This window comes from Haliotis cracherodii, unplaced genomic scaffold (genome assembly GCF_022045235.1).
Source record: "Haliotis cracherodii isolate W230 unplaced genomic scaffold, xgHalCrac1.p SCAF_7, whole genome shotgun sequence".
Classification (NCBI taxonomy): domain Eukaryota; kingdom Metazoa; phylum Mollusca; class Gastropoda; order Lepetellida; family Haliotidae; genus Haliotis; species Haliotis cracherodii.
The window spans coordinates 20,993,957-21,066,045 of record NW_027266330.1 but is presented as its reverse complement, the minus strand read 5'-3'; the positions used below and the strand labels follow the sequence as shown (position 1 = coordinate 21,066,045).

Below are 72,089 nucleotides of genomic sequence, written 5' to 3'. Positions count from 1 at the left end.
GGTTTGGGGCACTGCTCTGAAACAAAATGATACAATGTCATGGACTCTCTGTTCACGAAACGGTGGGTAACTATGTGGTTAAAGCGGTCGCTCCTCGCGCCCAACACCTGGGTTATATTCCCCACAATGTCGTTTGTTTGTTTGTTTGTTTGTTTGTTTGTTTGTTTGTTTAACGCCGCACTCAGCAATATTCCAGCTATATGACGGCGGTCTGTAAATAATCGAGTCAGGACCTGGCACTCCAGTTTTTGACATCATGAGCATCGATCCACGCAGTTGGGATCAATGACATGCATCAACCAAGTCAGCGAGCCTGACCACCCTGTCCCAGTAGTAGTAGTAGTAGTAGTAGTAGTAGTAGTAGTAGTAAAAGCGAAAAAACATGTTCAATAAAAATAGTAAAGTCATCTCATACTCTGCACACTCGTTAAATTTGCAATGAGTAACTTGACCCTACTCTCTCGATGGCAAAGATATCGAGAATGAATCACTCACTTTGAAGTTGTCGTGTAGATGATGACACACGTCTCAGGCACTTTGTGGTGCACGTTGATGACAGGCAGCAGTAGAATCCTGCCATACAGAAACACAGATCATACAATTCAAAATGACGCATCGCCTAACACGTGCAACAAGGTAGTTCTGTCAGACAAACCTGAAGTGTCAGAATCAAAGAAGAGTTACAGATATGATCTTTGCGTTGTTTCCTCCCAATGTATCCCCACGTCACACGTTTTTGAGCATCACCTCTTTTCGAGCCCCTTTACAATACGTGAAAACGAGCTTAATGACGTAATCAAGGTAGACACTTCAAAGCCCACTGAAGCCAACTTGGCTGAAGTTAGGTTTGTTTGTTTGTTGTTTGTTGCGGGCTGTAAATAATCGAGTCTGGACCAGACATTCCAGTGATTGACATCATGAGCTTCGATCCACGCATTTGGGATACGATGACATGCATCAACCAAGTCAGTGAGCCTGACCCCCATATCCTGTTTTCGCTACACGAGGAAAGATATTTAATAAGTATTTAATATCTCACAACTTACTTTTTCACAAATGCACATTTTAATCAAACTTGGTCTGATGATAATTATGGGTCGGAACAGTCGTATGTACCGATTATGTGTCGGCAGATGATTGTAAACTTCCCGTCTGTAATGTCATGTGAATGACCATGTTGTGCATCTATGTTTAACTTGACTGTATTGGAGGGCTTCCTAATCATGATACGGTAGAAAGATCAACTCATCTCGCTCGGTGAGGCATTATCGCTATAACATTAACAAGACATGGTCATTTGACCCTCCAAGTGTTCATAGCAATATATGTTCTCAAAGGTAAGAGTTCGTTTTAGTGAGGGGCCAAGTCGTCTAAGGCGCCGCGATTCGCTGTGCAGAGTTGTGTCCCTTGGGCACGCCAGAAACCTATGGTTGTAGGTTCTAATCCCGGTTCGCCCCGATTATGTTTCTAGGTTTGTCAGCACCAGACCCGTGCTTGTGGGTTTCACCGAAGTGGTAAACGTCTAAGACCTGCACTACTTCAGGTTTTCCTCTCACATTAAGCTGACGCGACGTGATATAACTGGAATACTGTTGAAAGCGGCGTTAAACCCAACTCACTCACTTATTTTAGTGTATCGGGATTGTTATAAGACACGTAATGAGAAATACTTCTGATGGGCTCGAAAAGCCATCACACGAGGACACAAGGACACGAATCAAAGACAAGTGTCGCCTCATCAATCAGATGGGACGCAACACTTAATCAAAACAGTTAATAATTTGTGATGATAATATATAACCCCTCCAGCTGCCACATTGATAGTACTTTTATTTCCTGGTAAAGACACCACTGTGTCTATTTCTACCTATGACCTTGTGAGATGAGTGACTGTTTCTGACCTGATCCAGAGACAGCCCAAAATACACATATGATTCGATTTAGGATATCATTAATCTTTAGTGGTCATGACTTTGTTTTAAATAATTATCCCCAAGAGAATGGACAAAACTTGGCTTGCATGCACAAAGTGGACAATGTTGGACTACTGTTGTAAAACATGTTTAATCATAGTCGTAACACTACATTCGTTTTGTGTAAGGGGGCCCAATATCTCAGTAGCCCATACATATTGTTAAAGCCATCGGATGGTTATGATTGAAGTATATGTTCCAATGGGGGAGGGGCCACATGTGGCCCAGTCGTCTAAGGCGCCGCCATTCGCTGTGCAGAGTTGCGTCCCTTGGGCACGCCAGAAACCTATGGTTGTGGGTTCGAATCCCGGTTCGCCCCGATTATGTTTCTAGGTTTGTCAGCACCATACCCCTGCTCGTGGGTTTCACCAAAGTGGTAAACGTCTGAGGCCTGTATCACGCGCCTTATCCCCCATTAAGCTGACACGCTGTGATATAACTGGAATACTGTTAAAAGCGGCGTTAAACCCAACTCACTCACTACAATGGGGCATCACAAGGAGTGGGTGGTTCTTCGGTGTGACTTTGTTGATGGTGTACCATGGTACCCAAAGGTTTCACACAACGAAGAAATAAGCGCCCAGTACGCACACATGTTCAGAATGGACGCAGAAAAAATATATTGCATCCCGATTCGCGCACAATAATATTCAATGTACCAAATTCTTGACAAGTAATAAAAACGTCTCGTAATTAAAGAAAATATCAAATCTTACAGTACAGTATACTACAGCAATTCATTACTTTAGAGTACCCTTTAAACACGTTATCTGGGGTCCTCTGGACCCAACGTTTGGTGGTCAAGGTGAAAAAAAGCTATGCTTACTACATAAAACGGGCCTATCAAAAAACAAATGCTTTCGACTGTTGAAAAAATACTCTGCCAGCAACAAAAGCAGGAGGTTTGAAAATATAATCTTTGGGGTCATAGTCTAAATTATCAAAAACTAACTGGTTTTGAAGCTGTAGCTGAAAAAATACAAGTTCTCTCTATCGATGAGGACATCCCATTACAAGTCACGTCAGAACAACCTTTCGCGAACTATGACCTACCAATGAAATGACCAACAGGAAGTCGACGTTAGCCACTTAGAAAGCAGCTTTCTTAAGTTTAGGGTACCAGTTTCAAAGTTGCGACTTTCATTCCAGACTATGCTTTTTAAAGTATTTTGAATCTGTCAAACAGTCCGTAACAGTTGTTTTGTGTTAAACTTTAGAGGTTGAATGATTAGAAAACATATTCCGCCAACAATTTAACATAACAATATGAATATATATTTTATATTTTTAATAACGTGTTTGAATCCTTATGTATCGTGTAGTTGTCCGATTTTCGATCACGAACGTTGATACTACTAAATTTCGTTTATCCGACATACTCGTTAATCCGACACAATTATATGCAACCATCGATGTCGGATTAACGGGACTTGTCTGTACCTTGTTTCCAAAAAAAACCACCCCTCCCTCTAGAATATCAAATGGTCCGTCACTAATAGGGCGTGACAAGAGAAGGTCAAGTGCACAAGACTCCAGTTGACAAGCAAATGTAGGTGAACTACATGAATCTAGAATCTAGGGATTATCGTTCCAGAGCGTCCGCCGGAAGGTCCGGGGTTTCATCACTGGCCATGTCATACCAAAATACTTTAAAAGATGGTACATGTTGGTACCCTGGCTTGCGATCGGCATTAAGGGACAAAAACAAGGACTCGGAGTCAGTTTACTGTGGCTGAGTGGGGTATTCATGTTAAACTGCGGCATGGTAGCTCTGTGGGCTAGCACTATAAATCGGCATCAGTCCGGACTAGTACACGCAGCCACACGTCATATACGTCACCATAAGTGCAGTAATGACGTAACGTCAACCCCATTTCACCTCACCTCACCTCACCTCACCTCACCTCACCTCACCTCACCTCACCTCACCTCACCTCGAAGCAGAATGAGGAGGCACGGGTGGCCCAGTCGTCTAAGGCGCCGCCATTCGCTGTGGAGAGTTGCGTCCCTTGGGCACGCAAGAAACCTATGATAGTGGGTTCGAATCCCGGTTCACCCAAATTATGTTTCTAGGTTTGTCAGCCCCATACCCGTGCTCGTGGGTTTCACCGAAGTGGTAAACGTCTGAGACCTGCATCATTTCGGGCTTTCCTCCCACATTAAGCTGACACGCCGCGATATAACTGGAATACTGTTAAAAGCGGCGTTAAACCCAACTCACTCACTCACTCACTCACTCACTCGAAGCAGAATGACTGAATGGTCCTACCTGGCTTGCAGCTGTCGTTCCTCCAACACTCATGTCTACTGTGGATGTCAGGCTTGCAGGTATGCAGATACGGACAGTAGTAAACACGGCTTTCAACTCCTGCATCACAAAATGTTTTAGCATTCACTGTGAAGGGATGTGAGGAATACCAACACAACAGATGGTAGGCTTATGCCCCAGGATGTCACAGGCACATACTTATATGTCACAGGCACATACTTATATGTCACAGGCACATACTTATATGTCACAGGCACATACTTATATGTCACAGGCACATACTTATATGTCACAGGTACATACTTATATGGCACATACTTATATGTCACAGGCACATACTTATATGTCACAGGCACATACTTATATGTCACAGGCACATACTTATATGTCACAGGCACATACTTATATGTCACTTCTACCCTCACTTTGAAGTCGAATACAATTCAAAATACATCACACACACAGATACACTTCACAGTGGATAATTCCCTGTTCTGTGATATTACCCACTGTCATTTTAGACATTTTTTACTGAAAATGACCTCTGAAAATAAATCAGGTACATCGTTAAAGTCGCCATTTTAACACATTACTAAATCCCCCCTCACGACGTTATTTACAGCATGTTTTGAAATCTAAATTTCGGATATTTACTCGGAGAAATGAATTTCAAAAATAGCATAATAGTGATCATGAGAATCTGTCTTTTATCAAATTACCAATGATTATTTAAAAATGTCGCCAATAACCCTAGCATCGTTTAAAATCGTTTCAGATCTTATGAAATGTGCGTAAGAAAATAAAAATTCGGCACCCAGGGGGTTAAATATTGAAAATCATTATTAACAACATTTGGACATACAAATATCTTCCACATCAACCGATTTTTAAACCTCCATGTATCTTACGAAAAACCATCTAAAAAATGCGAACCTAACACCAACTTCATCGAACGTGATGGAAAATCGAGTCAGAGGTAAAGAAGAGGTTGATAAGGCAGATATGACAGAGTTATTATTCTTTACCGTTTGATCAGGACATCCTTACCCTTTTAAGAGAGCACCTGGTATTCAGTGATTCATACACACAATATTATTGTCACCGTTATTTTGACCTTTTACACCCAATGGAATCTGCATCGGCGGGTAGTCGAGACTGGTTGATCTCTGGCGTTGACCTTTTGTATTTGTATATTTTACCTAATTGCTAAGTTCATAATAAGCATGAATAAACTGATGATGGTCAACCATGTTAAAGATTTTCTTGACACAACTATTGTTGTTGAAACAATTTACTAAAGAAATGTTCGGATCACAAAATGTAAAGATACTACTCCATTCCCAACCCGTATCACAATAAGAAATTGTTTATTATATGATAAGGTGTATTTCCATGTCACTGTTAAGACTAAGTATAATATCACAAGGTTGACGAATTTAAGATGAAAAACAAAAACTCTTAATGAATCGGCCTCATTGCTTAAATGAGCTCACTGTTCACCATGCAATTGTTACAGATGTTCATCTTTATGAGAAAAGAAATGAATCACATGGCTTATAAGCATTCATCAAGAATAAAAACTCTTTAATATAAAAGCATATAATTCATTCGTTTTTTGCAACCTTTCATATGACAACCTTTCATATTCACCCCTGGGGTATTCATATGTTCACCTTAAAAAGAAAGAAGAAAAGCTTCAAAATGAAAAGGGAGTGACAAAGTCAAATAAAGCGTATAACTTGAACTGAATATTGTTCGATATGGCAAAACTTCTAAAAATCAAATTGAAAATGCCATGATAAAACGGCCTGATAAAAAAATACGAAATAGTAAAAACATACCCAGTGCCATTGCTAGAATGGCAGTGAAGATTAGCACGTCCTTCATGATGTCCACTACACCTATGTCTAACGCGCGTGTTTACACTCCACCTACAGAACGCCTGGTACAGTATAGGGCAAAAACAAGTTGCGCTGGACACGTTTGTGCTTAGACAGTCCACACGCCTTAGCAAAAAAAACTCAACGCTGCGCTGGTTCTGTAAGAGATCTCTGTGTATAGCTCCACGAGTCAGACGGACCGAGGAAAGTTACAGCAGTGTGTTTGAGGTACGTGTCAACGAGGACCACGTTGGTTTAAACATGACCAAGGTTCTGCAGATATTGTCTGATTTCTTTCTCGTTTCTAAGTCATCACTCTCCCGTGTATGTAAATGAAAAATTAAGGAGCTATTTGGTTACATTAACTTGAGTTACTTGAGCACTGCTTAACTTTGATAGGAGACATTAGACACCAATACTCAATCAATAATATGATTATTTGTGACTACAAAAGACAATGGATATGTAACCATGACACTGACATTATACTATCTGGAGATGGTGTTTATCTGGAATATTGTCATCTTATGAGGTTATCGAAATAGAGTTTGTACCTCATATGTTACTCGGTATGCGGCGTATATATGTTGTTCGTATTTTGGGGCGGTTGGGTACCCTTGTGGTGAAAGCGTTCGCTCGTCACGCCGAAGACCAGGGTTCGATTCCCGACATGGGTACAATGTGTGAAGCCCATTTCTGATGTCCCCCGCTGGAATATTGCTAAAAGCAGCGTAAAACCATACTCACTGACACTAAAAGGTGTCAAAAGTGTTAGTATAAAAATAAAATATCAATAAAAATTACCCTACCACATTTCCTCGACATTGTGTGGATCTGTTTAGTGCCTATTAAAGATACGTTATCTCGAATGGGGGTATTGAACGAGTTATTGTTCTTTTCATCAAGACCGTTACCTGGAAATGACGTTATAAATTGGGTGGTAATGATGTTTATCACAGTGTTCTGTAAATAGTGTCACTAAATTACCCTTTTCACATTGATAAAGGATAGAGCGCCGTCATGATCTCTACTCATAATCTCGACTTTCTTTCCTTCCACTTCGAGATAACAGGAATGACTGCGTTATGACTCATCATCATTTTACTTTTACAGCCAGGGTCATTGTGACTTTCAAGAACTTTCAAGAACTGTATATCGTATAGAAGTGACCGTTTGATGTGTAGTTATTGTAGCTTGTGTGACCAATAATGTGCACATCTTTTCATTCTGCATGTATTTTTCAAATCTATCAATATGACAGTAGTAGTGACAGGAAGCGTCACTAATGGCTTCCGTGATGTATTGGATTCTAGGACATTGTCTTGACAGATATTGAGATGTATCACGTGGGATGATGAATGGTGTGTGTATATGCGTACATCAGAATAAATAAAACCCACCCAAGTTGACTTAATAATACGTTAGAAGGAGATTAATGCCACGGGGTTCAGTGGCGGAGTACTGCGAAATGATAGACAAAAGGGACAAAGAGACAGCATCATATGTACAGCTCATTGTAGACATGTCTGTTATATTTTATCAGTGGCATATAAACAATAAAAACTATTCTCGATATCGTTTAAGCAGATGCAACAGGCATGACCCCGTATAGTGATCCTTATTGCCACTGATCCGCTCGATCTACGGATAACTCGAAATTCGACTATCCCAGAAACTCCGACTGATCGAGACCTCAATGTTTTACAAAATACTGATTTCCTAAAAACTACAAAATCATTTCCATAATCATAAGAAATCTCTGAGTTCATTGGCCGATTCCAACTATACTTTTAATACAGAAATTAAACAATGATATAAATTACCCTTCCTCATTTCTTCGACATAGTGCGGTTCTGTTTAGTGCCCAATAAAGATACGGTTATCTCGAATCCTGGTATTTCAAGCGCATTATAGTTCTTGTCAACAAGACAGTTACCTAAGAATGGCGTTGATATTTAGGATGGTCATTTCGAGATGATGAATTTTCTCAAACACAGTGTTCTGTAAAAAGTGTTACTAAATTAGCCTTTCCACATTCATGATCTCAATTTTACATTCTCTATTTATTTTCTTACTGATTTGATAAAAGCTACAAAACATTTTTCATACTTATAAGATTTGTTTGTTTTTTGTTTGTTTGTTGTTTAACGACGCACTCAGCAATATTCCAGCTTTATGACGGCGGTCTGAAAATAACAGAATCTGCACCAGAAAATCCAGTCATTGATATCATTAGCATCAATCCACACAATTGGGACACAATGACATGCATCAACCATTTCAACGACCCCCTGCCCACCCTATCCCATTAGTCACCTCCTACAGCAACCATGATCATAAGAAATCTCTTTTAAAGCAGAGTCCATTGTTCGATTCCTACTATATCATAAGCATTGTATGTTTCTGAAGTACTATCAGAAGTGATGGATAATCAGTGTTCTCGAAAAGGTGAGCATTTTTTAGTTGATACTTATGCAAGGCATACCTATGTCAATACCATCATATAACTTTCATCAGGAAGCCTGCGTCAAGTGATCGATTACGTTTAGCAAATTGCCAAGGTGTTAATTTTCTTTATGCTGTAACAATTAAGCCATAATGATAAACTAAATATGACCAGCTCAGGCAGTTAAAAAGGAGACCATACGGTGAATGTCAAATACAAAATGTCTTATTGAAGCGATCATCACAATGTAGATGTACTTGCTTTCCTTCCAATATGTGTATAGAAAAGTGAACGAGAGAGAGAGAGAGAGAGAGAGAGAGAGAGAGAGAGAGAGAGAGAGAGAGAGAGAGAGATGTTTTGATAACATGACAGACGGGGGAAATGTTTTATGCTGTATTGACAAATACAACAATATGATGACCTAGCTGGGAACATCAAGGGTTTACCAATCAATCTTCGATAAGTAAGGTTTAGATCTAGATATGACAGCGTCTTTGTTTCAATTTCATCTTCAATTATGTTTGAATTTGTTTGTGGAAAGGTCGAATATTAATGTATTCATATTTTTGAAAGTTTTATCTGTTCATTATCATATGATATCATTATAATAATAAAATATTTTTAGCATCGTATATCTACTATCATATAAAATATATTACTCAGGTTCTTTGCAGTAAAATGTGTTCATGAACTGTTACAGCAACATGACCTACATCTGGCGATGGCCTACTAAAGTCAGTATGACGCCATACCCATAACACATAAACAAGTCTTAATTCACAAATCTCGTCACATCAAAGCCTCCAGCTCGTCTTGTGTCCGTGTCACATGTAAGCCTCATCTATAATGTCAAAAGCTGTAAGGCAAGTGACACACAGAGCTGGTATAGAACTGATTGGACGACCTTGGTTCAAGACGTGATACTCAAGGCTTAATCATCGTGCAAAGATATGTATCCGACTGTATGATGTGTTGTGTGGGGGGTGTTCAATGGTCCACCTTAGGGGATCCTACTTTATATGTAAATACCACGAGGGGTAAAGAACAAGCTGAAATCATCACACAAATCTTTGTGAGCTGTCATTATTTTATTTGTATTTTGGAAGGATATATATATTGGAAGGGTGTTTTTGAAGCTTGGGCAACATACTTGTCCAAAGAGAAACTGAAAACTGGTCAAGATATTATGAGACAATCTATATGGTTTAATAGCAGAAAACAAATAGGAAATAGCCCAATCTTTTATAAACATTGGTCAAGCAGAGGTGTAACCTTCATTAGGGATTTAGTGGATGATAAAGGTAAATTGTATGTATTTGATTCTTTTGTACATGTGTATAGAGTCCCAACAAATTATATGAAATATTATGGAGTTGCAAGTTATAAATGCAGTCAAACAATTATGTAAGGTAAAGGAATACAATGTTTTCAATTCTTTATCTCCACGACCTACCATGCCAATCAATATATCACATCTTCTAAACCAAAGTATAGGTAGTAAAGAATTTTACAAGACTCTATCAGCACAGGAGTTTGTTAAATTTCATGGCATTGAAAAATGGGAAAGTATACTAAATAAGACATTTAGTGAAACAAATTGGCAAGAACATTTATTGATGGCAAAAAGATGCAATCAAAGTGAGGATATTAGATGGTTTCAGTGTAAGGTTATTCACTACATTCATACAACTAACAAATATTTATATAAAATTTGATATGTTGATTCTCCTATGTGTACTTTCTGTACAAAGCAACCTCAAACTATAATCCATATGTTGTATGATTGTGAACATGTAAGAAAGATTCGAGAGAAACTGTACATTTGTATAAAATCCGTTGTGGAAGGAACCATTGATTTAAACAGAGTAAATGTTTTGTTTGAATTTCAAGGCAAACATAACAACCCATTGAATATTGTACTTTTAATAACAAAACAAGTAATATACAGACAATGTAGGAAAGGATTACTGCCACATTTTGAACACATACAGCATGAAATAATTAGTTATTGCAATTCTATAAAGGTAATGTCATTCACAAATTGATTGTAACTATGCAAACTTTTTTAGTTTCTGGTCTTCCTTCCACACTTTGTTAAAAACTGATACAGTGGTACACTGATACAATACGTTGACTTTACAGGCAAGAAATATATGTATGAAAAGATGAACATTTCTTGAATACCACGTTCCACAATTGTATTGACATGACATGTATATATAAATGCTGTACCTGCTGAGATGAATAAAGAGAATAAATATATTTTCTTTGTTTTGCCATACCATATTATTTCTTAAAACTCCAAGACAATCCCAAGAAATAAAGGATGTCATTGCGAAGCAATCCCGTATATAAAATAGAAGAGAAAAATAAGACAAGATGTAAACAATTTTATTGGCAAACACGTAGAATCAATGTAGTGAAGACACATATTCTTGACGTGCTATTGAAAAAATAGTGTCCAGGGAAGACCCTTTCACAATGTCCATGGATATTAGAATCTGTTATTGAATCCACCCCGGATGGGGTTCGTAGGGACGCACTCCCGATAGCAGCTGAAAGGGTCGACACAGCAAGATTTGCCTGAAATTGAAACAATATATTGTGTTATTCAAATTAGTTACAATGGCTGGGCGCAAATCCTGTTGGGTCGCAGTTGTATGTGGTCAAAGTCTAACCAAAGTATAAGCCCTGATTTTGCATTTTTATCTATTTCCTCAGATCCCTATAACACCAATAAATAAAAACCACACAGAAAGACTGAATGGTAAGGTGTACTGTCACTTGGAACAAGTTTCTTTCTATCAGGACGTGTTATTCTAATGACCATTGTGACGTAGCTGAACTGAACTTTATGTAGACGTTAGCGACCCCTGTATGGTGGTATGGAGCCTCGAACGTTGAATTCATATCGCCAACAAAGGGGGATGTTAAGATACGTACACCACGTGTGCCCAGCACGATGCACTTTACACAATAAGGTGAAACACTGAAACAAGGCTTACCCCCCCCCCCCCCCCCCCACTCATACACACACACAAACTAGTGGTGTTAGGATTCGTAAAAGCATGATCAAAATGGAATAATGATTAAATTCCTCCTTCAACGACAAAGTATTATCATGTTTTGACAGATTTTAGAGAGGACTCCAGCAATTATACGGTTGGTATTGATGCCGTATCGTACAGACAACAGAAAAGGCTGCAAATTATGTTTATATCCTACAAATAACAGAAATAACTCCAAATTATGTCGTAATCCTACAGAAAACAGAAAAGACTCCAAATTATGTCGTTATCCTACAAAAACAGAAACGGCTCCAAATTAGGTCGTTATCCTACAGAAAACAGAAAAGGCTCTAAATTATGTCGCTATCCTACAGAAAAGAGAAAAGACTCTAAATTATGTCGCTATCCTACAGATACCAGAAAAGACTCCAAATTATGATGTTATCGTACAGATACCAGAAAAGACTCCGAATTATGTCGTTATCCTACAAATACCAGAAAAGACTCCAAATTCTGTCGTTACCCTACAGATAACAGAAAAGACTCCAAATTATGTCGTTATCCTACAGATAACAGAAAAGACTCCAAATTATGTCGTTATCCTACAGATAACAGAAAAGACTCCAAATTATGTCGTTATCCTACAGATAACAGAAAAGACTCCAAATTATGTCGTTACCCTACAGATAACAGAAAAGACTCCAAATTATGTTGTTATCCTACATATAACAGAAATTGCTCCGAATCATGTGGATGATTACCAAGAATACCTCATGTATATATTAACACAAGACACGCACTACAACGTTATTCAAATATCATCATTTCAAATTTTCATGTTTCGTCGGATTCGTACATATGAAGTAAACATTTTCCTGAGCTCAGATTCAAAAACTTATTTTGTTTACCATTTAATGTTTTTGGTATTGATTGTATATTCATTAATTTAAAGCTTTCACGCTCGGAGGATTTATTGCATTGGAAGAACAAAATAATATTTACCTATGCAACAATCAGTATCAGTATAGCATTGGTCGAAACTGGAAGCACTGTTCAATGGACAGTTGTGCTGGGGGCAGAAATTCCCGAACCGCTGGGCCCCTGCAAGAATGACATCACAACAATGATAAAATGATAAAATACTATTGCACATATTAACAGCAGATGGTAGCTGCTGGCATACACACCGCATAGTAAATCATACCGAAGTACTCTTTAAGTGTTGTTTTTTTAAATACAATTATGTTAAAGATACACAACAGCATTACCATATATCCGGACAACACTAACAGTAAATATACAAAAAACTACTTTGCTTTGAATCGGAAATGGCTCTGAATAATATAATTCTGAAACACCGAAATTCGTGCGAAAGGCAATATAGGTTTCGTAAATAATGACACCAGAAATGGACTTCAAACATTGTACCCATGTGGGGTCTTCGTCGTGACGAGCGAACGCCCTGTTTATCAGTACGATAGTGTACTTAATATTTTACTACTGAAATGTTTACTTACCAACACATGCTACAAGCAAAACGAAGACAAGTACTGCAGACTTCATGGTTGTAATGATATTGCTAGCGTGAAGACAACCATGTTTATATACATCCACTGACATCAAATACAGACTAGCTCAAAAATACATGACATCACTAAAGTGTTATCAGCTCGAAAACGTGTCTTGTCATTTAAGGCCAAAATACCAAGTGCTATGTTAACATGGATGAAAAACGCCAGGGTATTGAATATTGTATTACTACCTGACTGGGATACATTTTGCCTACACATGTTTTCATCAAAAGTGTGACTTTCTTTTGTTTCGCAAAGTAAGAGATCCGGCTCTCGGCATAAGCAGTTTACGTCAACTTAATGACATACGTGGCTGACAGAATGACAGATATTTGGTACATCATGACGGAAGTTCATGATGGATGGATGGTTGACGAGAAGTACCAACGTCATACACAAGACTACACTATTGTTGTGATGTAATTACCATCCTCAGGCGGTTAACTTTTAAGTACTAAGAAATAAATAGTTATATTTTGTTAACAAAAGCGACCTACCCTTTCCATTTTCATAAGAAATCTCTGCTAAAATCACAGTCATTTGTACGATTCCGTCCATATCATAAAACGTGTTTATGAATCCTTATTACATAATAATAATACCAGGTGTTTACGAAAAGGTGAGCGTATCCTGCCCCAACGGTGGCATCCGCCATCAGCACGTGGAACGGTAAGTCAGTTGTTCGCCTGAAAAACACGGCATCGCATCGCATTACCTTTATGCGTTCTTGCCTTAAACAAACGATCTAAACTGAACAAAGGTTCATAATGAATTAAAATATAATTACAACTTATAACTAGTACTGGCCCGTGAAGATCCGGGGTAGAATAGGTCCTCAGCAACCCATGCTTGCCGTAAGAGGCGACTAACGGGATCGGGTGGTCAGGCTCGCTGACTTGGTTGATGCAGGTCATCGATCTCAATTGCGTGGATCGATGCTCATGTTGTCAATCACTGGATTGTCTGGTCCAGACTCGATTATTTACAGCCCGCCGTCATATAGCTAGAATACTGCAGAGTGCGGCGTTAAACAACAAACAAACAAACAATATAACTACTACAGCATGAGGTTAACATCTATTATGCTATGTCAATGCAAGAATACTGAACTTAATTAGGGACAGTGTTCATGCATTGTTCTGCCTATTTAGTGTTATAATTCGGCTCCTGATTAGATTAAATAAGGTTTATTCACAAATTTTTATCGATCACACCCGCAACTGTCTTATGAACATTAATAGCATTGTTCATTTATGCATTTACCTATAGCAATGCAGCTTTTATGAAACCTGTGACTATATCACAGAAATATGTTGTAAGTTTATGATTTCCATGATGCTGCTGCCGACAAACATTAAAACTGCTTGAAATAGAAATGTTAATATGAAACAGGTGAGGGTGACGGTGATGCGATTCAGTACACTAAAGTGACTTTGGGTGTCGACTTGATTAATGTAAATATAAGCCCAGTCATAAAACAAGACATTACATTCGCTGCGTGTTGATGACTTGATGACGTCTTCCTGCGTTGTTTTATTATCGCGAGGTAGACGCCATTTGTTAATTTTGCACCTATGTGTAAAAGTACTGTAGTGTGTGTTGTATAAAGAATCAAACGTTACCAGTTTCTTAATATTGTAACCATGTGTCTAAGTACTGCAGTGTATGTTGTTCAAAAGATCAAACGTTACCAGTTTGTAAATCTTGCACCTCTTTGTTCAAATACTGTAGTGTGTGTTGGTCAAAGGATCAAACGTTACTAGTTTGATAATATTGCATCTATGTATTTAAGAACTGTATTGTGTTTTGTTTAAAGGATCAAGCGTTACCAGGTTCTTAATATTGCACCTCTGTGTTTAAGTACAGCTGTGTGTGTTGGTCAAGGGATCAAACATTACCTGCATGTTGATATTGCAACTATGTGTTTAAGTACTGCACTGTGTGTTGGTCAAGGGATCAAACATTACCAGCATGTTAATATTGCAACTATGTGTTTAGGTACTGCACTGTGTGTTGGTCAAGGGATCAAACATACCTGCATGTTGATATTGCAACTATGTGTTTAAGTACTGCACTGTATGTTGGTCAAGGGATCAAACATTACCTGCATGTTGATAGTGCAACTATGTGTTTAAGTACTGCTGTGTGTGTTGGTCAAGGGATCAAACATTACCAGCATGTCAATAGTGCAACTATGTGTTTAAGTACTGCACTGTATGTTGGTCAAGGAATCAAACATTACCTGCATGTTGATATTGCAACTATGTGTTTAAGTACTGCTGTGTGTGTTGGTCAAGGGATCAAACATTACCAGCATGTTGATATTGCAACTATGTGTTTAAGTACTGCACTGTGTGTTGGTCAAGGAATCAAACATTACCAGCATGTTAATATTGCAACTATGTGTTTAAGTACTGCACTGTGTGTTGGTCAAGGAATCAAACATTACCAGCATGTTGATATTGCAACTATGTGTTTAAGTACTGCACTGTGTGTTGGTCAAGGGATGAAACATTACCTGCATGTTGATATTGCAACTATGTGTTTAAGTACTGCTGTGTGTGTTGGTCAAGGGATCAAACATTACCTGCATGTTGATATTGCAACTATGTGTTTAAGTACTGCACTGAATGTTGGTCAAGGGATCAAACATTACCTGCATGTTGATATTGCAACTATGTGTTTAAGTACTGCACTGAATGTTGGTCAAGGGATCAAACATTACCTGCATGTTGATATTGCAACTATGTGTTTAAGTACTGCACTGTGTGTTGGTCAAGGAATCAAACATTACCAGCATGTTGATATTGCAACTATGTGTTTAAGTACTGCACTGTGTGTTGGTCAAGGGATCAAACATTACCAGCATGTTGATATTGCAACTATGTGTTTAAGTACTGCACTGTGTGTTGGTCAAGGGATCAAACATTACCAGCATGTTGATATTGCAACTATGTGTTTAAGTACTGCACTTTGTGTTGGTCAAGGGATCAAACATACCTGCATGTTGATATTGCAACTATGTGTTTAAGTACTGCACTGTGTGTTGGTCAAGGGATCAAACATACCTGCATGTTGATATTGCAACTATGTGTTTAAGTACTGCACTGTATGTTGGTCAAGGGATCAAACATACCTGCATGTTGATATTGCAACTATGTGTTTAAGTACTGCACTGTGTGTTGGTCAAGGGATCAAACATTACCTGCATGTTGATATTGCAACTATGTGTTTAAGTACTGCTGTGTGTGTTGGTCAAGGGATCAAACATTACCAGCATGTCAATAGTGCAACTATGTGTTTAAGTACTGCACTGTATGTTGGTCAAGGAATCAAACATTACCTGCATGTTGATATTGCAACTATGTGTTTAAGTACTGCTGTGTGTGTTGGTCAAGGGATCAAACATTACCAGCATGTTGATATTGCAACTATGTGTTTAAGTACTGCACTGTGTGTTGGTCAAGGAATCAAACATTACCAGCATGTTAATATTGCAACTATGTGTTTAAGTACTGCACTGTGTGTTGGTCAAGGGATCAAACATTACCTGCATGTTGATATTGCAACTATGTGTTTAAGTACTGCACTGAATGTTGGTCAAGGGATGAAACATTACCTGCATGTTGATATTGCAACTATGTGTTTAAGTACTGCACTGAATGTTGGTCAAGGAATCAAACATTACCTGCATGTTGATATTGCAACTATGTGTTTAAGTACTGCACTGAATGTTGGTCAAGGGATCAAACATTACCTGCATGTTGATATTGCAACTATGTGTTTAAGTACTGCTGTGTGTGTTGGTCAAGGGATCAAACATTACCTGCATGTTGATATTGCAACTATGTGTTTAAGTACTGCACTGTATGTTGGTCAAGGGATCAAACATTACCAGCATGTTGATATTGCAACTATGTGTTTAAGTACTGCTGTGTGTGTTGGTCAAGGGATCAAACATTACCAGCATGTTGATATTGCAACTATGTGTTTAAGTACTGCTGTGTGTGTTGGTCAAGGGATCAAACATTACAAGCATGTTAATATTGCAACTATGTGTTTAAGTACTGCACTGTGTGTTGGTCAAGGAATCAAACATTACCAGCATGTTGATATTGCAACTATGTGTTTAAGTACTGCACTGTGTGTTGGTCAAGGGATCAAACATTAACAGCATGATAATATTGCACCTACAAATGTATGTGTTTATCTTCTGCAGTACTAGTGTGTGCTGTTCAAGGGATCAAGGGAACTACCCACTCCAGGTGTATTTACCTCTCCTTACAGAATTTATACATCTGTGCAAGTTACTCATAGGAATGTATTTATCGGTATGACTGTGATGTGCCTATGAGCACTATCAATGTGTTGTTTAAGGTAGATATAGTCAGGATTTAAGCGACTTAATTATACTTAGCTTAACATCTATTTTGACGACCCTTCCGTTTCCCAGACATCAATTAGGGCTTTACGTCATTAGGCCTGTTCATGCCTCACAAATACCCCCAAGGTTGATCGTAAAATAAAACACCAAACAAATTTACATCAGCTGTAATTGTGAAATTCATGGTCGATGCCATTATAATGCAGAAAAGATAAATGAAGTCTTGTCACGAAGCATTCAATTGAGATTACCAACGTCAGCACAATTCCTTGTCCTTGGTTCGAATATGTGTAATCAAACGTCTATTTCAGCGCTGTAGAAGGCGTTATGCCTCGGGCGTACGACAATGCATTGTTATAGTCTATTTATAGTCATGACGTAAGACAGTGACCAGTAGCCGACTCATTCATCTTCATTCCGATCTAACATTAGTTACTCTGTGAGAAACAGGCGGGTGAAGAGTGATGAAATGAACACAACCGCTTCCATGGTTAAGTGGATGTAAGTGAACATCTGCCAGGTTTTTTTACCCCATGGTCTCGTCATATTAAAATACGTTAAAAGACGGAAAAGACGGTACTTGTTGTTATTCTGCCGGGCGCTCGGTAATAAGTGTGTTTGCTTGTTTGTTTGTTGTTTAACGCCGCACTCAGCAATAATACAGCGATATGACGGCGGTCTGTAAATAATCGAGTCTAGACCAGACCAGAAAATCCAGTGATTGACATCATGAGCATCGATCCACGTAATTGGGGTACGATGATATACATCAACCACCAAGTCAGCGAGCCTGACCACCCGATCCCGTTAGTCGCCTCTTACAACAAGCATAGCTGCCTTTCACGGCACGACAATAAGAGGACAGAGCAAGGACATGTGTCAGTGTATTGTGTTTGAGCTGGGTTAAAACTGCGGCATGGTATCTCAGTATACCACGGGATAGCACTGTAAAACCGGCACAAGTCCGGAATGGTACAAGAGTCACAAGCACATGTGCCTGTACGTCGGTGTGTGAATGAAATAATCTTAAACGCGACATTAAACCCCATTTCACCTTACCTCGCCTTCAACTTACATACACATACGTGGTATTTAACATCGTTTAGATTACTGTGCCGTTTTTATCAGTTCTTACAAATCACACACACGCGCGCGCGCACACACACACACCACACACACACATACTCGCCATAATACAAGAGAAGTTTTAAATATCCAACCGAACAGATATGATCACGTGTGCATAAGTTATGATAATAGGTACACTAGTTCTGATCACGTGAACACGTGAAGTTATGACCACAATCCCATGGTTGATTGCTCCGAGCAAAATGAAATGTCCTCATTTTGAGACTAATACCATACCGTGTTGCATAATTCGAACGAACACTAATTACCCGCTGGATATACAAATACGGAGATACATTTACAAATTTTATTGAACAATATCTGACGATACGGTAACGATATATGATTATACCACAACAATATATGAGAATACAAAAACAATATATGAGAATACAAAAACAATATATGATTAAACTACAACAACAAATGATTATAACACAACATTATATGAGTATACAAAAACAATATATGATTATACTACAATATATGATTATACTACAACCCATGGTTATTCAAAAACTGATTATACTACAAAATTATATGAGATTTCAAAAACAATATATGATCATACTACAATATATGATTACACTTCAACCCATGGTTATACAACAACTCATGATTATACTGCAACAATGTATGCTTATACTACAAAAATATATGAGTGTGCAAAAACAATAATGATTATACTACATTACCACATGATTATACTACAACTATATATGATGACACCAGCACAATATATGATGGTGATACAGCAATATATGACGTCACTGCAGCGATATACTTGTATGTGCGACACCCAGAAGTAGAAGTGTTGTAAAAGCATTACAGTCGTATAACGCCTATACCAGTGCGTGTATCTATTTATTTATTTATACTGAGAGGAATCCAAATACATTTCAGTTTTATAATATTTGTGTCAGATTGTAAGGTTCTGGGTTTTGTTGTGTTAAAGGACTTCCGTTTATCCACTCGTTGCTTGGGGCATCAGACACTAAATACTTACTGCCATTAGCAAATTTTGTGAATAGCGGGCTCGACAACGGGATTCGATCGAACGGATCATAGATCCTTCATCTAAACGACACAATTTTGCACAGCTTGTGGCGACGCCGACATGACTGGCAAAAGTCATGATAGTGTTGTCAGATATCGCAATGTCGGATTGCTAAGATTGTTCGTTCTTGGTGATCTCAAAGTGACTGTTGACTCAATTCTCTGGCTTCAGTTGCAGCACAACGGTGGTGTATGCAAACAAAGTCCCAACCAACTGAAACGAAACGTAAATATTTACATTAAATGTAGCTGATTTATCTTTATACATGTATACTCCTTCCAGAGATAGTTTGATACGTAAAAGAAGCAGCAGCGACTTTTATCTGACTTGTAGATGCTAACGAAATACAGAAACATAACAATACAGCTGAGAATAAGAAAAATGATAATAATATCAGTAGCAGCTCCCTGGGGAGTACACGACCCAAGCTGCCTGTTAGGCGCTAGAGGGTTAACAATCACATTGCCACTTAATCTTACCGGGTACCCATTCACTGCTGGGTGAACAGAGGCACATTTCGAACAAAGTCACTTGCCCAAGGAGCCGCCACAGGTGTAACATGTGCTTCAGTGTGAGGCAGGACCAAAGCTCTAGAAACTCTCAGAAGCCAGCAGCCGAAACGCGGTCACTCATCCAAGTACACTCCGCGACTGGCGTTGCTGAACTTCACCTGATTTTTTACGTGCGCGCTGTGCACATCCTTTTGTGAAAATTGTACGTTGTTGATTCATGCTTGTTCACGGACATACAGTATTCTATGAGAGCATTACTTTGACAGGAGCATCACATGACGATGTAGGGACCAGCGCTCCTTGTGTACGTCTCTAACACTGCGGTGCATCACGTGTACATGAGTGAGTAGAACTTTACGCCGCTTCTAGCACTATTCCAGCAATATAATCAGTCGGCATCAGGGGAATCGAACACGGACCTTAGGTGTGACAGGGTAACACGCCAATGTCTACGTTACCCCAACGAGAGAACCGTCCAACTTATATACAATAATAATGAATGGGTATTTCAATAAAGTAAATACGCCCAAAGAGCCATAGTGTCACTTGTCTCCCGCTGCTCAATAAGTCACGGCGGAATTCAAGGTTTAACTCGAAATCTATTTTGTTAAATAAGCAGTACTCCTGAAGTCATTTAACAAAACCGATTTGGAGTGAAACCTAGAATCAGCAATGTAGGTCAAATAGTAACGTGAACGTGCAAGTATGTATCCTGTCGAGCCGTATATCATTATAATACCATCTTCCCGGGGCACGCGTGTCCACTAGCCTATATCCAAGCCTAGTGTCTTCCCTTGACACAACAAGGCCACTTTTCGTGGCTCGACCCTGGCGCCACCAGGCGTAGAACATGAGTTGTGCCCCTTGTTATGAAACTGCGATATCCAATCAGATCGCTTTTCTTATCGCGTATGGCTTCACAACGATGACGACTACGACGTCAGAGAACGAAAACATTCGCGATTTCATCCCTGACAGACAAACACAGGCAATGCTGAGATGAGAAAGACATATTCGTATCAACAAAGACAGGTGGTGGTAAATCACTTTCGTACGAATATGTACCAGTCTTGGATGTTGATTTTGTCTCTGATTGGACTATCGATATGTGCGCCTGTCCAATCCTAGCGCCGGAAAGTGGGTATGATGTGGCAGGGGTGGAAACAAGACTTTGATAAAAAGGCTAGTGGGCACTCAGGCCTCGGGAAGATGGATCATTTGAGCAGATGTACTTACGGTTAGGAGCATCGATGTGTCAATAGTGAATAGTCCATAGACGTTAAAACCAATCAGGGGCCCATTTAACCTGGATACAAAGATGGATACCTGGAATCACATTAAAAACATCGTACACGAGAATCCCGTGCGAGAACGTGCTCAACTTGTAGACAAACAAATACTTTGATTAACCATATAAAACGTCAACGTCAGAAAACAATGAGTGTCTATTATCCCACGAAACAGATGCCACTGGGTACAAAAGACATACTAGCTGTGTACGCACCGGTAAAAATTAAATGATTGGATGACTGAAAATCAGGGATGACGCAGGTGTTCGCGAAGTGGTTACGCATGTCCTGCCCTTCCGGCAGCACCCGCCATTCATACAAGGAGTGTTTGTTGCCTGACGCCGAGCAGCAGACCTCCTTCCATGCGGACCCGTGAAGATTCCGGGGTAGAATAGGTCTTCAGCAACCCATGCTTGCCGTAAAAGGTGACTCTGCTTGTCGTAAAAGGCGACTAACGGGATCGGGTGGTCAGGCTCGCTGACATGGTTGATGCATGTCATCGATCCCAATTGCGTTGATCGATGCTCATGATATCAATCTCTGGATTGTCTGGTCCAGACTCGATTATTTACAGACCGCCGTCATATAGATGGAATATTGCTGAGTGCAGCATTAAACAACAAACCAACCAAACTTCCATGCGACGGCGGGATTTAAACTAATCAGACAATCAAGTGATTGACCAGAAATCAAGCACAGGACAAATCAAACATGACATAATGCCTAAACGTTGATGTTATCTGTCTGCCTTGGGCTTCCTGTGTCCTTGTTCAACTTGGCCATGATGTATGTTTGTTTATTGCGTGACGCCACACACAGCAATACTCCAGCTATATGACAGCGGCCTGCAGATACTTCCAGGGTCTGGACCAGTGACTGACACCTGAGCATCGTTCCACGCCCCTGGGGCACGATGACACACAATCAACAAACACACTGAGCCTGACCACCCGATCCGTTTGACACATGACAAGCACTGATTGCTGAGGACCTCTTGTTCTAGCCCGGATTCCCCGTGGGGCGACAGGACAAAGTACAAATGAAACAGAACATATATCACCTTTCACTTGATCTGATGGTCTGGTAATTAGCGAAGAGCCCGAGGGAAACTGTCCTTACTATACGTCTATACTGAACACAAACTAAGATCATAAGCAAATATGATGGTGTGACATCGTTTTGAATGACTCTTTTCTGAAGTCGCATTACACCCAAAGACAACCCCGGTGCTTTTCAAACCATATACAAAATACAGTTAAATGTGTATTTAGATTGTAGTGAGATGGCAATATTCATAAACCAGATGAATAAAGCTTAATAAAAATGACTTAGTTAAGAGGGATTTCCATCATGTTCAGCATGTTATAATTTAAAACTCCAAGTCTAAATTATCCGACGAAACAGATTCCATTGGGCGTAAAAAGCAAAATGGCCATGATAATTTTACGAATTGATCACTGGGAATCAGTGATGACACCGGGTGATCGTGAAAAGGGTGGGCCAGATAACTTGTGTTAACAGATACATTTCAATTGTTGTAATTGACTACGTCTGCTGAAATCGGTAGGCTGTCACACATTTTTATATTAATTGTGAAACTGAATTCATATATATGTACTTACGATGTGCAAAGTATGGTCTGGAGTGTCAGTGAAGTCAGCATGCATAATTGACTCCAAAGAAGCATGTGCCTAAAAGGTAAGGTGTTCATGTTCATGCTGGCTCAGGTTGGACATATTCTGATGCATCTTGAAAACAAAAGCGCCACGGCAATGTCGCTCAATTCCGAGCATACTTGTTGTCATTAGTAACTGTTGAACTGTTAGAAAGTTTAACTACTGAGGTCTCACTGAGTAGGTTGTTTAACGCCGCAAAAGAAATATTTCAGCTATATGCCGGCGGTCTGTAAATAGTCTTTAGTATTGAGCAGACAATCTAATGATTGACACCGTGAGCATCGATCTACGCAATTGGAATACGATGATATGCATCAGCTAAGTCAGCAAGCCTGACCACCCGATCCCGTTATTCGCCTCTTACGACAAGCATGGGTCTAAGCTGAGAGGTCTAATTGAAAACTACGACACAAGACATAAACATTGATGGTGTAGCCATAATAAAATGTCAACCTTATCAAGAAGCCAATTAATTATACTGAGTTTCAGCAAATAAGTTAAAACAGATTCTGAGAAAAAGAGAAAAGCTTGTTTTGCAATATCGTCTGAATGAGTGAATATGTGAGCAATATTCCAGCTCAGAGTGAGTGAGTATGGTTTTACGCCGTTTTTAGCAATATTCCAGCAATATCACAGCGGATGACTCCAGATATGGGCTTCACACATTGTACCCATGTCGGGAATCGAACCCGGGTCTTCAGCGTGACGAGCGAACGCTTTAACCACTTGGCTACCCTACGAACTGAAGTTTATTTATCTGAAGCCTTCGTGAAGAGTTGCGTCCCTTGGTCACGCCAGAATCCTATGATTGTGGGTTCGAATCCCGGTTTCTAGGTGGCGATTTTTCTTCCAAATTGGTAAGCGCCTGAGACCTGCAATACTTTGGGCTTTCCTCCCACATTGAGCTGACACGCCGTGATATAAATGGGATCTTGTTCAAAGTGGCGTAAAACCCAACCCTCTCACTCACTCCTATGACCATCGACAATCAATAGACGAGGGTATTTAAAACTGTCATGTATTATTATGTCCCAGATAAATACGAAACCAACTCCGTAATTGAATAACATCGAAAATAATGGAAACACATTACAATTACTTGCCGTTCATGTAAATAGATAACATAGTTTGTACCGAGCTGTAAGACAAAGCATTTGCGTTATTTAGCGTCACATCTAACAATACAATACGTATATCATGAAACATTGTTCTACATACGTTGCAAATGGTCACTATCAGGACCACCAGCTGTATGTCATGAAATCATCTTCCTGAGGCAAGAGAGTTAACTGACCATAAAAGGCCAGTTTCCACCCTTGTCGAACTTGGCTGGGATTATGGAGTTACATTTTGGCTGGACTAACGAGTCTATGCATAGTCCAATCAAAATCGCGCACCGAAATCGAAATCCGGTTCGTAAACTGTTGTGCAGATTTCGGTCGATTGCAGGATTTGCAAAACATGTGCACCGCCAACTCGTTATCAGCAGATATTTTCCAAACTTTTCATGTTTTTAATCAAGCTGCTCACATGTTGTGATGCATTTCGCGATGTAAGACCCGTTTTATTACAATATAGATCTTGATTATCGATCAGATCGTCCTGACTGGGCGCCACCATCTTGGGTGAAGCAAACGCAAGTAATACGAGAGGTAGAATCTGATTGGTCCATAGGAGAGGCTTAAAAGGGACATAACTGGTAATAGCCACTGGTGGCGCTACGATCGAGGCCAGTAATTCGAGCCTAGTTCGGCAAGGGTGGAAACTGGTCTTTTAAAGTCGGTTACCTCTCTTGCCTCGGGAAGATGCATGAAATGGGAAATCGAAAGAACGAGGCTTTACTGTGTATGGTTACCTTCATGTTGAGTAAAGCTGCAACAATGGTGCTGCTCAGAATGGCAGCAAGACAACAGAACATCGTTCCTGCAGACATGAGAAGGTCCCCAACTGGTGAAGATCCATGCATGAGCCCATACAGGAACAGGCAGGTTACTGGTAGCCCACTTGAGAAAGTAGTGAAAAAGAGGTGCGTTATTATCTTATTTCCCTGTCGAACAAGTGTACATAGCTCCGTGTGTCGTCTTCGTAGTAACTCGAATGTCCCGTCTACACCTTTCTGTGCGGCTGTGTCTTCCACGCCATTAACAATGGCGTCAAACTCCTTCGCCAAACAATAGGAAATGAAACAAAGATGGGCGAAATTGATCATCCAGCATTCGATGAGAATAGCAAATAGAACTCCCAGAAAAACGGCGAAGGGTATGTGCATATTGCTAGACGGGTTTTCATAAAGGGTCATAATCCACTGTAAGGATGAGCCCTGTGTCGCTGCTATAGTATAACATCCACCTCCTGATGCTCCTATTGCTATGAACGTGATCACAATGTTAATGCTCCTTAGTGTCTTCTCCAAACGTATTTGATTATAAGCCTGACCATAGCGCTGGTGATAGCCAACGAACATGTCCAGTAAGACGTCGAAATGATTAGAATACGCATACAATGAAGCAGCATGCAGATAAGTACCTGAAAGTCCTGTGATGACCGCTGAAACAGATCCCATCGTATGGGCCAAATCGCCACGTTCTCTTTGAAGTGCAAATATCACCCAGGCCATGTTTGCCCACAGAACCATTACTAAAGAACCGTTGTAGAACCACTGTAGTTTCCTCACAAAACCTTTCCTTTCCTTTGGCACATATACCCCTAACAGTTGTAAATACGTTGCCAGGGAAACAAACATGGCCTTTATGGTGCCTTCACGTGTAGGTGCCTCGCCCTTCTGGCTATTGTCCTCATATGGGACAACCTTATTCATGTTCTTAGGTTGTCGAAATTAAATCACCGTAGCTTGGGATGAATTCGGTTTTCTGCTGTCGTCCCCTCTAACCAAGACACAAAGCTGGGAGGATTTAAGAACCAAAGAAAATCAGTATTTGTCATAACGTTATCAACACCATATGTTGTGCTATTCAAATAATTAAATTCAATACCAAGATATAAGTGCAGCTTCGTTTGGCGTTATATGCACAACAACTTAACACAGAGCATTAATTGGGCACAAGAACCATATATGTGTGTATCTTTCCACTTTTATTTCGAAATACATCATAAATCAGCCTTCAACCATGTAATACATCACTTTTGTCAATACTTGCTTGTCTTGTTACTTGACTGCTCAAACAAATTCGGTTGTGATCTGCAGACAATTCATTCTTTGTTAATAGTCATTACCTCCTATACATTCACAGAGTTTGTTCGTTATGGTTGGCAGTTATCGCTTCTGTGTAAATTATGTCCCTTCACGCTTATCGTGATTCCTATATTTCTGATCATGCAGACAGACAGACAGACCTATTCGTAATAAAATACTTTACATATAAATGAAAGCAGTAACTGTGGTCACAAGATTGCCGTCATACAATAAGTGAGTGAGTGAGTATGGTTTTACGCCGCTTTTAGCAATACTCCAGCAATATCACGGCGGGGGACACCAGAAAAAGGGCTTCACACATTGTACCCATGTGGGGAATCGAACCCGGGTCTGCGGCGTGACGGGCAAACCCTTTAACCACTAGGCTACCCGACCGCCCCTTCATAAAATTAAGAAGGAATGGATTGACATGACCTTTGTTACAGGAGAGTGTGTACTAGGTAATGAGTTTACGATAAGTAGATAAAAACACTATCTATTAAGGTTTTATTCATGTGAATTTCAAGATTACTACTTAAAAACTCAGCACTCAGAATTTTAAAAAAACTTGCACCTCAGTCACATTTAACAGTAATATTGGCTAACCGAACAACATAAACGGGCGCTCTTCAAGGGTAGCTATCGTGAGTGGATGTTGTTTAACGGGCCCGGGACAGCCAGCAATATTCCACCTATAACAGAGCGCCCTGCTCACCAGCAAGAGAAAGCATCCGCAACGACCCATTCAGACTTGGACAAACTCAGGCAGAGGGCAAGTTGGAAGAACATGTCCCCAAATCCCGTTCACGTGAATAAACAAATGTTTAGATCAAAATCCAAGATCTGACGTTTCGCGGGAAGTGACGAGATCTCGTGGGATATGACGTGAAATGTAGGGAAATGCAATATCAAATATATTGCCTGTAAGTCTATTTATATTTTGTAGCCCTGTGCGTGTCGTGTGTGGTGGTCTGGTGGGGAAATGGCGAAATCTTGTGGGACATTGCACGAAGAGTAGGTAAATGCAATAACCACACTAAATGTTATTGCTAACAAAATACAACTGATATGTACCCTCTTTGTTTGTTTGTTTGTTTGTTTGTTGTTTATCGCCGCACTCAGCAATATTCCAGCTATATGACGGCGGTCTGTACATAATCGGGTCTGGTCCAGACAATCTAGTGTTTGACATCATAACCTACGCAAATGGGATACGATGACATGCATCAACCAAGTCAGCGAGTCTGACCACCCGATCCAGAAGAGTCGCCTTTTACGACAAGCATGGGTTGCTGAAGACCTATTCTACGCCGGATCTTCACGGGTCTGGTCACCATCTGCCACATGAAACACATGCAATGAAGCTGGTGACCTGATTTTTCACTCTTTTCAATTTTAATCCACGGCTCAAGTAAAAGAAACGTGTCAATATTATTTTGATGTCACACAACCATATAAGTATATTGGTCACGTCCAGTGTTTTGGGGGGCACGGGTGGCCCAGTCGTCTAACTCGCTGTGCAGAGTTGCGTCCCTTGGGTTGGGCACGCCAGAAACCTATCATTGTGGGTTCGAATCCCGGTTCGCCCCCATTATGTTTCTAGGTTTGTCAGCACCATACCCGTGCTCGTTGGCATCACTTCGGGCTTTCCTCCCACCTTAAGCTGACACGCCGCGATATAACTGTAATACTGTTAACAGCGGCGTTAAACCCAACTCACTCACTCCAGTGTTTTTAAACTAGGATGTTTGTCGGCGATACACTCTACTGTAACACGTCATTAGTGACGTATGATATTGTCATCTATTGGCCTTGGTAAAACAGTACGGTGATAGCTCGTGTGATTAATTATGTTGGACATTAGGGTGTATTACAGGATTCTATGCGACGAAACACGTCTTCTCCTTAACAAGATAATACACGATCGTAATTTTATTCAATAGACTACAATGTATTGATGGGTTTGTTAAGGAGCTAGATAGGGTGCATATACATGTACGTGTTACTGGACTACCCCGGTAATGTACTGAATAGTTTATTAAATATCAACCACATTACAAACTTAATGTACTTCTAACGAGGTGAGGTGAGGTGAAATGGGGTTTTACGTCGCGTTCAAGATTATTGCTCCCACTGGTATGACGCGTCCGGGGATCGAACCTCTGACCTTTCCTCCCCGACAGAAGCTCAATCCATGAGACCACGGGGGGCGTCACTTAGATCGATATTGTGTCATAGATACATTTTTGAACATGATTATGTCTAAGTTTAGTTCGTGTTCATTGCTTCAAACACATGGTGTCGCCAGATCATTCGGGTGACGTAAGTGAACCTAATGGTGTTTGTTTTACTTTCCAGTGTAGATTTTCAGAATGTGGTTAACTATGAGATTTGTGATTAATTTCTCAATGCAGGATTCATGATTTCAGAGCTGAAAGTCACCTCGCTGTCACACACATTGAAATGCAATCTTTCAGTGCATATGGTACGTTGACTGTCACTACATATCACTGTGAGTTCCAAAACATTTTACCAAAACAATTCTACTGTCAACAAATAAATGTTAAGCAGATACACAATGGATTCACCCAAGCGAATTATTTGGCCATGGGTAGGCCAGGGTTTTCAGCGTTCGTTAGTCACGGCTAACGCCTGTCCTCATGTCCACTTGAATCTCAACCCAATATGCCCAAATCTATTATATAATGTTCTCTTGTTCAGCTGGGGGCGTGGGTGGCCTAGCCGTCTAAGGCGCCGCAATATGCTGTGCAGAGTTGCGTCCCTTGGGTACGACAGGAATCTATGATCGTGGGTTCGAATCCCGAATCACAATTATGTTTCTAGGTTTGTGAGCACCATACCCGTGCTCGTGGGTTTCACCAAGGTGGTGCCCGTCTTAAACCTGCATCCTTTCCTCCCACCATTAACCTGACACGCCGCGATATCACTGGAATAATGTTAATAAAGTGGCGGCACTACCCGTCTAGTGGTTAAAGTGTTCGCTCGTCACACCGAAGACCCGGGTTCGATTCCCCATTGCTGGAATATTGCTAAAATCGGCGGAAAACAATACTCTCTCACTCAGCCACTAATAAAGCAGCGTTAAAACCAACTCACTCACACACTCACTATCTTCCATCTACATGACGGCGGTCTGTAAATAATCGAGTCTGAACCAGTCAATCCAGTGATTAATATCATGAACATCGATCCACGCAATTGGGGTCGATGACATGCATCAACCAAGTCAGCAAGCCTGACCACCCGATCCCGTTAGTCGCCTTTTACGACAAGCATAGTCACCTTTTACGGCAAGACCTATTCTACCCCGGAATCTTCACGGATAGGAGGAGTCGTGACTTGGCTGACAGTGTTTCGTTTACCGTGTGTCGTTACTCTTATTAGGGACCGATAATTTGATATTCTGGTGAGTGGCCCTGGATTTTATCGAAAAAATTAATTATCCCTAGAAATGCTTCAAAATCAAATTATGCTTCATACTATTGAAAAAAGAAATTGTCTGCTACAGAAAATACATTGTTGCAAGTTGTGCGTTTTTTAAATTGTTTCGGCTCATGGTTTTAATTAAAACCATATCTCATTTTGCTACTGTGGCTAAAGAAATCCCTAGTCTTCATTCAAAATCCCAGCATTTTTAAACATCCAATATTAGAACGATCTGGGGTAAATGTGTGATTTTTTTGTGTTGCGGTATTACCAGTATTTGTTTTGTGTTTGGTCAAACTAAATTCGCCTTCCGAGAATGTGTGTTGGGTGTTGCTGCAGGTATATTACAATGCTCCTGCATGTCATCACGTCGTTGCGTTTGCTGTGAATAACAGCATTTCATCTACCGCAAGTCAACACTATTGCAAGAGAAATAGTATTTTTCTTCATCTTCAAATAGATAAAATTAATGTTTAATATTGTATAAAATTAAGAGTGACAAACATCTCACCAAAAGACCGTATGACAAGTTCAACTTATTGCTTTGAATTACACATTTTCTTGGCAAAATAAAACACAGTGCTAACGGCAACTGTGCCATAAGAAGCCAAAACATAAAGACATTGAATAATTATTCTCCAATCTCATGAAAATTAGATCTTAGTTCTCGCTACCGCTAAACAAAGATCTGAGGACATCCCATTACGACTCATGTCAGACCGACCTTGCGCGAACTTTGATCGACCAATGGAATGACTGACAAGAAGTCGACAGTAGCCAATCAGAAGGCAGCTTACTCGTGCTTACGGCACTTATTTCAAATTGGCAACTACGCTTCGAAACATATTTTGACAAATTCTCGATTACAAATTTGAAACCTGAACAAAAGAACATTCTGAAATGGCTAATAGATGGTCTAGATTGTATGGATTCAGTCATGAACCCCGTAACTATCGTTCGGAATACCCTGTGTAAAATGTTTTCGAGGATGCATGATTAGAAATCACATTCCGACTGTCACTTTCATGATCTGGTAAGCAACGCTCTGATTGGTCGGATGAAATGTCGTTCTGACGTGACGTGATCTGATTTTAATTAGATTGAATTCTTCTCCAACGTAATGTACAGTTATAAAACGTCAGCTCTTTGGTGTGAAGCATGGCAAGCATGCATGACGTAACTTCCCTCGGATCTTTAGCCATGGCCCGGAGCCCGGATGAGGAAACGTCCCTAGCTACCTAAATGGCGACTTAATGGATCAGGTGGTTATGCTTGCAGAAATGGTTGATCGTTGTGTAGCGGCCACAAAAGTTCCGAGTCCCGTGATAGGATTCGAACCACGGACCTTCTAATCCGAAGTCGGACGCCTTGTCCACATGACCAAAGAGGTTAACCCCGTCAGCAAGCTGTCAAGGTAAGGATGTCTCCACGCCCTGCTACATACTCCCCCGTCAACAGAAGGCACGTCGCGGGCCGCATAGTACAGTACTGAGGCTTATTCTGCTCAAATTTAATATGAACGTACTCAGACCACGTTGGGCGCCAATGTAGCGGCCATAAAATTTCCGAGTCTCGTGATAGGATTCGAACCACGGACATTCTGATCCGAGGTCGGACGCCTTGTCCACATGACCAAGGAGGTTAACCCCGTCAGCAAGCTGACAAGGTAAGGATGTCTCCACGCTCTGCTACAGTTGCTTATTATATCAATCATTGGATTGTCAGGTCCAGACTCAAGTATTTACAGGCCGCCGTCACATCGCTGGAATGTTGCCGAGTGTGCTTAAGCAACGAACAGCCAAACGAATAACTATAATAAGAAATGGGGAATAAATAGACTTTATTATGTCAAACTACTTCCATAAACTGTGTCAGTTAGTTTTACAATGTACGTGAGCGCTGTTCTTGAGTTAAACCATATATAAGCATAGAGTTATAGTCACATAAACCTCACAAAGGAATCAGGACATGAACGCAGAACATATATATGCATTACTTGTGTTCTTACCACATATTTGAACAATGTCCAAACGAGAGGCTGACTAGTTTAAACACAACCACGACAGTGACCACATGGCTAAAGGGTATACACATCCTTTAGCTAGCGATGTTATCAATATTCCGGTTTCAGCTGCAACACGACCACAACATACGTCATCAACGTTCCGAATAACTGAAACACATCAATACACAGCAATGATTTACTGGTTTGTGCAATATGCTCAGGTCTGCTTTTATATCATGCAAGGCGAATCAATCGATTAGGTCGTAACCTTTTGCAAAGAGACACGTCATTCACGCAACTAGTATGTCTAACGGGCGGTCGGGTAGCCTAGTGGTTAAAGCGTTCGCTCGTCACGCCGAAGACCCGGGTTCGAATCCCGACATGGGTACAAGGTTTGAAGCCCATTTCTGGTGTCCCCCGCCGTGATATTGCTGGAATATGGTTAAAAGCGGCGTAAAACCAAACTCACTCACTCACTAGTTTGAGAACAGTCTTTAACAATTTCGGTTTGGAAATATCATTTTAATTTTGAATTAAAAAGCTAATTCTTAAACGAGTCTGAAACACGTATTCATACATCCGTGGATGTCGTATTTATGTCTGAACCTATCAGGGGCGGTCGGGTAGCCTATTCGATAAAGCGTTCGCTCGTCACGCCGAAGACCCGGGTTCGATTCCCCACATGGGTACAATGTGTGAAACCCATTTCTGGTGTCCCCGCCGTGGTATTGCTGGAATATTGCTAAAAGCGGCGTATAACCATACTAACTCACTCATTCACTCACTCACTCACTCACTCACTCACTTATCATACTTACAGTTAAGATCATTGACGTGTCCACTGTGAAGAGGCGGTAGACGTGGAAGCCTATCTGAGGTCCATTTAACCGGGTAGCGAAGATAGAGATCTGTAAACCAGATGCATAGGTTAACCTTACCGTTGATGATAAGTTAGTGGCTAAAACATTAAACCAGCCATATACTGCCATCAATAAGATATTCTCAATTCATGTTTTCCATCAAACAGAAAATGATAAGGACCGCTGTGTCTTATCCAGTCATAGTCAACTCGTTCACATGTATGTCTTTATATCTTGTATCCTCTGTAAACCCAATGCATGCTAATGCACATTAGCTACAGTTATGACATTTTGAAGGCTCACATGCTATAGTCACAATCGTGACATATTTATGAGGTCAATGGATCACGATTTTATAGTCGTTGATCCTTTTCTTTGTACATGTTCACATGTAAAGTCATCTGTCAAAAGTAAGAAATGTTATAGTCAATAATTTTGGGGGTTTCAACAAATGTGAGCAAAAATACTTTTCTGTTTCGTTTCCTTGTTATGTAATCACGTCGAGTCGAGCTCAAAGTGAAGGATTAAAGTAAGGAACCTTATTCTAATTGATAATGATGACACTTTTGATCGAACAGAGGACATTCTATCACTAAGATACGTGTTCAAGTCTGATGGTCATGGGTCAGTTTGTCAATACTGTTTAATGTTTTTGTGTTATTGGCGAAAATAACATTACACCTAAAAAACACAACACCGATTTTTTTCAGGAAAGAGCACACCCTGGGCTGCTCATAATGTCAAGCGTTTTAATTTCATTACGTCATTTATCTATCCAATTCTTTGCATGAATAATCAACGGAAGCAACAATAATTATAGATGTTTGCTTTTAGAATATTTCAAAAGATGACGTAGACTCTTAAAAAAAAGTAGGGGATCATGAAAGATACAGGTCAATAACAAAATTAAAGATAGGTGGTCACCTATGCAAGAACGTTTATGTCTGTAAAACTTAATTTCTTGATTTCATTCATTGTTTGAGGATGAACTAGCGATGCGGCGCCTGCAATGCACGGAGAGTCTTCGGGGTATTGGCTGCTATTACCTATCAGTGATAATTATCCCCTGCCTCCCGTTGGCCCATTGTCCATTGCCTATTCAACTCGTCTTAAAATGCAATTTTGTTATATGCTGCTGTTTGTTTTGCTGTCGTTTGTCGACAGGTCTTATATGATATAAAGTTATTTCATGTTCAAGTCACAGTATGGCTGATATAATGTCGACAGGTCTTTATATGATATAAAGTTATTTCATGTTCAAGTCACAGTATGGCTGATATAATGTCGACAGGTCTTTATATGATATAAAGTTATTTCATGTTCAAGTCACAGTATGGCTGATATAATGTCGACAGGTCTTATATGATATAAGGTTATTTCATGTTCAAGTCACAGTATGGCTGATATAATGCCGACGGGACTTTACATTTTCACTCATTCATTCACTGTCACGGAATCCTACAGCTACGTGTATACTCACGATTTGCAGGGTTCGTTCCGTTACATCCTCTAGGTTAGCATTCATAATGTCATCCAAACAGTCATGTGCCTTCAGTGGAAAAGCAAGAAATGTAAAAAGACATAACACTTATTCCTTAATACAGACAGTTTGTTATTAATTTCAAATATTCACGTATCACAATTGTGTGGACCTCAAACCACTTTACATCGACGAACAAAAATATTATTTGAAAATGCCTTACATTATAAATAAATAAATAAATAAATAAATAAATAAATAAATAAATAAATAAATAAATAAATAAATAAATAAATAAATAAAATATTGCATTTTTTAAAACATATTTATAATGAAAAAGGTATTGCATTTTTTAAAACATATTTATATTTAATGAGAATAAATAAAATTACCTTGAAATTAAGTATGCCTGCTGGTATCAAGGTAAACAATAAGACTGCTACAAGTATCATTAGCATAAGAACTGATGCGAGAAGATCCTCAACCCAAATTGATCCACGAACGATCCCAAAGAGAACAAAACAAAACACTGGTATTGCCATTGTCAAAGTTGTGAATAACAAATGTTTTGTCATTTTGTTTGCTTGTGCTATAAGTCTGCATAACTGTGTATGCCTCATCCGTAATGTCTCGAGTTTCTCATCCAAACACTTCTGTGTAATCATGTTTTGAACTGCAGTGTTGAACGCATCAAACTCTTTCCCAAGACAGTAGCAAACAATCAGGAAATAAATAATATTACTGAAGCCATTCGCATACAGAAGAAACAAGATGATTCCTAACAATGAGAGGCAGGCAATTCTCATACCAGGAGAGACATCGTCAAAGGGGTTTAGGAACGTACTAGTAATTGTTCCTGGAGTGGCTGAAACGTAACAAATACCTCCTGTAATTCCAGTACTTGCCACTGAAATTAGGATGCACATGTACCGCAGGATTCGTTTCACGTGAGCTGGCTTAAAAGAAAAGACGTATTTCTCATGGTAGCTTGTCATCATTGATTGAAACGTGTCGAGATGTTTCGAAAAGGCATAAAGAGAAGCAGAATGCAAATATGAACTTCCAAGGACCAATATAAATATAGATGCTGATAGCGTAAGTCGTGCTGAAACACCTGTTTCTCTTAGAAACACACATGAAGTCCGGATGATGTTTGCCCAAAAAATCGTCGCTAGAAGACAGCCATAAAACCACTGCAGTTTCTTCACAAAGCCTTTCCTTTCCCGTGGGACATATAAGCCATACATCTGTAAAGACGTAGCGAGTGGAGAAAGCATGGTCCCAATACTGCTGAGGGTATTTGTAGCTGCCTCTGCATTATCTGCCTCGTAGGGTTCGACCTTCATGGTAGAAGTGACTGAACTTGAGTGAGTCGGTAGTTTTACAAACACAATCGCTATGGTTCCTCTTCTCGCGGCATTACAGAGCTAATGATGCTTCACACATGCGCGATATGGCATTGTGGTAGTGATTATCAATACCCCTGGTTGTGGTATTGACAGTATCCACATGCATACCACGCAATGTGTACTCGCTTTAACTATTCAGTATCCAAATACAGGAGGATTGATAACTGAAAGTAATTAGCAAACCATTACCATCGCAACGTCTTACTCCGAGGCTGTTTGGAATGAAACCCATCCTCTCTTTGTATCCCTTTCTTAATGTGTTCTTAAAGAAGTATGTGCCTATTAAAACACCCTTAAATACAAGGATGGCAGCACAAGTATTAGCCCTTGGAAACCTGGGTCCTAAACATTGAGAATTACACCGATTACCATCTTTCTAAGGTTAAATCACTCACATTCTGTTGTATGGAATTATATCTGGAGCTCTATCCACACAGAAATAATGGATTATGGATTTTCGCCAACATATCTTATGTTATCAGTATTGTGACTTCAATAGTTGCCGCCTATGTGAAGATGGATTCAAGCCAAGCTTCATTTTAGCTACGTTGTCATGTTATTCAGATTCGACAATGGTTTATACGGTTGAGGAAATAGTTACATGGTCGGGAACGTTCTACCCAGTTGGTAATTAATTATGTGCTTGATGAAGATATTAGCATCCGTCCACCGCGCCTATATATATTGACACTACAACTTCTAAAAGTCACTGAAAGATATTTTACACTCTTCTATGTCCAAATGGGTACTGATGTTTTACACGGCCAATGTTCACTGCCACATATGCGCTTGGGCTTATATACGGCTGCACACGTCCAACAGATATGTTTTGGCTCCAATATTCCCCGTTTCACTACGTCACAACACAACACTATTGAAAGAGGGACACGTTGTGCCATGCACGGCCGAGAGTTTATTTGCCAACGTAACCAAGCCTGACCAATCCACATCGCCACATACACACATACACATTGCCACATAACTACTTGCTGATAGTCGACTCTTGAAACAAGAGACAACGAATCCTGCAGAGAAAAACTCAACGTGTTTCCTCAACGTATGCAACAGCAATGTGCCCTGGGGTTTACAATACATAGTACAGTAAAGTACGGTTATAACGAACTCAAAGGGACGACTAATTTTAGGTCGTTATAACCGTAGTTCGTTATAAGCATATATACAGCATAACTACAGCAAATAGTCTGGACCAAAAAGGTAAGTTCGTTATATCCGTCAGTTCGTTATAAGCGTGTTCGTTATAACCGTAGTTTAGTGTAAATGTATACACATACAGAGCATTGTACAAGTGAGAAAGTTTATAATTGGTATATGCACACATTGTTCATCATTCTGTTGACTGGAAACATTAGATTGATATTTACATGCAGAAAAGTACAGTCATATGGCATATTTACTACATTGTGAAGCTCAGCTGCCCTAATAATCATAAATACAATATAACAAGTGCAAAATAATGGCTCAGTAGCCTATATTCTTGTTACATTAATACATTTATTTATACCTTTGACACGTCCACAACACTCACAGTAAGGAACTCAGAATCAGATGCGATCTTGATGGTGTTTCTCTTTATCGGATCCAATAATCATTACGACGCTGCAATGCTGTGAGTCATTTGGAACAGCATACATTCCAGTTATAAACGTTGAACTGCCACCAACACATTATACAGTAAACTACGGTTATAACGAACTCAAAGGGACCTCTAATGTTAGTTCGTTATAACGGTAGTTCGTTATAAGCATATATACAGCATAACTACAGCAAATAGTTGGGACAAAAAAGTAAGTTCGTTATATCCGTCAGCTCGTTATAAGCGTGTCGTCATAGACGTAGTTTACTGTACATTCCTCGAGGGGTTTAACAATTTGAGATGTGACCTGTGTCACCTTCAGTGTTAAGTGTCCGTTCGCATCAAATTCACATGCCTTGATAGAACTGAACCAGGGTGGAGTATGGTAACATCAAAATTGATAAGACAGGTTTTGTTTCTACCCCACTGCATAAGATGAAATTATACATTGTCGCTCACTCACTCACCCACCCCTTTACACATTAGATCACTCGACCCGTGAAGATCCGGGGTAGAATAGGTCTTCAGCAACCAACGCTTGCTGTAAAAGGCGACTATGCTTGTCGTAAAAGGCGACTAACGGGATCGGGTGGTCAGGCTCGCTGACTTGGTTGATGCATGTCATCGATCCCAATTGCGTGGATCGATGCTCTTGATATTAATCACTGGATTGTCTGGTCAAGACTCGATTATTTACAGACCGCCGTCATATAGCTGGAATATTGCTGAATGCGGCGTTAAACAACAAACCAACCAACCAACCAAACGTTAGATCATTCATTAAAATATGTGAAGCCATGCATCGTACACGTCTTCTTTCAGCTCCTTGGAACACTGTTGACATATGCCAGAGTCGTGCTGCAGATGAAACCCGCTGATGTCTCCATCCCAAGCATCGCCACCACACCGACAACTGATATGACTACGGCATAAAAACACACAAATCATGCTGGGAAATCTGTTCAATCTATACCAGACATTTTGTTTCCGGAATACATTCATGGTTCTCCTACTTGGAGTCTTGTATTAGGCAAAGTTTGTGCGTGCTGGGGAAGGATTATAATTAGTGCAGGTTTGGTCGCCAGAGCCAAATAAATAGGGATCAGTTGGTCACAATGGCGGATAAATATCGATATATAAAAGAAGAGTCGTGACTTAGCTGATAGTGTTTCTTTGTAACGTGTGTCGTTACTCATTTTAGGGACCGACAATTTGATTTTCTGGGGGTGTTTAATTAGTTGTTTAGGCTCATAGTTTTAAGTAAGATATATTTCGTTTTGCTTGTGTAGCTAAAGAAATCCCGAGTCTCTTTTCAAAATCCCACCTTTTTGTAAACAACCAATAATAGAACGATCTTACGTAAATGTGTGAGTTTTATGTGTTACGGTATTGCCAGTATTTGTTTTGTGTTTTGTGAAAACAAGTCGAGATTGCTGCAGAGCATCAATTGTTCCCCGCCATATGATGTCATATGCAGAGGAAGGAAGTGTAAGCTATGGGAGGAGAGGATTGGTGTAAAGTACAAATTGGTTGTTATTTATGTAGTTATCTTTGGGAATCACAATAAAAGAAACCATATCTTTAAATGGTCAGCACAAGGAAAACCAAGGCAAGAAAACACATAACTGGGCCTGTCAGGTAAATACCCACTATTAGTACCAGTTATATATAAAATAATTGATTACAAGTCGTATGTAGGTAACACAAGAAATGTCATTCTAAAAACATGCTTTGACGGCAAATATCAATCTTTCTGGTCAAAATGTTGGCTAGGTTAAATAAATCAAACTTTTGAAAGAGTAAACACAAAAAAGTGTAATGAATCCACTGTAAATAAACTTCAGTCCACATATAAAAATGTTCACGCATTCTTTAAGGGATTGCCATTTATCCAACAGCAAATTAAGGACATACGGGTTGGTAAAGTCATCCTCGAAATAGTGAGAATTACCTTACATATTGTAAAAACAAAGCTCAGGGGTCTCAAAACTTCGTTTAAGTAATCACAAACTAAAAATTGAAACTGGTAGATATACCAAAACACAAACCCCATTGAAACAACGTCTCTGTGAAACATGTGATGTCTTGTAAGATTAGCAACATTATGCAATGTCTTGTACAAAATGCAACCGAGAAAGAGAATCACAAATAATCCTCAATTATGAGAATTTGGTACACTCTGTTATATGGAACGTTTCTTAATAATTTTTACCAACAGTTATACAGAAACAATTTCCAAGATCATATCTACAAGTATAAACAAATTCCTTGTACGTGCACCATTACCATAGTACCATAGGAAATAGATCAATTCTCATAGTGTTTCCAAGCCATTTTAATACACTTGTTTTAAACTAAAATTGTTATAATATACCTCATTTGTAATTTGAATGTACCTGTGTGTTTTGCACTTATTGTGCATATATCTTGAAATTTGTGATAGTGTAATACTGCCACTGTTTCTTCATGGAATGATACGCAATACAAATCTCATCTAAAACATCTTTATAGTTTGATAGTTTGTTACAGTTGTGTACGGGGGCACGGATGGCCCAATCGCCTAGGGCGCTGTATTCGCTATGCAGAGTTGTGTCCCTTGGGCACGCCAGAATCCTATGACTGTGTTCGAACATAACTTCTTGCCTAACCAGACATCTTGGAACGTCATTATGGACTTTTACCGAAGAAGTTTCGGCATTTTGACTTGTAGGCAGATTGGAATTCTTCGCGGAGCTGAAGGCTAGATAAATGTTAATATGTAACCTCACTAGAACACTCTTCTCCATTACCTTGGATAAGAATGCAAGGCGATAGCTCCTAAGAACTGGCCTATCCGGAGATGCTTTCTTCAGGAAGGGAGTGAAAATGGTAAACCTGATTTAAGTTTTAACTCTTTCAACACCGTAGGCCGGTATACCGGCCAAGAAGCATAGAGTTCCCAGACACCGCAGGCCGGTTTACCGACCAAGCCGTAGTCACATCAAAATAGTATATATTTTTATGAACCTACCTTTCATATCATTCGTTTATTAAATCTATCACATTTCACAATGTCTGAAATACGTATTCCATTTCAATTCATCATTTTTATGGATAAATTGAAAAAATATTCACTATTTCCTGCAATGTTATCGAACATAAAATTCTCGGAGACACACTTCGACAACGGTCCACATCGAACATGTCAAAGAACAAAATATAGACGTTTCAAGCAAATCTTTACATATATTATACAAAGTAATAAATAAAACCAACAAATGAATATCTAAAAGTTGTCAAACTTACATCTAAGTTATTATTTCCATCTTTTCGTGTGATCGCGTGTAATGTAAGTCAAATGACATCTCGGCTTTCGTCGCCTTGAATTCTCGGCTCGGACACGATGTTTGATGCAAAAATATATGCATGAAAAATCTTTGTCACATCTCTTAACCTTTCGTCGTAAATCTTTCGTCAACTTCTGAAATTTATAATATACACGAGGCAGTACCATAGCTGTAAATTGATTGGCTGCCTTAGGTCAAAATGCTCAAATTTTACCAATCACGAACCTTGAAGCAGATTTCGGCAAGAAAGCGTCATTAGAAACCAATTAAAACGGGGTTATTTCTTCATGTTACTGAGCGGACAGCGGCTGTTATTGGGAAATGGGTGATGACAGATACTATTTATAATTCTTTTTTAAATATTTTTCCAATTACGTAAACAATGAAAATAAAACAGAAATAGGTAAATGGATTTTATTAAATCTTATATTTGAAGAAAATCGTCAATTTTTCGCTTTGACCAGTTGTGGGAGTGTCTGTGTTCGGCGTGTTCTGACGCTGACATACACGTCGATCGAGTTCATTCCAGAGGTGTTCGATTGGGCTGAGATCTGGAGATCTCGACGGCCAGGGCAAGCCGTTGATGTTGGCATTATGACGGAAGTCTACCGTGACACGAGCTGTATGCGGTGGAGCGTTGTCCTGTTGAAACAGCTCCCTCTGGTGGTCAATACTTGGAAGAAGGTGTGGTTGATTCATGTAGCGATTTGCTGTCAAATTTCCGTGAACCACAACCAAGTTAGATCTCGTGGTGTTCGTTATGGCCCCCACACCATGACACTACCGCCACCGAATATTTCGAATTCACGCACACAATGTGGGTCAAAAGGCTCATTTCGACGGCGATAAACACGTTGTCTTCCATCTCGACGGTGAAGAAGAAATCGTGATTCATCGCTAAACCACGGTCGTCTCCAGTTTCTCAAATTCCAAGGCTGACAAGCATGGCACCAACGCAAGCGTCGGTGGATCTTCGGGATATTCTGTGTTCATGTTGTGACAAAAGATTTTACTTCTGGTTGAATTAAATGATTTCAAATACAGCCAATACTCTCCCTTCTTGCTTACAGACATTACCTTCCTGATCTCCTGACAACTGCCAGGCAGGAATGGATGACTGTCCTTTAAGGCCCAGTGACCATTATTCATACAGGTGGAATGTGGTTGTGAAAGAATGTTGCCTTCACAGTTGTATTCAGGGACTATTTCAACAGGGCTCAATGAGACAGATACAATACTTTTCAAGGTAGCATTTGCAATAGCAGGGATGTCACTCGCCAGACACCCTTGTCGGATACAATTTGATTCAAATGTTGAAGTCGTGTTGGAGCCTACAGTTAATTTGCACATAGGTTTTTCGCAAGGCTTACCACTTTGAGATTGTTGAGTGCATGTAACCAGGAACATGGTGCAGTTCAAAGGCAGATGAATTTGAATTAATCTCACACTGACCATCGTTATTCCGGAAATTGAAGGACGCACAGACATCTGTCAAGATACAGCTGCATGCACAGGTCATCAGTACATTTGTGGTAAGGCACAGTTCAGTTGAATTTGGCAATTTGGCTTCCTTTTGAACTAAGCCCAAGATGGTAACGTTTGAAGTCGTACGAACTGTACCACAAATAGTTCGGTGTAGAGGCAGTAAAGTCACAAAGGATAGATGATTAAAACCAGTGAACAGTCCATGTACCGTCGTGCTTCTCATGCCACAACTCAGATGCGAGTTATATTGGAAGGATGGTGATTGTGAGTCTCGGAGCATTACTGAGAGTGAGTATGGCAATAGAAGCCATATGTAAATATTTCAAAGCATCTCGCAATATATGGTTCGCACTTATATACTCACCTCTTAAAGAAACTCGAAGTTGTTCGATGGGCGTAGCATTTAACTGAAGTGATGTAAGATTATAACACATGCATACATTCACCAAAACGCAACTTGTAATAATTGCACGAACCTTTCTTGACAATGCTGAAAACGCTCTGCCTGCAACACTCTTTATTACCAGAAGGTTTGAGAACGTTTCAGTTGATCCAATGAACACCTTATCATCTGGTCTTCAACAATAGCTGTTGATAAGGAAATTTTATGGCCGCTACTTTGGCGGCTGAGCACGCTCATATTATATTTGAGCGAAATAAGTCTCTGTACCCTACTATGCGGCCCGGGACATGCCTTCTGTTGACGGGGAAGTATGTAGCAGGGCGTGGAGTCGTCCAACAGATGACAGCCTTATCTTGTCAGTTTGCTGACGGGGTTAACCTCTTTGGTCATATGGACAAGGAGTCCGACTTCTGATCAAGAGGTCCGTGGTACGAATCCCTTTAAGGGATTCGGAAATTTTATGGCCGCTACAAAAACACGCACCTAAACCCTCGATCTGTCATACAGGCCCTGAAAACAAGTATATCCAACAAAGTCGGTGCAAGGCTATAGCAGACTCTTCAAAACACACAGGAGATACTCAGAAAAAAACTTTAAATTTTCAAAATTGTAAGAGACAGTAATTGCTAGTTAGTTGCAGGATAATTGTAAACGAATTGGGTACATATTACAACCTGTAGCTAAGTCTGACAGTAGATGCTAATCAACTCGGGTTGTCAGTTATGAATAATAATCTCCATGTATGCTGTACAGACAACACTGTTGAACTACCACACAGGACGAACTCAGACGGACCAACAAACACACGAGTGAGTGAGTGAGTTGGGTTTAACGCCGCTTTTAACAGTATTCCAGTTATATCACGGCGTTTCAGCTTAATGTGGGAGGAAAACCCAAAGTGATGCGGGTCTCAGACGTTTACCACTTCGGTGAAACCCACGAGCACGGGTATGATGCTGACAAACCTAGAAACATAATCGGGGAGAACCGGGATTCGAACCCATGATCATAGGTTTCTGGCGTGTCCAAGGGACGCAACTTTGCACAGCGAGACACTTAAAAGTTTAGTTATAATCTGCATGCATGTTTTCTTATGATCGGAGAAGGCTACTGCCAGGTTGCTCATTGAGAGAAATGTCGCATCTTCAGCATCCAATGTATCATTTACAAGCCAACCTTTTGCCAGCGACGAGTCTTTTTCAACGTTAACTGAATTACGATATTGTGCTGAAAATGAATGTATAATAAAGGGATTATTACGCTCGTCCTCTTAAGCAAATGTTTCTTTTCCAATTTCGCTCGTTTGATACGTTTTGAATGACATTGGTTGCAATAAAGACGATACTTAACGGGGACTCGTTTAACAATTTGTATGTAGTTAGATAAGTACATAAATGTCATCACCAAATACACAATAAAAAAAACATTTTCCAATTACATAATACTTTCACAATACTATTATTCACGATATTGTTATCGCTTGTTGTTTACTTAGTGGATAAAGCTAAGGTGCAGTGTCAGTTACATACAAGTACAACACATCTGTCCTAGATCTGTCAGAAACTTTGCTCTCTTTTTTAAATTGTTTAAACAAGATTCATCAGAAAGATGACATATCCCCCTGGCAGCTGTCTGTAAAGTAACCACAAGTAAATGTGCAATTCTGTATGTAATGAGTCAAGAGTTGAATGTTCTTGAAGAAGCATACATTGTTCACCCACAAAAGATCCACCATGGTCGCATCCATATGAAATGGAAAGTAAAACAATGTGTGTTTCTGTGGGTTTTTTTATGAAAACTAGATGATGCTTGTGAAAAGTTTTGTGGAGAACTATCACACAGTTTCTCAGTTCTGTTCAAGAAATGAACCCTATCCCAAATTGAACCAGTCGAATTTACTTCCGTGGAGACTGAAATGAGAAACAAATTTAAATCCTAAAATAGCAAAAGGCACCAGTTCAGTATGTAGTTGAAACCTATGAAAATTAACATGGAGAAATATTCAACAGTTTTTGAGTTCTGCTTCGGAAATTAACACCACTCACATAGTGAGCCTATATCCAACATGTTTACATGAAAAAAAAGAGATGAAAAAAATTGCAAAATAGCAAAAGGCACAATTTCACCACTTGAGTGATATAAATGCAAAGTTTGATGAAGAAATTTTTAACGGTTTTCGAGTTCTGCTCTGGAAACGATTCAGACAGACGGACAGACGGACGGACAGACACGCCCATAGCTATATATCCCCCTGCATTATGTGCCGAGGAGATAAAAATATTGAACGGTTTAAGAGTTATTCTCCGGAAACGAACCCAACCCTCACAGAACCTTAGTCCATCTTGTTGCCTTGGAAACGTAAAAAAATAAAAGTTTCTAAAATTTCTAAATAGCAAAAGGCACCAGTTCAGCATGTACCTGACAGACCTGCAAAGTTTCATGAACAAATATTGAATGGTTTATGAGTTATGCTCCGGAAACGAACCCTACCCTCACAGAACCTAAGTCAATCTTGTTGCCTTGGAAACGTAAAAAATAAAAGTTTCTTAAATTTCTAAATAGCAGAAGGCACCAGTTCAGCATGTACCTGACAGACCTGCAAAGTTTCATGAACAAATATTGAACGGTCTATGACTTATGCTCCGGAAACGAACCCTACCCTCACAGAACCTAAGTCCATCTTGTTCCCATGGAAACGCAAAAAATAAAAGTTTCTAAAATTTCTTAATAGCAAAAGGCACCAGTTCAGCATGTACCGAACAGACCTGCAAAGTTTCATGAAAAAATATTGAACGGTTTATGAGAACGGGTGGTCAGACTCGCTGACTTGGTTGATGCATGTCATCTTAATCCAATTGCGTGGATCGATGCTCATGATGTCAATCACAGGATTGTCTGGTCCAGACTTGATTATTTACAGACCGCCGTTATATAGCTGGACTAAACAACAAACAAAACAAACAAACACTTAAAGTTTGGTTCGTGCATGTTTTGTTAAACTGTTTTGTGAAATATTTAGTATTATGTATTTCTTCATGTTTAATCAAGGTTAAATGTGCTTTTTCCGTTTCAATGTATATGTGTATTTGCACTAGTTTTCATTTCATTAGCATAACCGCTCTTTTGTATCGGTTTCTAGACTAGAACGCTAAATTACATGTAAGTCTATGAAAATATATTATTTTGATAAAAACTAATAAAACTCCATTTAAATAGAATAATAACTCCAGTGAGATGAGAGATTCAGACCCGAGGAATTGATCATTTGGGGCTTTTGCATTTCACGAAGAGCTTGGTGGAAGTGAAAAAAAAAATACTTCAGGGACTGTAAGTGAGTGGGTTAAGCTTTAACGTCGCATCAGCATTATTTCAGCAATATAGCGACGAGACCAAGATGATATATACACAATTTATCCCTGAATATACAAAGTTATATTTAAAAACAATTTGGACTGTGACACAGACTTGTGGCTTTCATACTTCAACATCTAAAGGGTGTCAAGAAAGTACCAAGAATTATTGCGTGGATCGATGCTCATGATGTCAGTCATTGGATTGTTAGGTCCAGACTCGATAATTTGCAGACCGTCGACATATAGCTGGAATATTGCGGCGGTAAACAAGAAACAAACAAACCAAGAATTATAAACTGGTCATCAGCGATGACACGTGAGCAGCAGAGGATTATGTACATTTACATTATGCAATGACGTGGTATATTTAGTTCTATTTATAACACCTACTCGTTTCACCAGTGTTGACTTGCCAGATGTGCAGTTTATCATCATCCTATTAGAAGTGAGCATATGCACGAGTTTTTGCCATGCCAACTGTTTTTAGTTGACAAATGATTAGCTATATGTACCAAAAACGCAATGAGTGTATTTTCTTGGACTGACCCAGTAAATTAGAAATAGCACCGCCTCCATGCATCTTTCGCGCACCAGTTTACTAAAAGGTTTAGTAAAAGTATACACACTTCCACGAGTTGCTTCCCTTGTTCCACGTGGGCACTGAGGCGCGGTTAGCCACGGCGAGACGCGAAGTTTCTCGAGCCAAGAAACCTGTTTACTTCGCGTGGGCACTGAGTAAACAAAAAAGTACTTCCCCCTGCTAAGATCGAAATTGCATATTACTATTTCAACAAGTCTGAGGTGAGTTTTATCTATTTGACATTAATAGCTGCCACGTTTATTCGTTTTGCAATGGTATGATTCCTGTTAACACGCCAGTGAGAGGTGAAGTGACAACAAGCCCATTGCATTCTCAGCAGGAGGGGGTCCCCCTTTCGGTGAAATGGTCTCTTCATGAACACGTTGCCGCTTGTAACTGACACGTGTTTTTTTATCACATTAAGTGCATAGTCAACATATCTTTGGTAATACGTAAGTTGCTGCATGATATCAGACGGAAGTGGCAAATTTAATGAAGGGATGATTATCAAATGATATTGATAGACGTTTTGGCAACAGATAGTGATGTGTAAAGGGAGGTAATTCCATGTGATAATTCTTTTTTTTTTTATAAGTTGGTTTAGCAGGTTGGTTGGTTGGTTTGTTGTTTAACGTCGCACTCAGCAATATTCCAGCTATATGACGGTGGTCTGTAAATAATCGAGTCTGGACCAGACAATCCAGTGATTGATATCATGAGCATCGATCCACGCAATTGGGATACGATGACATGCATCAACCAAGTCAGCGAGCCTGACCACCCGATCCCGTTAATCGCCTTTTACGACAGGCATAGTCGCCTTTTACAGCAAGTATGGGTTGCTGAAGACCTGTTCTACCCCGGAATCTTCACGGGTGTTTGGCAGGTAATATGAATGTCGTGTTCAACCCTGTTTTCTTATTTAGTTGATTTGGAAGCTTTTTATTCGATAAATAAAAATGACAATTGCATTATTTTATGTGAATTATTTAATTATTTCTGTCTCCCCTGAATATATGATTGAAGTTATTTAACAGGGGTGATCCAGGATTTTTATGATGAGGGTTAGGTTGTGTTGGGGGTAGGCATACAAATATTTATTTTTTTAATAACCCAAATACTTTATTAGCTTTGGCAATCATAGTTTTATAATACTAATATGTCTTATACATATCAAATCCAGAACAAAATTGAACACTGTTCTACAAACCATTTATATAACACTAACATGTCACCTTGTTAGAGCCTTATAATAAGTTAAGGAATGATGTGAACATTCTTTAGGGCGGGGACGGGTAACCTGAGTACTCTGGTCGGGTGGGTTCTGAGTAGGACCCGGGTATGTGATATATTGTTTAATGACAATAATAATAAAATTCCATGGTTACACAAGTTCAAGTCCCTAATGTTCGCATTTGTTTCTGACAATTCTCACATTTCCTTCTGAATTGATGTGTTTTAGCAAAGCGATGGCTTCTGTCAACTTCAGTGTATGCACGATCAGATCGTTTTATACTATATCTAAATGCTTTTTTGCCAGGGCTCTGGTAAAACAATTTGCAACTGAACATTTTGTACCCAACTTGAGACCTACTGCGGTTTCCCGGGTAGGGTCGGGTAGTAGGGGGATGGGTACCCGGGTAGTAAATTTGGACTCATCCCAGCCCTAACAATCTTTGGTTGTTTTGCCTTGGACTCTCATTTTCCTTCACGAAACTGAACTGTTCCTTGACTGAGTTGACCAACCATGTGCCTTTGTATACAGTGTATATTGTATCGAAATAATTTGTTTTTAAATCCTTTAATGATTATTGGTTCAATATTGGTAAATTCTTTCAAGCGAGCCTTAGGGTGTCATTGCGGCAGACCCAGTGTGCAGTAAGCTGATTGGACAGTTAATCCCATATTTTCTCGCAGGCTGATAGAAGTGTTTATAAACTGTGCCATTATTCATGTTGTTGGCATGGCCATGTTAGTTTCGGGCGATTATTCATCTTTAGGGCGTTCAAAATGGCGTAGTCCCTTTCACTTCATGGTTCAAGTTTTCGAGACACAACAGCCAATGTTATATTACATATATCATTTGTGAAGACATTAAAACAAGTATGCCATTTAGATACACCAATACCTTAAAGAACATTCCATTTACAATTGAAGGAAAATTACGTTCTGACCGACATTGATACATGGACAGTCCGACAGCATTGTCTTCAAACTAATAATCTGAGTCTGAGTTCTCTGGTTTCCATTCTCAAGACAGGTTTTCAAATACAGTAGAACACAGGTATTACAGACCAGCAGTAGAACATAGTAAAAACTAACATTTTTAGTCCAAAGCGGCGTTAAACTCAACACACTCACTCGATGCTCATGAGTGAGTGAGTTGGGTTTAATGCCGCTTATAACAGTATTCCAGTTATATCCCGGCATGTCAGCTTAATGTGGGAGGACAGCCCGAAGTGATGCAGGTCTCAGACGTTTACCACTTCGATGAAACCCACGAGCACGGGTATGGGGCTGACAAACCTAGAAACATAATTTGGGTGAACCGGAATTTTGAACCCACAATCATAGGTTTCTGGCATGCCCAAGGGACGCAACTCTTAGATGACCTGGCCACCCATGCCCCCGATGCTCATGATGTCAATCACTGGGTTGTCTGGTCCAGACTCGATTATTTACACAGACCGCCGTCAAATAGTTGGAACATTACTGAGTGCCGCGTTAAACAACAAACAAACAAAAATGTTATCAATTTAATGTTATTTAATTAATTTTATTAAATGTTATCAAGTGAACGCTGTGAAGTGATCACTGCTAATACAAATCAATGCTGCAATTATGTGTATTGTGTTGTTTTTTATCTAAGATGGCGGATGTTTCCGAGCAAAAAACATATATAACGAACAACATAGATGACACACTGATTTCTCCGGTCCCTTGTAGTTTGTTATATCCATGTTCTACTGTATTGAAGATTACTCTGACTGTCACTCATTTATGCAGACCTGTGAAGATCCGGGGTAGAATAGGTCTTCAGTAACCCATGCTTGCCGTAAACATGGTAAAGGCTTGTCGTAAGAGGCGACTAACGAGATCGGGTGGTCGGGCTCACTGACCTGCTTGATTCATGTCATCGATCCCAATTGCGTGGATCGGTGTTCATGATGTAAATCACTGGATTGTCTGGTCCAGACTCGATTATTAACAGACCACTGTCATATAGCTGGAATATTGCTGAGTTTGGCGTAAAACAACAAACCAAACCAAACCAAATCATTTGAACAAGCTCTACACAGACAGTGTCATAAATAATTAAACAACTCGATGGTGAACTTAACTGAACATCCATCCACCTTTACCCATTACAATTCTATTCAGAAGTAAGATTATTTTCAGTTTTTCATGTTTGTGGATGAATACAAGTAATTAGTTTTGATACACATGTAAACACTTTATTCTGTATCATTTGATGATAGGGAGGTGGGGGGGCGGGGGTTTCAACACCTGAACCCCCCTTCTAGATCTGTCCCTGTTCAAGATAATCTGTTTGTTTATAAATGAAATATTTTGCCGTGTTTGTCAAGGCATTGTATGGCTACGACCAAATTTTAACAAGGGACAGATACATATTCTTAAGCCTATTATTACTAAAAATTCCTTCAGTTAGACACATTCATTTCAAATCACATTCACAAGTTGGAAATATATGTTGGAAAATGTGTGATGGTCACACTGCTTTTTAGGCCTTATGACTCGTAAAAAGTATGCTGCATTTGGTATGGTATTGACAGACTAAGGAAAGTAATCCGACTTAAAAAGCCTTGAAAATGACAGTTAACAGCCTTTAAAAGACCTGAAAATGCCTTGAATTTTAGTGTTCTACATCTGTTTGAACCCATCTTCCTGAGGCAAGAGAGTTAACTGACCATAAAAGTCCGATTTCCACCCTTGCCGAACTAGGCTGGGATTATGGAGTTACATTTTGGCTGGACTAACGAGTCTATGCATAGTCCAATCAAAAACGCGCACCGAAATCGAAATCCGGTTTGTAAACTGTCATGCAGAGTTCGGTCGATTGCAGGATTTGCAAAGCATGTGCATCGCCAACTCATTGTCAACAGTTATTTTCCAAATCTTTTCATGTTTTTTAATCAAGGTGCTCACGTGATTTGATGTACTTCGCGAAGTAAGAATCATTTTATCACAAAAAAGATCTTGATGGTCGATCAGATCCTCTTGACTGGGGGCCACCATTTTGTTTGAAGCAAATGCATGATACGAGAGGTGGAATCTGATTGGTCCATATGGGACTCGTAATAACCACTGATGGATCGAGCCCAGGAATTCCATCCTAGTTCGGCAAGGGTGGAAACTGGACTTGTAAAGTCAGTTAACGCTCTTGCCTCGGGAAGATGGTTTGAACCGTGAATGTGTGAAGCCCTGCTTGGTGTTTCCCCACCTCGATATGGCTGCAAATATTACACTGTGCTATAAACCCCAACTCACTGTTCCAGGTCCTGGCAGCAAGCATGGGTTGCCTGAAGGTGCTGGCCATAGACCAGCTTGGTGTTCCCCCACCTCGATATGGCTGTAAATATTACACTGTGCTATAAACCCCAACTCACTGTTCCAGGTCCCGACAGCAAGCATGGGTTGCCTGAAGGTGCTGGCCATCTCCATGTCGGTGTTGATGATAGGACTGTCTGCCTACCTGTACACACCTGTGCCTGACGACATGACGGAACCCTGGAAACTCCGCTCCATCCTCGCTGCTTTCAAGATGGTGAAACTTATCGTAAGTCCATGTTGAATCAACTTTTAAATTTTTAACTTTTGAAATTAGGAGCACTGCAAATCCCGGCAGTTTCTTTCCGTCATTTGGATACAACTGGAACTCATTCACCCTGGAGAAAATTTGGTTTTGGGTTCAATATGGATGATACTGATCATCAAAGGGTAGAAAGGGTTGTTTTTTGTGATTTTGCTTTTTTGCTTTGGACTAAAGGTGCAGTAGGTCAGTAAAACATTCTTTTAAATGACAATTATGTATTGAACATATGATTTATCTCAAGTGAAGCACAAATATATGTTGGTTGCATTAACTTCGGAAAGGTTATGGTTGAACTCAGAAGGTGCTCACCTGGTTTAGACCTTGATAACCCAATTAAAATAGAAACCCTTGAGTAAAAATTCAATTGCTCAAAAAGTTATCTGGAGGTCTGTCTCGTGGTTGGTGACATATGTTGTTTTCTCCCACAGAGTGGCGTGAGTGAGATGGTGGGGTTGGGGAGCAGTGTCAACGTGACTCGGGGCTTGATCAAGATGTTTTCTACTCAGGCAGTGGCATCCAAGTCTGACCCCCTACTCAAGGTTGGTGCAGCTTTCGTTACAGGGACACGGGTGGTCTAAAGTGTGTCAATTATGAAACTGACAATGTATGGATCATCCAATATAGTTTGACTTACAAGTACGACGACAGTCTTTTCCTCCAGAATATAGCTGGAGTCTTGCTGAGTTTGACGTTAAGCAACTCGCACACCTGCAACACTTAGTAATAATAATAATGAATGTTCCTATGTGAAGGTGGGCTAGAATAGGCCTTCAGCAATGCTTGTCGTAACAGGCGACTTTGCTTGTCGTAAGAGGCGACTCACGTAATCCGATGGTCAGGCTCACTGACTTGGTTGATGCATGTCATTGGATTGTATGTTCCAGACTGGATTATTTACAGACCGCTGTCGTATAGCTGGAATATTGCTGGGTGCGGCGTTAAACAACAAACACACACCATAGCACCAAACACCACTTGGCTACTCGTTATGATCATAGTGCCACAGTGATACCCCAGTCAGTGGGTCACTGAACATGTCATTGCCAGCTTCCTGTGGGAGTCAGGTACTCGGCTCGGGGGGGATACTGAGTAGGACCCGGGTACCCACACAACATCTTCCCAAGGTAAGGGAATAATCTGATTTTTTAAGTCCATTTTCCAACCTTGCCGAACAAGGCTGGAATTATGGAGTTATATTTTGGCTTGAATAACAACTCTCCCTTCTCCCTTCTCCCCTCCAGGTAACAGACACCCGGTTATCCGGGATCCCTGTCCGAATCTACCGCCCCAAGAGTGCCCCCACGCCCAGCCCAGCGCTGGTATATTTCCATGGCGGGGGCTGGATCTTTGGAAGTGTTGGTGAGTCGACCTGAGTTCTTGGCAGAGAACGGAGTGAATCATCTTGTTTCTTGGTAAACAATTGCAACCCGAAGTACTAAAAATTTAGGTTTCAAAATTGTACTGTGGTTTTGTTTCTTGCGTGTTTCCAGTGTATGTGTTAGGCCTGTGGACTGGTACTGTGGTGTTCTGTATTTGGAGTGTTTTCTTCATTCACAGTTTCTCAAACAAAGTTCTGACTCTGGCTATCAAAGGCAGATGTGGCCTCATGCTACTAAGATATATTGTATATTGGGAGGTCCAGTTTTTAAGATAAAAAATCCAAGGCACAAAAATAGGGTCAGACGATACCAAAATTCTTTGAAAATATTTGGCATGGACATCACTGATGAACAAGATGTGTTTTACTTCTATATTAGGAAGTATTTCAGTTTTGAACATGATCAATCTCATTAAAATCAGATTTTAGCTCTCGCTACAGATGAACTAAGATCTGAGGACATGACATTACAGGCCTTCAGAACGACCTTTCCCAAACTTTGACCAACCACTGTAATGAGTAACAAGAAGTCAACATTAGCCAATACAAAAGTAGCTCTCTCAAGCTATTTGGCTCTAGTTTCAAACTGGCGACTTTCATTCCAGAAGATGCTTTGTAAAATATTTAGACCAACTTCAAGATTCAAATTTGAAAGCTGAACCAAAGAATGTTCTGAAATGTCTAATAGATGGGCTAGATTGTATGGCAGTAGTTCCCATTGGCTATGCACAGCTTCTTCTGTTTAAATGCTTATTGAAGAGATTTTGATGGATTCAGTCGTACACCCTGTAACTGTCATTCTGAATACCCTGCGGTAACCTTTCAAGGTTGCATGATTAGAAAACACATTCCGACTGTCTGGTAAGCCACACACTGTTCAGTCGGATGAAAGATTGTTCTGACGTGACCCGCAATGGGATGTCCTCAGATCTTTGTTTGTAGCGGTAACGAGAACTTAGGTCTGATGTTAATGAGATAGGAACTCATTCTGTATTAAGAAGTAAATCAAGTTTCAACAAGATATGTTGTACTTCTGTGTTAAGAAGTAATTCAAGTTTGAACAAGATGTGTTTTACTTCTATAATAAAAAGTAATTCAAGTTTGAACAAGATGTTTCACTTCTATATTAAGAAGTAATTCAAGTTTGAACAAGATATGTTGTACTTCTGTGTTAAGAAGTAATTCAAGTTTGAACAAGATGTGTTTTACTTCTATATAAAAAAGTAATTCAAGTTTGAACAAGATATGTTTCACTTCTATATTAAAAAGTAATTCAAGTTTGAACAAGATATGTTTTACTTCTATATTGATAAGTACAGTAAACTACAGTTATAATGAACTCAAAGGAGCCACTAATTTTAGTTTGTGATAACTGTAGTTCGTTATAAGCATATACTTCATATAAATGTGTGTGTGTGTATATATATATATGTATATACTGGTTTTTTTTGGTCCTGTCCATTTGCTGTATATATATACGTGTTCGTTATAAACAAAGTTTACTGTAATTCAAGTTTGAACAAGATGTTGTTTTACTTCTATATGAAGCAGTAAAAGGATGTGTTTCTGTTTTCAGACCAGTACGATGAGTTTACAGCTGAGATTGCCAAGGCAGCCAACATTGTAGTGATGTCAGTGGAGTGAGTGTCCAGCTACGTCCGACGTGGGGAGTCAGGGTTAGAACAGCAGCACATGCTTGTGGGGTGGAGGAGGCACCTGAGGGGATTACATGTTGAGGCTAGGGTAACATGGCTGTGTGTCATCGTACTGTGATGGCAGGGGAAAGTGCTCATAATATCAATCACTGGTTTGTCTGGTCCACACTCAATTATTTTCAGGCTGGGTGTTCTTTTTGGATTTTTTCTTCTTGTTTAAACTAGTATGTAACCAAATAAATAGTTCTGTTCCATCAACCTGGGAACCTACAAAAAACAAGCATACAAACTCCTATTGCCGCCTTGACCATAACACGAGATATGCAGTAAAGCAGTGCGCATGTAAAGGGAAGTAACTGCATGCTATTTTGGATCACATTGTTTTTGAATATTTTTTTAAAAATGGAAATAAAAGTGAAACTGAGGCTGACTTTATGATGATGCAGGCGGTGCCCGAGTACCAAGACGATTATTTTTTTTGGCCTTAGAGACAAAAGTGCATTCATCCGTCCACCTGCTCATATATCTTCACCAGGGGTCCGGAAATTGTCATATGCGCCGGACATGTCCGATTGGGAATCTCAGATGTCCGGTTTAAAATATTGCTTACCCGACATTTAAATTTTTCTGTCCGGACATTCTTAAATTTTGACCGGACATAATCAACAGTTTCTGTCTGCAGTTGTAACACAATGAAGATTATCTACATTGACAAGCTTTGTTTGTTTTGATTGCTGTAAATACATCGTACCTACATGATAGTCCAATCGGTCGATCATTGTAATAGGCAATAAACTGAGTTGACACTGATTAATCGAGGATTAATTACTGAGAACATCGTGTTAATTAGAGTGAAAGGTGTTTACAACTGTACAAAAATACCTTGCATCATCGATGTATCTCATTATCCTCATAATGCTACGATACGTAACCTCAGACAAGATTCTTCACATCTGAACATATGTTTCCAGATACCGCCTTGCTCCAGAACACCCTTTCCCCATCCCGTTTGAGGACTGTGTGACGGCCACCCTACACCTGCTCCAGAACCCCCAGCAGTACGGGGTGGACGGCAACAGGATTGCTGTGGGAGGTAAGAGTGGATTGTTTCAGATTCTTGAGATTCTCTCCGCTGTAGGGAGATGGTGGAAGATGACATTTTAATAACTGTCTAATGTTGCTATACATGATGTGAAACATGTTTACACTAACAGGTGCTTGCCAGTTATTTCCATGGCCCTTGTAAATGTAGTATATAGTACAACAAGATTGCTGTGGTAGGTATGAGTGGATTGTTTCAGATTCGTGAGATTCTCTCCATTGTAGGGAGATGGTGGCAGATGACATCTTCATGACTGTCTAATGTTGCTATACATGATGTGAAACACTAACAGGTGCTTGCCAGTTATTTCCATGGCCCTTGTAAATTTAGTATAGTATTTATATTTTATTGTCTGATTTATTATCCCCCGGTGTGAAAAACGTGGCCAAAAAGCGATCGGCATGTCCATTCAACTGTCCGCTGTCTATTTTCTGTTTCCTGAGCAGAGCTCCTAAACTGAAACTTGAATATGTCTTGTTAAAACTTGCTAGTCACTTTTAAAAATTTCAGATTTTAATTTTTAAAAAAAATTTTTTGTTCCTATGACGACAAGTTGGGAGTTTAGTGAAAATGAGGGTGGTGCTCGTTTCTGGAGCAGAACTCGAAAACCGTTGACTATTTCTTAATGAAGCTAGCTTTACAGATCAGTGTTGTGGTGAACTGTTGTCTTTTGATGATTTGGGATATTGAAAGTAGTGAACAGCATTATCTTTTCCTTCACTGAACTGAATGTTTCCCATGGCATGGAACCAAATGTGGGGAATAGTTAGAAAACTCCATTTATGAATTGCACCAGACAGGGAGATTTGTCGTCTCCTGATGACTCTTGTTTTTCAGTTCTTCATGACAATCCCTCAAGTTTGTATTTTCCAGGACTTATTATTTTATGAGCAAAGTATTTATGAAACATATGACAGAAGAATTAACAGCCATCTGGAGTACATTTGTTAAAGCTGTTGTCATAAGCCTAGTTTGAACTACTAAGAGCTTTGAAATGTCATTGAAGTACAGTTTTGAGTGGATCTGGAAAGAATTTTTATACCCCCGACCTAAAAGGTCGGGGGTATATAGTTATACCAAGGTTTCGTCCGTCCGAAAACTTTGTCAGCGCGATTTCTCTTAAACTATTCAGTGGATTTATCTCAAACGTAGTACATATAATCTGTGTTATATGGAGGGGTGCAGTCAAAAGAAAAAAAATGTTTTTATTAATTTTCCATTTTTTTATTAATTTTTCAAACCCTAACCCTATCCATTATTTAATTTGAAACTACTGACACACTAGACGGGTCGGGGGTATTAGTGAGCCACACTCACTTTTGCCCTTGTTTTACGTTCATTTTGAATGTTCAGAGAAAACTGTTACCGTGCTATGCATGATTCAGTATTCATGTGCATCAGTTGTATATGTGTGTGCATGTTGGTCTCATGTCTATGCACGTGATTGAATATACCCAATATAATTTGTTATATTTTTTTGTTTCTCTAATGTCCCCATCTTGTAGCTGTGACATGACCTTTGGCCTTCGTACATGTAAATCAATGTTACATTATGTAACTTTCATGCAGTTCTCTAAGAGTTGCCTTTTTAGTAAAACTAGTAGATTTATTCAAAATAGTCAAAGCAAACTGGGCACATTCCGTATATAAATGTGGAGACATACCTGATTCAGCCATATTGTGTGATATGTTGTGGATTCCGTCACTGAAGACACCGACATATCTCATCCAGTAATCATTTATACACAATTTTAGAAATAAATGGAATGGTAGGAAATAGGTTTGTAGCATTGATGTGAAAGTGATACGCCTTCGCAAGCAAAGTGTTGCATGGAGTTTGTGCATGTCTGTATATAGTGTAGTTGTCTCCCCTTGTCTGCACAGTTATGAAGTATTTCCATAGATGTGTTCAAAGAAACATTTCCACATAAAGGGGGCATTTCCACGTCGGGGGAGCCAGGGATTGTGCTGGAGACAAATGGCAGTAGGATATTTTCTTGGTTTTATCAATTTTTTATCAGAAATTCTGGAACAAAAATTGAATTGGCTTGAAAATGAACTGTTCTCAAAGCCTACAGGGCTCCGTGGAATGTATACTGATTATCACAGTGATTATTATAGTGGCAACAGGATACATAGGAGCATCGGGGCTTTGAGGAACACATCATATACTCACAGACATAGGGACAGCTTGTTTGAATGGGAAAAACTTGTGTGATATGATAGTCTTTATCTACTCCAGTTGTCACACTTAAGACATCAAGTACATTTATAGGTTCGCTGTGTAGCAGAAATAATGGTAAAAGCTGCCTTGAATCTAACCATTTACTTGTGTATCAAGACCTGCTCAGGGGTTCAGACAATATTTTACCAATTTGGTTGCCAAGCGCACTTAGTTTGGAATCACAGATAAATCTCTGTGTACTCAGAAATGTAGGTGAGTGAACTTAGCAATATTCTAATGTACATTGCACCCTTGTGAATGTTATTGTTATGAAAAATGTATTGTGAAAGAAGGGGATAAATTTATACATTTTCCTTTATATTTCGGGGGAACGGGTGGCACAGTCGTCCAAGGCGCTGCGATTTGCTGTGCAGAGTTGCATCCCTTGGGCACGCCAGAAACCTATGATTGTCGGTTGGATTATGTTTCTAGGTTTGTCAGCACCATACCGGAGCTCGTGGGTTTCACCGAAGTGATAAACGTCTTGAGACCTGCATCACTTCAGGCTTTCCTCCCACATTAAGCTGACACGCCGCAATATAACTGGAATACTGTTAAAAGCTGCGTTAAAACCAACTCACTCACTCACTCCTTTATATTTCTCCATGAGTATATCTGTGCCACTGACATACAGTCAAGTCTCGTTCGTACGACACTTGTTAATCCAACAATTGGCTTTATCTGACACAAGTGATCAGTGCTTTAAACCTGTTAATCTGACAGCCTTGCACTCTGACTCCGACACACCAAATTTGCAACGGATTGCTGAAATCACTCATTAATCAGCCTCATTAATCCAACACAGTGATCAGCTTACTTCGTGGGCCCACGAGGACACAGCCCGTGTTTTGAATTAAGAAATTAAGAAATTGGAACATGCAAACAATCCCAAAGGAGATCGAATGGTCATTATGGCATCTAGTGGTCATTATGCCGGGGAAGTTCTTGTGGGAGTTCTTTCAACTTGTTCAGCATGTGTCGTATTATGCCCTGACTGGATCGATGCGGTCACAACCAGTAGCTGTGAACTTCATCCCTGAAAGGATGTCTCTTGAAACTCTGAGGAGAATGGTGTCTTCAAACAGTGGGAGAAGCTTTCTGGACAACAACAAAAGTGTTCTTTTCGAACGGGAATATGCCATGTCCAACACTTTTTGGAATGATTTTCTTGCCAGAAGAATGAAGATGTACCACAGTAAGTACTCCGTGTCTTCAGCCTCGGGTAAGGATGAGTATCATGTGAAATCAAACTTGAAAGATCGGGTGAATGAATATGAAACTGAATTATTTTCTTTAAGTATATGACGGTTGTAGGTATTTGAGCATTTGTATTTCAATATTAGTCATAGCAAATGGAAAGTAGGTGACATTTAAGTGTCACAGAGTGAAGATCTTGAGTTCTAATCCCTTATTCATCTTGGTTATGTTCCTAGGTTTGTCAGCACCATACCCATGTTCATGGGTTTCACCGAAGTGGTAAACGTCTGAGACCTGTATCACTTTGGGCTTTCCTCCCACATTAAGCTGACACACCGTGATATAACCGTGATATAACTGGAATACTGTTCAAAGCTGCGTGAAACCCAATTCACTCACACACTCGTAAAGAAGGTGGCACACAATATTACTGAAATCTGTTCAAAGAGTTGTTGAACACATTTACTCATCCACATGACAAGGAGGTCCTCTGAACGATGTTTCACATCTGGAGTCAGTATGTTTGCTTTGATTTCCATTTAAGCGTAATACAGGTATGTGGCAGAACAGAGCCTTGCCTTCAGGGATTAATTAAAGGGGAGAAAACATGAAATTGTTAAAAACAAAAATATATGCTGTACGCACTCTCATACAACTAGATTTATGTTTGTTGACTTCATGTGCAGTAGGGCAGTCTCACCGAAGCTGATGTTTTCTTTAATTAGTTATTGTAGTATTTGGATGTATTCCTAGACGAGTATTGAATGTACGAAAGCTGCATGTTAGTGCATGAATATCCTCCCTGCTTCGTCCATTTGCACCCAACCTAGTTCCTGCTTGACCCTTGCACTGTTGGTCACATGTCATACGATATATTGCATGATTTATTGCCTGCCTTGAACAGTGGGGATGCTGGTTGGGAAAGGTCCACGCCAACGCTGATGTGGAACCCATTCGACAGAGTGTGTCACTAGCCGTGCATTGATGTCGAATCCTTTCAACAGGCGAATAACATAAGGACACCAACAAACAAAACTTGCGATATCTATTTACCAAGAAGGCTTTGCATAACATTTAAATTACGTATGACATGCACAAATGCAAAGCTTGCTCAATATCTTTTGAGCGCCTTATGCTAAAGCTAATCCAGCAGGCAGTGGGGTAAGAAGTGTGAAAACATTTCAGGTTAAGTATCTTGCAATTCCATTGGTTAAACCGTTTCACGTGATAAAACATTACATTTCAATGTAGACCCCAAAGTCATGTGACTGACACTTACCTCGATTATTGACTCGTTACATGATCAGTATTAACCTGTCATGTGATCAATATATTGACTCGTCTGCTAGAAAACCAGATGGTACGAACATTTCACGGTTCACATCTAGGTTACTGTAATGAAACAGGACAGTTTAAAGCCTTCATGAACTTTAAGTGAATTTCGGTTTAACAAAACGAATAATTACCCTTGACGTGGTCAATATGCGAAAACAAGGACCCTCGATCGACCTCTTTGGCGTTCAAGATTAATTATTTATATAATGCTTTTTGTACAAGGCCATGTTATAGGCCTATAGAGTCAGCTGATGATGCTCGCTGCCTTCATAGATTGATATTATAGCAGAGTATGATGACATACAATCACTGGATGGTCTGGTCCAGAACTGATTATTTACTGACAGTACTTCTTTGCTGTGAGATGTTAGCCTTGTTGATGACAAGGGCTCTCTATGATGTTCCCCTGTGAAGGTGAAGTATTAGAGGCGGTCATTGACGAACAATGCAGGACATCTACAGCAACATGTATAACCTGGGTTAGAATAGGTCTTCAGCAACCCATGTTTGCCGTAAGAGGCGACTGTGCTTGTCATAAGAGGCAACTAATGGGATCGGGTGGTCAGGTTTGCTGACTTGGTTGATGCATCTCATTGTATCCCAATTACGTAGATCGATGCTCATGATGTCAATCTCTGGATTGTCTTGTCCATACTCAATTATTTACCGACCAATGTCATATAGCTGGAATATTGCTGAGAGCCGTGTTAAACAACAAACAGACAGCTTTCAGGCAATGATGGAAAATTTTCTCAATTTCAGGTGACAGTGCTGGTGGGAATCTGGCTGCAGCCATCGCCAAAAGATTTTCAGATGAACCTACTTCGTACGTCCAGAGATTGAAGTTCCAGCTGCTCATCTACCCAGTGCTCCAACCCTTCGACTTCAACCTCCCATCATTTCACAAGTTCAAGGATGATCCAATGCTGTCAAAAGAACAGGTTGTCATGAGTTGGATCCTGTACCTGGGGCTCAAAGAACCAGAAAAATATTACCAAGACTTCGCCGCCAATAATCACACATCAATGATCTTGAAATATTCGGATTACGCTCGATCTGTGAGTCAAGAACTGCTTCCCGAGCGGTTTCAAACACCTCCAATGGACATCTTGAATAAGAATGAAGGAAATGACGCTTTGTCCAATCAGATTGAGGCTATTATATTGGATGCAACCTTTTCACCCCTGTTGGCACAGAACCTGACCCAGGTGCCCCCTGCATATATCATGACTGCTGATACAGATGTCCTACGGGACGAGGGGTTGATCTACGCCGAGAGGCTACGTAGAGCGGGTATACGCGTCAATACTTACCATGTGAAACAGGCTTGTCATGGCTTCTGTTACATGTACTTGTCTTATAGTTTCACACAGTTGGAAGTCTGCCATAGGGCCTTGAAGGAAATTGTCAACTATATTGAGGTCAATATGAACAAAGAATAATAAGGATAACCGGTTCTTGAAAACATGGCATAATTATCATTCTACCATGAATTTGGAATTTACTCAATTGTGATCGGTCAATCAGAGGCTATTAAATCACAATAAACCCCCTCTGATTGAAACAGATGGTTTGACGGCCGCATCACCATGGAAGCTAATGTTCATAGAATAGTACTATTTTCAGTCATTGTCCATGTTGTCGGTAGGCAATGAAATGTACAAGTTTCACGCCTCTATAAGCTGTATACTTACTGTACTTTATCAGCATATAAATGTGCTCTGCTTGACCAAACTAGTGACCACCCAGGGAAATATTTACCTGTACTCTAAAATCAGGATAAACTAGCATCACAGATAACCGCAAGTGAAACATAATTCAGCTATTATTCACACCAGCTTCGGAATAGATGTGTTAAAGAATATTTATCAAAATAATGGAAATGTTTAATATACAAATTGTAATAATTTTACTGACGTGTGTGTTGACTAACTCCAGGCACGCAGATACATCATCGTACATAGTACACATCATGGATTTCCTTTTTTAAGATATTGCGAGTTGTGATTATTTTAATAGTTTTATGAATATGATGATACTAACACATACACGTAGCTTTCATCTATCTCTATACTTGCGAGTGTAGTGTGTGTTACAGTTGTGGCTGCCCAAATTAGGCAAGTTCTTCATATTCTTGTTGGTTTTGTCATCATCAGAGCACTTGCTGCAGCAGTACATGTCATTTCATCTGATCATCTTCCCCAGTCAAGGGAGTTAACTGACTATATAAGTCCAGTTTCCACCCTTGCCGAACTAAGCTGGAATTATGGAGTTACATTTTGGCTGGATTAATGAGTTTATGTATAGTCCAATCAAAATCGTGTTACGAAATCAACACCTGGCTCGTAAACTGTTGTGCAGATTTCAGTCGATTGAAGGATTTGCAAAACATGTGTACCATCAACATGCCTTTTCCAAATCTTGTCATGTTTTTAATCATGGTTCTCACATGATTTGATGCGCTTTGTGAAGTAAGGCCCCTCTTATTACAATATAGATCTTATTTGTTTGAAGCAAATGCAAGTAATATGAGAAGTGGAATCTGATTGGTCAAACGGAGGGACATGGAAGGGACATAACTCATAATAGCCACTGGTGACGCTAAGATTAGGCCCAGAAATTCCAGCTTTGTTTTGGCCCCCAAAATATTCATGATCCCTAATATACTTTTTATCAGTACAATGCCCTTCCCAACTTGCACATCGTATTTTGTGACCAATAGTTTATTATTATTGACAACATCCTCCCCATGATGTCAATGAGTTAGACCACACATTTTTATATGTTTCACAGAATTATTCCAGCTTTTCCACAAAAGGTTGGTCGAAATAAAAATAAATAGCTGTGTCAATCATTGTTTTATTTATATGAAAGTCATTTTCTGCCATGAAGTTAAAACTGCAGCTGGCTTCTTGAATCACTGATAGATTCCACCTCTCATGTTACTTAGCATCAGTCGGAGCTATCCTGAGTATCCTTCCTGATTTAGCCGACATGCTGTGGTCTGTAAACTGAATATCCAAGAACCTGACTTATTCACGAATTCTCACTGAAATCTAAGGTACCATATTTGATCATCACAGGGAATGAGAAGAATCCCAAGCAAAACTTTGGTTTCTGAAACTGACAATATTTTCCCAACACTTGTAGCCCCTTCCCTATGAAGATTTGAAAGCTGTCCTAATATATCCAATATCACTCTGTATGATTTCTTTTCTTTCCTTTGTTGTTTAACGCCGCACTCAGCAATATTCCAGCTATATGATGGCAGTCTATAAATAATCGAGTCTGGACCACACAATCCAGTGATTGACATCATGAGCATCGATCCACGCAATTGGGATACAATGACATGGATCAACCAAGTCAGCAAGCCTTACCACCCGATCCTGTTAGTCGCCTCTTACGACAAGCATTGTCGTTTTTTACTGCAAGTATGAATGCATGACCTTGCTATGCCTTAAATATGTCATGTCATGTCACAACACATCATGATCATTATCCAAAACTTTCTCTCAAAAGAGATATCACTTCAGTGAGATCATTATGTTATTAATCTTGTACACTCCTGAAGTCAATGAAACTACAAATGCTGGTCACTAGGCTGTGTCAAACAGAAGGTCCTGACTGCTATGTTAAGTCATTGGTGGCATATTGTTACTTTTAGTCATCAGTGGCCTTGATAGTCTACACTCACGCGTTGTATTGTAGTTGGTTCAAAGGATGTACAAGTTGCAAGCTCCTTTCAGCTCTGGTTGGTGCAGTTAGCCTATACGCTCTTCTATCTTTAATCTATTCCTGTGCTCACGTTATTGTTTAATTTGGGAAACCATGCTGTGTATGTAAGACATGTATGATGAATAAATGACTGATTTTCCATGTCCTGAATCATGTTGTAATTTATGCCTTAAACTGTGTACATTTTGACCGACCAATGAAATTACTAACAGGAAGTCAACATTAGCCACTAAGAAAGCAGCTTTCCTAAGCATTGCGGCACTAGTTTCAAATTAGTGACTTCCATTCCAGACTATGCTTTAAAAAGTATTTTGAATCAGTCATACATTGTGTTAAACTTTAGAGGTTGCATGATTTGAAAACATAGTCCGCTAACAATGTAACATAACAATATGAATGTTGCCTTTATTCTCTTTTGTTTTATTACAACGTGTTTGAATCGTTATCAATCGTGTAGTTGTCTGATTTTTGATCACGAACGATGATTCTACCTAATTTTGTTTAACCGACATACTCGTTAATCCGACATAATCATATGCAACCAACAATGTCGGATTAACGGGACTTGACTGTACTTTCCCCCCATGCTAGAGGTTAGCCAAGTTCTGATGCTGACGACACAAGGTTCAGTTCTCACAAATGTGACTGGATTAGGCTTAAAAAAATAAAAGAATTGGTTCTCAGGCAATGACTTTTGAAAATATAGTGCAGGCGGGTGGGTTTTTTTGGTTGTTCAAACTAGCATGTAACCAAATTAACAGTTGTGTACCATCAACCTTAGAAAGGGCCTCCCTACATATTCAAGCATACAAACTCCTATTGCCACCATGACACGAGATGCGCTGTAAATCAGTGCACATCTGAAGGTAAGTAACTGCATGCTATTTTGGGATCGCATTGTTTAAAAATATTAGGATTTTATTATATTTTTAAAATGGAAATAAAAACAAAACATGTGGCAGACTTTATGGTGATGCAGGCGGTGCCCGAGAACCAAGACTATCATTTTGTTTAAGCCTTACAGATGACCATAGTGATACACCTTTCATCATCCAAAACTGGCTTCCACAGGACATACCATTTGGGTGAGATCACGTGATCTCTTCCAGGAGATATAAACTTGCATCACAGTACATTGGAGACCATTGTGAGGTCATCGGTTACCATGGCAACACTTTTAGCGACTCGTGTTGATAAGACATTTGATAGATTCCCTATCTCATCATACTTATATTACTAAAAGTTAGGGGGAAGTATATTTTACAGTTTGCTTTCGCCATGTTACCTTATAACCTTCATGGGCGGATACAGCTTTTTTGAAAAGGGGGGGTGCACAATTAAGGTCTATTTATTATCTTTGGTGGTAATTTATACAGAAATAAAGATTTTTTTCGAAATAAAAAGGGGGGTGCGCACTCCCGCCATCATATAGCGGGAATATTGCTGAGAGTGGCGTAAAACAACAAACCAAAACCATGACAAAGCTGAAGTACTATTCAAAGTGGCTCACATGATCAACCACTGGTTTAAGTGGTCCAAACTCCAGGATGTAAAACCACTCGCTCAATAAAACACTATTTGCTCACTTCTGACTTGTGTATTTCCAGGCGACAACGCTGGTGGCAACCTTGCAGCAGGAGTGGCCATGATGCTGAACAGCAACCCCCAGCTCCCTGACACGGTGTACCAGGTGCTCCTCTACCCTCCCCTCCAGCCCTTCAACCTGCAGCTTCCGTCCTACACCGACACCGGCAACCACTACCTGTACACCGGCCTGGACCATGCCACTTTCTGGTCACACTACATCGGCCCCACGTCCCACCCCAACCTTCCTAAAGCCATGACTCAAAACCAGCATGTATCACCCGAGATGAAAACGTCCCACTTTGCCGAGCTGGTTGATGTGAAGAACTTCCCGAAAAACTATTACGATGGGGAATGGAAGATGGATACGGAAAGTGGAAATGAAACGCTGTGGAGTGAAATTGAGTCCCAGGTGATCAACCCCTACCTGTCCCCCCTGCTGGGTCACGAGATCGAGAAGGTCCCCCCGGCCCTGGTGGTGACAGCTCAGTTCGATGTACTGAGGGATGAGGGGGTGTTGTATGTAGAACGCATGAGAAAGGCAGGGATTGATGTCACGCATCGACATTACCCCATCATTCACGGACTGCTCGAAACTAATGCGTTTGAAATTTGTAGAAAGGCAAGGAAAGAGATTTATCAAGATATCAAAGCTTTTTTCCATCCTGACAGTAAGGAATAATTGTGAGTATGGTCAGACAATACTTTGACATCATCAGGACCTTATCAATTAATCAATAGGTTATCACCTCTATCAACTTCCCCCTATACCTCCCATCTCATCTGGGGGCAAGGGTGGCCCAGTCGTCTAAGGCGCCTCAATTTGCTGTGCAGAGTTACATCCTATGATTGTGGGTTCGAATCCCAGTTCGACCCAATGAATATTTCCAGGTTTGTCAGCACCATACCCGTGCTCGTGGGTTTCACCAAGTGGTAAATGTCTGAGACCTGCATCACTTAGGACTATCCTCCCACATTCAGCTGGCAAGTCATGGAACTTGAATACTGTTCAAAACAGAGTTGAACCCAGCTCACTCACTCACACGTCATCTGTTTATTTGTGATTTGGTCCTCATGGGGTTTCAGGCAAATGCCTGTTTTAATTCAGTATTTACTTTTCAAAGTATTTCAAGTGACTATCATCACTTGAGTTTTCATAGCTGGCCATTGTTGTTGTGAATAATACAGTCAGTCCTAACAATTAGTTCATACACAACTTGACATCTCAACCAATTCAATTAGTAGTTAAACTAGTGCATTTACATTGATGTTATCATTTTGCTTGTATTTTGTGACATCTGCAAGTCTTGATAGCTGAGGATATATATATATATATCTCGGCATTCTGAAATATCATATACATGATATCCTACTTTATCATATTTCTCAGCTCACAATGTTAACAAACCTGTACCAGTAGTATTGAGCCTTGACCCACTTGTAGTAGTGTTGTGCCTTGACCCACTTGTGGCAGTATTGTGTCTTGACCCACCTGTAGTAGTATTGAGCCTTGACCCACATGTGCATTCTAAAGTTTTCTATATATAGGAAAATGTATGAAAGTCCAGATGGGAATGTATCAGTGTATAATTCAGATCAATGGTGGGGGGGGGGATGTGGCGGTTGGGTAGCCTAGTGGTTAAAGCGTTCTCTGTTCACGCCCGAAGACCCGGGTTCGATTCCTGACATGGGTACAATGTGTGAAGCCCATTTCTGGTGTCCCCTGACGTGATATTGCTGGAATATTGCTAAAAGGGGCATAAAATCATACTCCCTCACTCACTCACTCAGATCAATGGGCATCTTGCAGGACTTCCCAAATTACAGGGCCCCTTCAAATATTAAGCCATGTTATACCTTATATGTATATATTTGCATGGTTAGCTCAATTATTCGGGCATTGGAAATCCAACAGGACCTCTGGCCCCCAGGGTAACGTACAGTGCCTTTTGTTATGTGTGGTGCTTCTATATAAAATGTAGACTGTTTAGTCTGAATATGAATCTGTATACATAATGTCTCACTTACTCATGGCCTTGTATAAATTTCATACATTATTCATGAATGTTGATCTGGGCTTTTGATAGCGTGACAATACCAAGTATGTGGATATTTTCAGCTTCATATTCCAAGTTGTTATAGTTTCACAGAATGTAGAAATGTGTGTCTATGTTGAGCATAATTGTTCCAGAAGTAACATTTCCCTTTTGACATAGTTTGTGATCTATTTACAAGTATATACAAGCTCTTTTCCATTGTTGATGTTTTCCTTTTGTATCAACAGAATTTTTTCATATCACTTGACGTGTTTGATATAAATGCTTTTCAATAAAATGGTATTTTCATATACTGTTTCAGTCTTATTTCTGCCTCAGGGGCATGCATTTAAAAATTCTTATCGACCATATCCTATTCCTATGTAGTTGCTTTTGATATTTTCTGTACGTTTTCACATTAATGATATTCAAAAATATTATTATCCACCACCGCCAGGCTGAGTAAAGCTATCAGCGGACTGATCATCACAAAGTTAGTAGGAGCTCCAAGCATCACCAACACTGAGCAACACCTCCAGTAGTAAGACATCTGTGAACATATTTTTTTTCCCAAACTTTATTCAACAGCAGAACCAAACTACCTGGTTGAAGGGCCAAAATATTGTAGGGTATATTCCGGACCAAGACCAAATGTTTCTAAAAGTTGTCTTTAGGTGAACAGTTTTGATCTATTAACATGTCAGTTTCACAAAATTGCACGTATTTTCATAATCACAAACTGCATATAAAGTTCCCATCAATTATTACACCTAGTTTGCTTTATGAGATTTCCGATCAAAATGTCCTATGTTCAGCAGTAAACACCTACAAAGTATGTCCAGATATACAGGATATAACATCAGTTGTGTATAGGCCTATTATGTGAATCTTTTTAATTCTTAAAAGTTTAAATTAAAATATATTTTAAAAATTAAACCATGTGGAAGTATTCTTTGAGTGGTGAGTAAGTGCCTGTAAACTTAATGATTTTGGACATAATACCGGTTAGATTCTTCTTACGATATTTTCAATTGAATATCAAACTTGATCAAACATCATATGATAAAATCAACTGAGAGGCATAGTAACTTACCTCAATTTATATAATTATTTAATGACTCAACCAAAATTTCATCACAGTTAAACTTGAGTGTACGGGAACTTTTTCCATAAAGAGAAAATTTCAGTATGAATTTACACATAATGAACTATAGCTAGGTTTGTTCCTATTATTGTATATCAGTATCTACTTTTTCCTTCCCCCTCAAAAAGGGGGCACAGGTGGCCCAGTCGTGGCCACAGGCGCCACGATTCGCTGTGCAGAGTTGCATCCCTTGGGCTCACCAGAAACCTATGATTGTGGGTTCGAATCCCGGTTCGCCCCGATTATGTTTCTAGGTTTGTCAGCACCATACCCGTGCTTGTGGGTTTCACCGAAGTGATAAACGTCCGAGACCTGCATCACTTCCGGCTTTCCTCCCACATTAAGCTGACACGCCGTGATATGACTGGAATACTGTTAAAAGCGGCGTTAAACCCACCTCACTCACTCACCCCTCAAAAACACGCCCCATTCTTTAAAAGACAGCCCCAAGAAGAAAAACCCTTCAGACAGTTATAAAGTGTGGACAGTAGAAGTTCTATCATGTTCGAAATAACACACCAAAATGGAAACTCATGTTTTAATTGATGCAACCCAGTAAAGGAACTAACATTAGGTGCATTATATCAAAAGGACGTTTTACACACCTGGAACCAAATCTTGCTTTATTCGATCGGGTACCCAAGTGGTTAAAGAGTTTGCTCATCACGCTGAAGACCCGGGTTCGATTCCCGACATGGGTACAATGTGTGAAGCCCATTTCCGGTTGTCCCCCGTCTCGATATTGCTGGTATATTGCTAAAAGCGGTGTAAAACCATACTCACTCACTAGATCTACAAGCCACGGTCGCATGAGTATATTTTTAAAACCTTCAAACGTCATATTACGGATTCCAAATTTGGTTTGAGGTTTGAAACAGGATGGTGCCACAGGAACTCGCTATTGCTCAGTTAATATAAATATGTAGATCTACCTCCATGTATAAGTAGAGAATAGGGGTATATATATTTTTAGTTACTGACCGATAACGACTTCCTGCGGCCTGTATGCTAATGCAGCAACAAGCAACATGGTTTTAATAATTTATGGTCATGGTATCACGTACCACGAGTGACTTCTGCATGCTCCTTACAGGCGTCAAATTAAACAAACAACTCACGATACTAGCTAAAAATATTTCTGCACGATCGTGTTTAGCTTTGTCGCAATGGCGGCTAGCCTACTGTGTTATGACAAGATTCCAGACAACATCCTCAAAAATGACATTAATAACACAAGTGTATGGGCGTTACTGCGAAGCCCTTCTGGATTAACTCCAATCTGGCAAAAGAGGAGGTTGTCATTTGTTTACAGGCTTGACGAAAATAGCAGAAAATGATATCTGAGATGAGTAAAATATGATCGACATGCGCATGTCCGCTAAGGCTCTTCACGGTGTCATCATCGACCTTCTCTGAAGGGAGATAACAGTTATTATCATGCTAGACTGGTTTTCTCGACGCACCACTTGGACAGGGTACCAGTCAACTTTCCTGCTTACCTCCCTCCGATATAGACAGTGCAAGCTCCTTTCCAGCGCGTGACACCTTCGTTACACTCTCGGTAACATCGCTGCCACCAGTGTGGGCGCGGCCATTACAAGAATCTTGAAATTTGCCCTCTAACCCCTCAAGTAGTAACGTTGATACTTTTGTTTATGTCCCTGGGAATGCCATCATATTTCATTTTGAAAAGGTTTACAACTGACCATGTTTTCCAGATGAATTTACTTTGTTGTTTGTATAATCAGATTGGTTCGAGATTGCAGACTAACGGAAAATCAACCAAAGTCTCTCTTACATTCTTACTATGTCAATAACACGATAGTTTTAATGAAACAGAAATTCAAACTGACAAACGAAGAAAGTAATTTAGCAGCGATAAGTGTATTCGGCGTCACGACAGTCGTCGCTTGTTTGTAAACATAACGGTCATTCGGTTGCGAGTTCAACTCCAAGCATGGTTGTGGCCACCTATTCACAGTGGGGAGTTTTGACTGGTGGCAGCGATAGTATAGAGAGCTCCGCGAACGGGCTATCGCTGGGAGGAGCTTGTAGACAGTGTAAGGAGTTTGTGCAAGGGCCATAACTCTTAATGTTGCCGCAGTTACTTCCCTTTAATAGTAGACTGGGCTCCTGTCTTACACAAGCGTTAGGTTTGTTGCGTGTACCAACCGTGGAACCAGTTTATATTGATAAACCCACGCAGTGTGTGAAGTTTTCATTTAATGCCCTGTAAGGAGCTCAATCAAGGGACTCAACTCTTGCATTCTTAAACTAGATTATCTCCCTTTGAGCATTCATCGAACTCGGGAGTTCCCGTGTAATATTCTGTCATTCGTTTAGACTTTTGATGCTCAATCCATTTGGAAAATGAGGGTCGGAGGACGACATATGCAACTGCTTACCTGCGTTTAATTTAATTTAATTCATCTTTATAAATTCTTGTCTATTGCGCGATTATCTCCCTTTGATCATTAGCCGCAGAGACAACACGGATTATCTCTCCCGCCACACGTACAGCTGATGGTCGTGGAGTACTTTCAGTTCCTTTCTTCCTTAATTTCTTGTGGACCGTTTTCTCTCAGGCTACTTCTCTCATTTATACAAAGAAGGACAATCAATCTGACGTGAAATATAGTTGATTAATATCTATTACGGGATCGAAGCCAAACCTATGATTAAGAAAATGCTGATGAAGAAATATTTGCAGGATCCGAGGACTGCAGGAAGGAGGAAGGCCTGTAGATTTTCAGCACTTACGTATTATGTTAACAGTTCAAGATGTTTTGAAAAAGCCGGCATTGGACCTAGCCAGACAGCTAAAAAAATGTTGAAGATTTCCCAAGGGCTAAATGAGGTTAGTTAGCACTAGAGTTTGGTCTAATAATTATGGCATTATTATTATGGCTTATAAACGTTTCTGGTAAATGTTTACCATTGTAGATTTCCAAAGAACCAAAAGACTAAGAAATTGCAATATCAAATGAGACAGATTAAAATTTACTCATGTAAATGGAACATTTAAACAGTATGCAACATGTAAACGCCCCCAGAAAACGTACTTTGGTTGAATGGAAACCTTCGTTTATCCTGGAGAAATATGAACTGACCTTGGTTACTGGTGATATATTTGTGTTTCTTACTTGCTATATTTTCAAAATTATGTGGTTTCTTACTCCGACAGGTATAATTGAAGGGATTGCATGTTGTTTCATATTTACACGTTGTTTTATAATAATCATTTGGTATTAACATAATTATATATATATGCAAATTATTATACGGTATCACGCTCGGGAAATACAATAATTCTGACACTCTTTTCGTAAAATCAGTACAGCACATATACGAATGTAATAATGTCTTTATTATCCATTATTTCTGAATTCTGTTGAACTTCCCTTTAGAAAAATGCACTGATCACGACTGCCATCTCAGGAAAGTCTCGAATTACTTCAAAAATCTTCATCTATGATGTCGTTTCTAGTGTGACGTCATTCCGAACTTACGTTACTACAAGATTGGAATGACGTC

The 72,089-nt window shown here is 39.8% G+C and overlaps 2 protein-coding genes across 3 annotated transcripts in view; one reads left to right on the top strand and one right to left on the bottom strand.

Moving 5' to 3' along the window:
- The window catches only part of LOC139447762 (uncharacterized), a 6,277-nt gene extending 148 nt beyond the window's left edge, over positions 1–6,129 (bottom strand). Inside the window, exons 1-4 of the mRNA XM_071229250.1 lie at positions 6,084–6,129; positions 4,243–4,341; positions 496–573; positions 1–16 (exon numbers count right to left, since the gene is read on the bottom strand). The exon at positions 1–16 is cut by the window's left edge and continues 148 nt beyond it. Coding sequence (XP_071085351.1) covers positions 1–16; positions 496–573; positions 4,243–4,341; positions 6,084–6,129 — 239 coding nt within the window. The remainder of the gene's footprint in view (positions 17–495; positions 574–4,242; positions 4,342–6,083) is intronic.
- A 40,299-nt stretch (positions 6,130–46,428) lies between these two features.
- LOC139447331 (arylacetamide deacetylase-like) lies at positions 46,429–66,556 on the top strand. Of its 2 annotated transcripts, none has more exons than XM_071228633.1 (7): positions 46,429–46,549; positions 50,965–51,126; positions 51,591–51,701; positions 52,404–52,521; positions 54,117–54,180; positions 55,167–55,288; positions 65,399–66,556. In XM_071228633.1, exons 2-7 carry the CDS (start codon positions 50,980–50,982, stop codon positions 66,055–66,057), a joined length of 1,221 nt encoding a protein of 406 aa, XP_071084734.1. In that variant the 5' UTR covers positions 46,429–46,549; positions 50,965–50,979; the 3' UTR covers positions 66,058–66,556. The 2 variants fall into 2 exon arrangements, with proteins under 2 accessions (XP_071084734.1, XP_071084733.1); XM_071228632.1 differs by lacking the exon at positions 65,399–66,556 and adding an exon at positions 60,816–62,813.
- Positions 66,557–72,089: the final 5,533 nt, after the last annotated feature.

Excerpts from the sequence above, each read along its gene's own strand:
- LOC139447331 (XM_071228632.1), top strand. The coding sequence starts at position 50,980 with ATGGGTTGCCTGAAGGTGCTGGCCATCTCCATGTCGGTGTTGATGATA. Across the intron at positions 51,127-51,590 it reads TCAAGATGGTGAAACTTATC|AGTGGCGTGAGTGAGATGGT; the intron begins GTAAGTCCATGT and ends TTTCTCCCACAG. Across the intron at positions 54,181-55,166 it reads ATTGTAGTGATGTCAGTGGA|ATACCGCCTTGCTCCAGAAC; the intron begins GTGAGTGTCCAG and ends ATATGTTTCCAG.